This window comes from Bombina bombina, chromosome 2 (assembly GCF_027579735.1).
Source record: "Bombina bombina isolate aBomBom1 chromosome 2, aBomBom1.pri, whole genome shotgun sequence".
NCBI lineage: Eukaryota > Metazoa > Chordata > Amphibia > Anura > Bombinatoridae > Bombina > Bombina bombina.
The window spans coordinates 630,468,051-630,540,139 of record NC_069500.1 but is presented as its reverse complement, the minus strand read 5'-3'; positions in this window follow the sequence as shown (position 1 = coordinate 630,540,139).

Here is a 72,089-nt window from a genome sequence, read left to right as displayed (position 1 = left end):
AGATTATAATATACACAGCGACGGACAAAGGAGATGGAATCATCATCCAGGACAGATCCACCTACCTTGAAGAGGCCAAAAATCTATTAGGTGAAAAAAATGTTATTACCCCTGTCTTACAATCCTACATCACAATATAAAAAAGAATTGTGGAATCTCCTCTTTGGAGCTAAACAAGAGGGAATTTTAAATATTAATGAATTTAAAGGGACACTAAACCCAAACATTTTCTTTCATGATTTAGGAAGAGAATAAAATTTAAAATAACATTCCAATTTACTTTATTATCTAATTTGCTTCATTCTTTAGATATCCTTTGTTGAAGAAATAGCAATGCACATGGGTGAGCCAATCACACGAGACATCTATGTGCATCTACCAATCAGCAGCTACTGAGCATATCTAGGTATGCTTTCCCGCAAAGAATATCAAGAGAATGAAGCAAATTAGATAATAGAAGTAAATTAGAAAGTTGTTTAAAATTGCATGCTCTTTATAAATAATGAAAGAAAAAAATTGGGTTTTATTCCCCTTTAATTATATCTATGAAACATATCCAAGGATTGCCTATTTTTATCACTTACCCAAAATCCACAAAGATAACCCTCCAGATAGACCAATTCTGTCAGGTATTGGCTCTTTGTGTGATCACTTATCAAAATATATTGATCATTATTTACAACCCCTAGTAACAAAAATTAGATCATATGTAAGAGATACAGTGGACATAATAAACAATTTTGAAGGGGCTATCTGGAAAGAAGATTACGTCTGGATTACCTATGATGTATCCTCTCCCTATACGAGTATCGTAATATGAGAATGGTCTAGCTAGGGTTAAAGTGGAATGTCAGAAAAGTGAACTTTTGAAAACTCAAATAGATTTTTTAATAGACTCAATGCACTTTATTCTCAATCACAATTATTTTTTATTTGAAGATGTATTTTATAAACAGATACAGGGGACTGCCATGGGGACTACATTAGATAAAATGGATAGGGACTGTATGATTAAATATAGAAAGAAAAACATCAGTACTTTATATACTGATTCAAAACCCAAATTTGTAACCAAATATAATACGGCACACCACCAGATAAGAGAGATTTTAAACAAACACTGGCAAGTGTTATTATTGGATCCACTTTTAAAGAATATTTTAGGTCCTTCTCCTGAAGTTCGTTTTAGAAAAAAATAGAGATATAAAAAAATGCTTGGCACCAACAAAATTAAAAAATAAAGCCAAAGAAAATAATACTCATTGGTTTGGAAGCGTACATGGCCTATAAGGTTGTAAAGTAATAAACTGTGTGATGTGCCCTCACATTAGTAAAAATCATACCAGTTTCCATAATTTTAATAAAAGTAAAGAATTTAAATGCAAAAATAGATGCACTTGCATAACAACACATGTAGTATATCAACTGTCTTGTTTGTGCAATTTAATCTATATCGGGAGAACAAAAGGAAAAAAGAATATAGATTTAGAGAGCATTTAAATAATATAGAAAATGGATTAGAGACCCATAGTGTATCAGCTCATTTTAAATTATTTTATAATAAAGACCCCACAAGTCAAAAATTTAAGTTGTTGAATGGGTTCCCATTGACAAGTGGGATACCAATAGATTGTTAAAATTGAGGAAACAAGAAACTTATTGGATAAAAACACTAAATAGTTTTCAACCTAATGGTCTCAATGTAGACCTAGATATACAAGCATTTTTTACTTAATACAGAGAAAGTTTTTTAAGTGTTAAAAAACATAAGGGGAAACAATTCATATTGCTATAAACTAATGTTTTTTTAATTTTTAACATTTTAAACTCTTAATTCCTTTATACAACGATAAGTTTAGTATAACTAACTACATATTTTATCATATATAGATTTTAACTTAGTATCATATTTTTTTTATATTTTGTTCACATATTTTATATATTATCAGTTAATTTGTCATGAAAATATAAATATGTTTATTTAAAAGTGTTATATACATATTTTTATATTAATCACTATTTATTCTTAGCTTGAATATAATTGGGATTAAAATTTACGTTTAGGTTGTAATAATTCACATATTCAATGTATATTACTTAGGTAGAATTTGTCCATTCATAATAGCAACAAAGATTCTCTTGACACCCGCTGAGCTGTAAAAAAGTTTTTGGGTGCAGGAGAATATTTCCCTATTGATCACTATTATATATTAACATCTATGCTTATTATTTTTTAAGAATTCTACAGAAATTGTTGGTTTTAAATAACATTCGGCTAGATTATGAGTTTTGCGGTAAGAGCGGCTCGGTGCTAACTTGCAAGTTATTTCAACCGCTCACCTCCCTATAGCGCTGCTATTACAGGTTTTCAAAAACCCGGCATTTGCAGGCAATATGTGAGCGTTGAGCAAAATTGAGCTCCATACCGCTGTAAAACTCTTGAGAAAACTTAGGTTTCAACTCTTGGGAGGATCACAACTGCAGATGAAAAAAAGGTATATTTGTATCTCCAAGACAATTGGACTATTATGACAGCATAGACCACGCAGTCTGAGGTGAAATACAATAAACTTAGGTAAGTTGCTGTTAATGCAAGCACAGCAAATTAAAGCACACTGATTTCTCAGGTCTGTTATTGCCTCACAGATAGGAATCAGTGTAGAATTGCAAGTAATTATAAAAGTCTTTTATGGTCAGTAATAAGCAACACTAAACTTCATTTATATACCTGCCTGCAATAAATTGAGAGATTATGCAGGAGTGGTTGTTTGTGCAAAAAAGAAGAGAGAGAGCAGCTTGATGTTTCTAGTTGTACTGTCTCTTTAAATAGCACATGTATATATATGCAGTTAAATGGAAAGCAGATTCTATTTAAGCAAAGCACTCTGTGCTGTTAAGCTCAAGATGTAATGTGAGCTTAAAACAGATATATAGGAATAGTCCTTACTTTACAATGGTAGTCTCCCAGGCTTGTCTGTGTAATGCAGCAGGGAATGCACACAGCTTGAACTTCAGGCAGGCTGACAGGTTTAGTTCAGTACTTCAGTAGAAATAAATGAAACTTGTAATTTTGCAAAGCAATGATGTCTGTTTGCAAACAGGTAGCAAAAGTGCAATGAATCCAATTAGGAAGGATCAAGACAAGAGTCTGAAATGAAGGCTTAATTTCCAAGTAGCAGGAACAAACAAACAAACTGTGGAACAGTACTATCTGAAATAACTAAGCACCTGTTTAATGTCAGGTGATCCCTTAAGTAAAGGGAAAGTTAAAACCATGTGATGTGGAAATGGAAGCAGAGATGCAAAACGTGGAGTGGAATCATCAAATAAGCCCCCCTTTAAGGAAGCCGATCCTCGGCTTGATGCTTAGGTCTGTGTGGGTAACGCCTGTGGAAATGAGAAAGCAGCCTAGGGGCATTGATATGAGTTTAAGGTTCCCAACTATCCTCATCTGGCGAGTAGCCCTTCCACCTCACTAGATATTGTAACTGGCCATTGCATATTCTAGAGTCCAGAAGGCCCAGAACCTCAAAGGAGTCATCATCAAGAGGTACCGGCTGAGGAGGGAGTATATTCTTCATTGTTGAAGAACTGGCAGGTTTTAGCAGGGAGACATGGAAAGTGGAATAATGGGTAATGAAGATGGAAGATCCAGAGTAACAGCATTGGAATTGATGACCTGAGTGACAGACCTATAAGTAATCCGGCTAATTTTTTGCTAGGAACAGGTATTTTAATGTTCTTCATTGAGAGCCAGACTTTATCACCCACAGCATATTCTGGAGACGGTCTTCTACGAAGATCATAATATTTCTTCTGAGTAGCTTGGGCATTTAGGATGTTTTGACATAAGAAGTGGAAGTTCTCAGCGATTTTTTGTAATAGATCGTCTACTGAAGGAGATTTAGGAACCAGTGTGTCTTGTATGGAGAAAGTTGGATGATAGGCATAGTTAGCAAAAAACGGGGAGAGATTGGTTGAACTATGTTTGCTATTGTTGTATGCAAATTCTGCCATGTAAAGATATTGGGCCCACTCTGTTTGCTGGTAGGAACAGTAGCACTGGATGTACTGCTCTAGCCATTGGTTTAGATGTTCAGTCTGGCCGTTGGTCTGAGGATGAAAAGCTGTACTCAAACAATGATCTATCTGTAGATGTTGAGAGAGGGAATTCCAAAATTTTGAAGTGAACTGGACACCCCGGTCTGTTGTTATGATGTGAGGAATCCCATGGAAGTGTACAACAGAATTCCAGAAAAGCAGAGCGGTTTCGATAGAAGTGGGAATCTTATGGTACGGGATGAACAGAGCCATTTTGGTGAGGATATCTGTGACAACCAGAATGGTGTTGTATCCAGAACTCAAAGGAAGTTTGACAATGAAATCCAATCCTATATGGACCCAAGGTCTTTCAGGCATATCCAACGGTATGAGGTGACCATAGGGTTTGTTCTTGTCCCTCTTGGAAGTGATGCATATCGTGCAGTTTTGAATGTAATCATGGACCGAATCAACCAGGTTTGGCCACCAATAATTTCTTGCCAGTAGATCTGTGGTCCTTTTAATTCCTGGTTGACCCAGTAATGGAGGATCATGATGTTTTTTGATTACCTCATTTCTGAGAACTTCTGGGATATATAATTTGGAGTCATGATAGTAAAGATCATTTTTGAGTGAAAGAGCATGGTGGGGAATCAGTTTATCAGATTGTAGAGCAGTTTGGAGTTGTAACTTGAATGTGGGCATCAAACCTAGGAATTTATCCGCAGGTATCATTGAAGTGGTTTCTTGGATATTCAGTGGTCTGGGATCTCTCCTGGAGAGTGCGTTGGCTTTGCCGTTTTTAGAACTGGGTCTGTATACGATCAGGAAGTTAAATCTACTGAAGTACAGACTCCATCTCACCTGTCTGCTGGAGAGTGTTTTGTTCTTCTGAAGGAATTCCAGGTTACGATGGTCAGTGTAGATGATTATTGGTTGTACCGTGCCTTCCAAGAGATGCCTCCAAGTGTCAAATGCTCGTTTAATTGCAAGTAGTTCTTTTTCTCCGATGGAGTAATTTATTTCAGCTGGAGAAAGTAATTTGGAATAAAAGGCGACCGGATGAAGCGGTTGTGTGAGACTTTTCCTTTGTGAAAGAATGACTCCTAGGGCATAGTTTGATGAGTCAAACTCAAGCACGAACTGAAGGGAAGGGTCTGGAATCTGTAGAATAGATGCAGAGGTAAATGAACTTTTGAGATTGTTAAAAGCTTCATTAGCTGAGGTGTCCCAACGAAAAGGTATGCAAGTGCTGGTAAGTCTTGAGAGAGGTTTTATTTTCTGAGAGAAATTTTTAATGAATTTGCGGTAATAGTTACTGAAGCCAAGGAAGTATTGTAGCTCCTTTCTATTAGTAGGTTATGGCCAATTTCTGACAGATTCGACCTTGTTTTCTTGCATTTGAATACCCTTAGGTCCGATGGTATATCCAAGGAAGTCTATTTGTGTGGTGTGAAACACACACTTTTCTAATTTTGCGTACAATCTGTGTACTTGGAGTCTTGAGAGCAACCAGCTGACATGTTTCACGTGTTCTTCCATGGTGTTTGAGTATATAAGGATGTCATCCAAATACACGACGACACAGATGTCAAGCAGGTCGTGGAAGACATCATTCACGAAGTACTGGAAGGTGGCTGGAGCGTTGGTGAGTCCAAAAGGCATCACCAAATACTCAAAGAGGCTGTATCAGGTTCGAAATGCGGTCAGCCACTTGTCACCCTCTCTTATACGGACTAGATTGTAAGCCCCTCTTAGATCAAGTTTAGTGAAGATCTTTGCATGTTGAAGACGCTCGATGAGTTTGGGGATGAGGGGTAGAGGGTAGCGATTTTTTATCATTATTTTGTTTAACTCCCTGAATACTATGATGGGTCGAAGTGAGTTATCTTTGTTTCTAACAAAGAAAAAAACAGCAGCTGCTGGTGAGACAGAAGGACGAATAAAACCTTTTTTTAAAATTTTCATTGAGGTAAGTTTTAAGGTGGTTCAACTCTGGTTAACAGAGAGGATATAAATGGCCAAAAGGAGGTGTGGTGCCAGGTTTTAGGTCAATAGGGCAATCGTAGGAATGATGGGGTGGTAAGGTCTCTGCCTCCTTTTTACTGAATACTTCTCTAAACTTTTTGTAAACCTGAGGAATCATTGGTTCTTCAGTCAAGTGTAATAAAGTAGTCAAATGAAAACAGGTTTGTTGGCAATAATCAGAATTGAAAGTGCTGTCCAATGAACTCCAGGTGATAGTCGGTTCATGTAAACGAAGCCATTGCAGGCCAAGGACTATAGGAAAGAGTGGTGCAGTGATAACATTGAAACTAATATATTCTTGATGAGAATAAAGAGTGGTTACTAAAATGGGAAAAGTGTGGTATGTGATAGGTCCAGAGGAAATCTCAGAGCCGTCCACTACACGAATAAAAACTGTTTTTTTAATGAGAGGAATTTTATTAAGTGTAACAATAGATGTATCTATATAGTTCTCCTGTGCCCCTGTATCAATTATGGCCTCTTTCTTCAGTTGCTTGCAGTCCCACTGTAAAGAGAGGGGTAGAATGCAATGAATAGGTTTGTTAAGCACAATTAAAGAAGTAAAATTTGGAGATGACTTACGGTTTTTGTTCTTGCGAATAGAAGGACAATCACGTAGAGAGTAGGCAGCAGAACCACAATACATACAGAGGCCCTTAGATTTACGTCTAAATCTTTCTTCTGAGGAGAGAGGGCCACGGATAAAACCTATTTTCATAGCCTCTGGGCTACTGGTGGATGAATGGGTATGATGGGTAGCCTGGATTGGTTGGATAGGTTTTTTATAAGGGGAATCAGCATAATGTCGTTCCGACTTTCTCTCTCTTAGTCGTCTATCGATTTGCATGACCAATCTCATAAGGGCTTCCAGGGAATCAGGGAGGTCAGTACGAGTGAGTTCATCTTTAACCTGGTCAGAGAGAATATGAATTGACTTTTCAGGGCAGCTGCATTCCATTGGGAGTCAATTGCATGCTGTTTAAACTCGGTGATGTAGGTCTCAACCGGTCGATTGCCTTGTCTTAACTTTCATAGTTTATTATCAGCAGTATGTTGAAGGTTAGAATCCGAATATAACTCATCCATGACAGCTAGGAAGGACTGTAGAGAGGAGAGTATTGGGCTGTTGGACTCAAACAAGGTATCCCCCATATGCGGGGTTCACCACGTAAATAACTGATCATTGTTAACACTTTGGTGTTATCATTGGGATAAGTGATAGGCTTCAAATTGAAGGTGAGAACACAGGCATTCCTAAATTGCAGATATGAATGTCTATCTCCATTAAACAAATCTGGAGGTGCTATAATAGGTTCAGTTGAAGCCTGCACAGCAGCTGGTTTGCTGGTAACTGTATCCTTTATAACTTTCCTTAGTGTTTCATTTTCGACTTTTAATTCTTTTAATTCTTTTAATTCTCTCAGACCCTGGCTGAGCTCATCCACCTGTTGTGACAGGTTATAAACAATTTTTGGGAGATCTGCTGGATCCATGATCAATGGGCTTAATTATTCTGTAAAACTCTTGAGAAAACTTAGGTTTCAACTCTTGGGAGGATCAGAACTGCAGATGAAAAAGAATATATATTTGTATCACCAAGACAATTGGGCTATTATGACAGCATAGACCAAGCAGTCTGAGATAAAATACAATAAACTTAGGTAAGTTGCTGTTAATGCAAGCACAGCAAATTAAAGCACACTGATTTCTCAGTTCTGTTATTGCCTCACAGATATGAATCAGTGTAGAATTGCAAGTAATTATAAAAGTCTTTTATGGTCACTAATAAGCAACACTAAACTTCCTTTATATACCTGCCTGCAATAAATTGAGAGATTATGCAGGAGTGGTTGTTTGTGCAAAAAAGAAGAGAGAGAGCAGCTTGATGTTTCTAGTTGTACTGTCTCTTTAAACAGCACACCGGAGCAGGTCTTGTGAATAAGCAAGTAAGTTGAAAGGAGCACTAAGTTTGTATAAGCAGAGTAGAGCTTAAGTTGTTATGGCTGTATATATATGCAGTTAACTGGAAAGCAGATTCTATTTAAGCAAAGCACTCTGTGCTGTTAAGCTCAAGATGTAATGTGAGCTTAAAACAAATACATAGTCCTTACTTTACATTGGTAGTCTCCCAGGCTTGTCTGTGTAATGCAGCAGGAAATGCACACAGCTTGAACTCCAGGCAGGCTGACAGGTTTAGTTCAGTACTTCAGTAGAAATAAATGAAGCTTGTAATTTTGCAAAGCAATGATGTCCGTTTGCAAACAGGTAGCAGAAGTGCAATGAATCCAATTAGGAAGGATCAAGACAGGAGTCTGAAATGAAGGCTTAATTTCCAAGTAACAGGAACAAACAAACAAACTGTGAAACAGTACTATCTGCAATAACTAAGCACCTGTTTAATGTCAGGTGATCTCTTAAGTAAAGGGAAAGGTAAAACCATGTGATGTGGAAATGGAAGGAGAGATGCAAAACACGGAGTGGAATCCTCACAACCGCACTCAAATATCAGCGCTGCTTTGAGCTGGTTTTACGTGCTTGTGCACGATTTCCCCATAGACATCAATGGGGAGAGCCAGCTAAAGAAAAGCCTAACACTTGCAATAAAGAAGCATAAAACTCTGTAAGGCAGCCCCATTGATTCCTATGGGGAAACAAAATTTATGTTTACACCTAACACCCTAACATAAACCCATATTTTAAACACCCCTAATATGCTGCCCCTGGCATCGCAGCCACCTACATTACACTTATTAAACCCTTATCTGCCGCTCCCAACATCGCCGACACCTACCTACATTTATTAACCCCTAATCTCCCCCTCCCGACATAGCCGATACCTACATTATACTTATTAACCCCTAATCTGCTGCCCCTAACATCGCCACCACTTACCTACACTTATTAACCTCAAATCTGCTGCACCTAATGTCGCCGCCACCTACATAAATTTAATAACCCCTAAACTGCCACCCAAACGTTGTTGCCACTATACTAAAGTTATAAACCCCTAAACCTAACCCTAAGTCTAACCATAACCCTAACACCCCTAACTTTAATATAATTATAATAAATCTAAATAAAAATTACTATCATTAACTAAATAATTCCTATTTAAAACTAAATACTTACCTATAAAATAAACCCTAAGCTATCTACAATATAACTAATAGTTACATTGTAGCTATCTTAGGTTTTATTTTTTTTCACAGGTAAGTTTATATTTATTTTAACTAGGTAGACTAGTTAGTAAATAGTTATTAACTATTTACCGTTACCTAGGTAAAATAAATACAAATTTACCTGTAAAATAAAACCTAACCTGTCTTACTCTAACACCTAACCTTACACTACAATTAAATAAATTACATTAATTAAATACAATTAACTAAATTCCAAAAAAAACAAAGACTAAATTGCACAAAATAAAAAAGAAATTATCAGATATTTAAAGTAATTACACCTAATCTAATAGCCCTATCAAAATAAAAAGCCCCCCCCAAAATAAAAAAAAACCCTAGCCTAAACTAAACTGCCAATAGCCCTTAAAAGGGCCTTTTGCGGGGCATTGCACCAAAGAAATCAGCTCTTTTACCGGTAAAAAAAAATACAAAACAACGCCCCAACAGTAAAACCTACCACCCACACAAAGGGCATTTAGCTCTTTTTCTGCCCAAACCCTAATCTAAAAATAAAACCCACCCAAAAAACCCTTAAAAAACCTAACACTAACCCCTGAAGATCCACTTACAGTTTTTGAAGACCCGACATCCATCCTCAACGAAGCGGCAGTAGTCCTCATGAAATCCGGAAGAAGACTTCATCCAAGTGGGCCAAAGTCTTCATCCAAGCCAGCAGAAGTCTTCATCCAGACGGTATCTTCTATCTTCATCCATCCAGTACGGAGCGGCTCCATCTTTAAGACATCTAGCGCGGAGCATCCTCTTCAATCAACGTCTCTTCCAGAATGAAGGTTCCTTTAAGGGACACCATCCAAGATGGTGTCCCTTGAATTCCGATTGGCTGATAGAATTCTATCAGCCAATCGGAATTAAAGGGTAAAAAATCCTATTGACTGATGCAATCAGCCAATAGGTTTGAGCTCGCATTCTATTGGCTGATTGGAACAGCCAATAGAATGTGAACTCAATCCTATTGGCTGATTGAATGGATGAAGATAGAAGATGCCGTCTGGATGAAGACTTCTGCCAGCTTGGATGAAGACTTCGGCCCGCTTGGATGAAGACTTCTGCCGGCTTCGATGAGGACTTCTGCTGCTTCGTTGAGGATGGATGTCGGGTCTTCAAAAACTGTAAGTGGATCTTCGGGGATTAGTGTTAGGTTTTTGTAAGGTTTTATTGGGTGGGTTTTATTTTTAGATTAGGGTTTAGGCAGAAAAAGAGTTAAATGCCCTTTTAAGGGCAATGCCCATCCAAATGCCCTTTTCAGGGCAATGGGGAGCTTATGTTTATTGGATAGGATTTCATTTGGGGGGTTTGGTTGTGTGGGTGGTGGGTTTTACTGTTGGGGGGTTATTTGTATAATTTTTTATAGGTAAAATAGCTGATTTCTTTGGGGCAATGCCCCACAAAAGGCCCTTTTAAGGACCATTGGTAGTTTATTGTAGGCTAGGGGTTTTTTTATTTGGGGGGGGGGGGCTATTTTATATTGATAGGGCTATTAGATTAGGTGTAATACGTTTAAATAGTTGATCATTTCTTTTTTATTTTGTGTAATTTATTGTTTGTTTGTTTTTTTGTAATTTAGTTAATTGTATCTAATTAATGTAATTTATTTAATTGTAGTGTAAGGTTAGGTGTTAGTGTAACTCAGGTTAGGTTTTATTTTACAGGTAAATTTGTATTTATTTTAGCTACGTAGCTAGTAAATAGTTAATAACTATTTAGTAACTAGTCTACATAGTTAAAATAAATACAAACTTGCCTGTGAAATAAAAATAAAACCTAAGCTAGATACAATGTAACTATTAGTTACATTGCAGCTAGCTTAGGGTTTATTTTATAGGTAAGTATTTAGTTTTAAATAGGAATTATTTAGTTAATGATAGTCATTTTTATTTAGATTTATTTTAATTATATTAAAGTTAGGGGTGTTAGGGTTAGACTTAGGGTTAGGTTTAGGGGTTAATAACTTTAGTATAGTGGTGGCGATGTTAGGGACTGCAGATTAGTGGGTTATAAAAGTAATGTAGGTTGCAGCGGTTTTGGGGTTAATATGTTTATTCTAGTGGCAGCGATGTCCAGAGCGGCAGATTAGGAGTTAATAATTTTATTTTAATGTTTACGATGCGGGAGGGCCTCAGTTTAGGGGTTAATAGGTAGTTTATGGGTGTTAGTGTATTTTTAGCACTTTAGTTATGAGTTTATGTTACGGCGTTGTAACATAAAACCCATAACTACTGACTTTCAGTTTACGGTATGGATCTTGATGGTATTGGCTGTACCACTCACTTTTTGGCCTCCCAGGCCAGTGCAAAGGAAGTCCTATTGAAAAAGGACTTTTGGAAAGCTGCGTTTATGTTACGGCGTTGTAACATAAAACACATAACTACTGACATTCAGTTTACGGTATGGATCTTGATGGTATTGGCTGTACCACTCACTTTTTGGCCTCCCAGGCCAGTGCAAAGGAAGTCCTATTGAAAAAGGACTTTTGGAAAGCTGCGGTAGTTACGCTGCTTTACGGCCAAAAAGGTGTGCGGTGCAGCTAAACCTGCTAGACTCGTAATACCAGCGGTAGTGAAAAAGAGCCATAACGCTGCTTTTCCCCTCATACCGCAAAACTCAAAATCTAGCCGATTGTTTTTAGCCTTGGTGGTAATATCAATTTCTAAATATGCAATAATAATATTAACAATATTGTTTTATCTTAGTTTATATAAGGAGATCAAGCACAGGTCTTCATAACTGTAAATTTTATTAAGAATGCTATACACACACACACTATGCAAGAGGCACTTCCTGACTCTACCATTGTGCACATAACAACAGGTTGATATGGTTCATACCAACTGATAATCTCAATATCACACATTTCCCTTTTTCTTTTCTTTTTAAACAACAGAAAACTTAAAGTACATTTTTTTTTTAACTGTAGTCTATGTGAAAAAACCTTTCACATTGTTCAATTAGACGATAAGGTTTTTTGATATATCGACCTGACCTTGTTTGCATTGCATCACTGGCAGGCAAGTCAGTCGAGCTTTGCAAAGTTTCTCTGGCATCTTCATTCTCCAACTGCAATGGAGTGTTCAATGTATCCTCACAGGTTTCCTTCACTGCCGAATTGTTGTGAACTGATGGAATAGCCATCAAATGTCTACGATTCCTACGTAAACATTGCCCATCATTGATTTGAACTACATACGATCTTGGAGAATATTGCTGGATAACTGTCCCTTCAGTATTCCAGCTGTTTGAACCTTGTACTCGCACAGGAGTTTGTACCTGAAGATTCTCCAAAGGCTTTGCAGCTCGGTCATAGTATTCATTCCTTTTTTCTCTGAGTTTCAATTTGGTTTCTATTACATGTTTTAGTGGGAACCTTTTCCAAGGTTTCACAACTGGTACTCGTGTGACCAGCTGTCTGCCAAACAATAATTCTGCCGGTGACTTCCCACATTTTAAAGGAGTAGCTCTATAGCTAAGAAGAGCCAGACATGGATCCTCGTCTGCATCTGTTGCTTTACAAAGTATGTTTTTCACTATTTTTACTCCAGCTTCTGCTAATCCATTTGCTTGTGGATATCCCGGGCTGGATGTTCGATGTTCAAATTCATAGGTACTGGCAAAAAACCCTAAACTCTCTACAATTGAATTGAGGACCATTGTCTGATATTATTACTCTTGGAATGCCATGTCTCGCCAAAATTGCTTTTACTTTTTTGATCACTGTACATGCTGACTCATCTTCCAATAATGCTATCTCTGGGCAATTAGAGAAGTAATCCATTACTAAGATATAATGCTGATTTTTGAAAACAAACAAGTCCATTCCTAACTTTTCCCAGGGTGTCAACGAGAAGTCCGTATCCAGTATAGGCTCTTTAGGTAACTGAGGTCTGAATTTTTGGCAAGTCCGGCATTGAGTGATCATTGTCTCAATGTTTTCATTCATATTTGGCCAGTACAAAATGTCTCTAGCTCGTCTTTTTGTCTTTTCTATACCTGAATGACCTTCATGTAGTCTTTTCAGTATTTGACTTTGCAAACTCGCTGGTACAATTATCTTTTGTCCTTTCAAAAGTACCCCTTTTATCAAAGAAATTTCAGAAATGTATGGTCTATACAGTGATGGCATTAGTGTCTTAGATTTGCCACTAGAAACTGCTTTCTTCACTTGACTTAAAAGAGAATCTGTTTCTGTAGCCTGTTCTATTGCTGCCCACATTGCATGACTAAACGGGGCTGTCTTCAAGATCAGATTGACGTGAACAGTCACCTCTTTCTGCAACTGTAAGTCCTCATTGTTAAATGGTAAGTAAGCTTGTGACAGAGCATCCGCTACCACCAACTCCTTGCCAGGTATAAAATCCAAGGTGAAGTCATACCTTTGAAGTCTCAGCAACAAACGTTGAATTCTTGGAGGTGCATCTATCAAGCCCTTTTGGTAGATGTGAATCAAAGGTTTGTGATCAGTTTCTGCTGAAAATACTCTTCCATACAAATAAACATGAAACTTTTCACATCCGTAAACTAGTCCCAGTGTTTCTTTTTCAATTTGAGCATATGATTTTTCAGTATCTGTCAATGCCCTAGATGCATAAGCCACAGGCATCCATCCCGAGCCTTGATTTTGAAATAGAACTGCTCCCAATCCATTTTGTGAAGCATCAGTTGACAACTTTGTTTTTGCTGTTGGATCAAAGAATTGCAGAGTTGGTGAAGTAGGAAGCATGTCCTTCAAAAACTTCCATTCTTTCTGGTGTTTCTCTGACCATTCCCAGGCATATTTGTTTCTGAGTAGTTGCTGCATTAGTACAGTTTTGTCTGGTAAATTAGGTATGAACTTGCCAAGGTAATTCACCATTCCTAGTAAGCGTTGTATATCTTGCTTATTTTCTGGCTGTGGCATTTCTGTAATTGCCTTAATCTTTTTCATGTCTGGTAAAACACCACCTCCTGTGAGTTGTTCTCCCAAATATTGAATTGAAGTTTTTCTGAATTGACACTTTGTCTTATTGAACTTCAAATTATTCTCCTTAGCAACATCTAAGACCATCTTTAGCCTTTCATCATGTTCTTGCTTGGTTTTACCCCAGATCAGAATATCATCAATGAATATGGTTGTGCCTGGTATTCGTTCAAGAAGTTGCTGCATGGTACTATGAAACACTTCTGGTGCTGAACACAAGCCGAAGGGCAATCGTTTGTAACAGTACCTCCCATAAGGAGTATTAAAAGTGCAGAGTTTCATGCTTTCCTCCTCCAGTGGAATTTGCCAAAATCCTGAGGATGCATCCAGTTTACTGAATACAGTTGCTCCACTTAGCTCCCCAAGCAATTCTGGTTTTGTTGGTAAATGGAAGTGTTCTCTTAAGATGCTTTTATTCAGTTCCTTGGGATCAATACAGATTCTGAGACCCCCATCCGGCTTTTCCACCAACACCATAGAATGAACCCATTCAGTAGGTGTCTTTTCTGTAATTGCCTTAATCTTTTTCATGTCTGGTAAAACACCACCTCCTGTGAGTTGTTCTCCCAAATATTGAATTGAAGTTTTTCTGAATTGACACTTTGTCTTATTGAACTTCAAATTATTCTCCTTAGCAACATCTAAGACCATCTTTAGCCTTTCATCATGTTCTTGCTTGGTTTTACCCCAGATCAGAATATCATCAATGAATATGGTTGTGCCTGGTATTCGTTCAAGAAGTTGCTGCATGGTACTATGAAACACTTCTGGTGCTGAACACAAGCCGAAGGGCAATCGTTTGTAACAGTACCTCCCATAAGGAGTATTAAAAGTGCAGAGTTTCATGCTTTCCTCCTCCAGTGGAATTTGCCAAAATCCTGAGGATGCATCCAGTTTACTGAATACAGTTGCTCCACTTAGCTCCCCAAGCAATTCTGGTTTTGTTGGTAAATGGAAGTGTTCTCTTAAGATGCTTTTATTCAGTTCCTTGGGATCAATACAGATTCTGAGACCCCCATCCGGCTTTTCCACCAACACCATAGAATGAACCCATTCAGTAGGTGTCTTGATTTTCTTTATAATAGCTTTATCCTCCATCCTGGCAAGTTCCCGTTTAAGACGATCCCTTAGAGCAACTGGAACATTTCGCATGGCATGCACTACTGGACGAGAACCTTCTTTTAGTTGTATTTTATGTTGCATTGGAAGACATCCTATTCCTTCAAATACTGCAGCATAGTCTGTTAATAAATGTTCTATGTCCTCTTCTTTATTAGTTCCATCAATGGCATTTACCCTTTTAATCAGTCCTAAAGTTTCACACATTTGGTTTGTTTCCTGGAACTACCAGAATGTTCATTTTATGCATTTGATTTCCATATTCCAGGAACACACTGCACTTGCCAAGCACTGGGATAAAATCCCCATTATACTTCTTTAGTTTAACTGAGCTTTTCAGAAGTTCTGGTTTGTTTTTCAATTGGTGATACTTGCTCTCAGGCCTCAAATTAGCTTGTGCACCTGTATCTACTTTGTAAGCAATATTAGTGCCATTTGTAATAGCTTCAATGACCCACTCCTTATCTGTAGCTTTGGTTAAGTCAAGTATTCCAATAAAGAATACTTCTGATTCCTCACTTTCTGACTGGTCAACAATGTGAACCGTTTTTTTAGCTTTACACATCTTTTGAAAGTGATTCCTTTTTCCACATTTTCTGCAGATTTGCCCATAAGCCTGACATTGTCTTATGCCATGCTGCTTTCCACATCTGGTACATAGCCAGTCTGATTCAGGCTGAGATTTTGCTGTTTGTGTGATAAAACTTTTTCCTTTCATTTTATTTTCGTACTGTGGATGCACTTTGTTTTTCCCCACTGTAACTGACATTACTGATGTTGCTGCTGTACTGTGGCAGAGTGTGCGCACTTGTTCCTGTGCTGCCTCTGAACTTTGACAGATTTCTACAGCCTTTTCCAGTGTTAAATCTTTCTCTCTGAGCAAGCGTTCTTTAACCCTTATATTTCTGCTGCCCATGACTAACTGGTCTCTGATTAATGAGTTACACATTGCTCCATAATTACATGATCTACTCTTCAGTTTTAAGTCTGTTACATACTCCTCAATAGACATGTGCACGGCTAAAAAATTCGGTTCGTTTTCGGTTCGGATCGATTCGGACTTTTCGAATTTCGTTTCGGATCGAATCGGATTCGGCAAAATTTGAATAAATTCGTTTCGGATTGATTCGGATCCGAATAAATTCGTTTCGGATTTATTTGGATTCGGCTGAATTCGGTTCTATTCCGTTCCGAAATTCGGTATGTTTTTAGTACACTAACACCCATTTAGTACACTAAGTCACTAACACCCATAAACTACCTATGAACCACTAAACCGAGGCCCCCCCACATCGCAAACCCTATAATAACATTATTTAACCCCTAATCTGCCGATCGGATATCGCCGCAACCTACATTATAGCTATTAACCCCTAATCTGCTGTCCCTAATACCGCCGACCCCTACATTATAGTTATTAACCCCTAATCTGCCTCCCCCAACGTCGCCGCAATCTAACTACAAGTATTAACCCCTAATCTGCCGACCCGATATCGCCGCCGCCTACATTATAGCTATTAACCCCTAATCTGCTGTCCCTAACACCGCCGACCCCTACATTATAGTTATTAACCCCTAATCTGCCTCCCCCAACGTCGCCGCAATCTAACTACAAGTATTAACCCCTAATCTGCAGACCCGATATCGCCGCCGCCTACATTATAGCTATTAACCCCTAATCTGCTGTCCCTAACACCGCCGACCCCTACATTATAGTTATTAACCCCTAATCTGCCCCCCCCCAACGTCGCCGCAATCTAACTACAAGTATTAACCCCTAATCTGCCGACCCGATATCGCCGCCGCCTACATTATAGCTATTAACCCCTAATCTGCTGTCCCTAACACCGCCGACCCCTACATTATAGTTATTAACCCCTAATCTGCCCCCCCCAACGTCGCCGCAATCTAACTACAAGTATTAACCCCTAATCTGCCGACCCGATATCGCCGCCGCCTACATTATAGCTATTAACCCCTAATCTGGTGTCCCTAACACCGCCGACCCCTACATTATAGTTATTAACCCCTAATCTGCCTCCCCTCAACGTCGCCACAATCTAACTACAAGTATTAACCCCTAATCTGCCGACCGCAAATCGCCGCCACTATAATAAATGTATTAACCCCTAAACCGCCGCACTCCCGCCTCGCAAACACTATAATACATTTTATTAACCCCTAATCTGCCCTCCCTAACATCGCCGCCACCTACCTACAATTATTAACCCCTAATCTCCCGCCCCCAACGTCGCCGCTACTATAATAAGGTTATTAACCCCTAAACCTAAGTCTAACCCTAACACTAACACCCCCTAATTTAAATATAATTTAAATAAAACGAAATAAGTTTACTATAGTTAAATAAATGAATCCTATTTAAAACTAAAGACTTACCTGTAAAATAAACCCTAAGATAGCTGCAATATAACTAATAGTTACATTGTAGCTATTTTAGGATTTATTTTTATTTTACAGGCAACTTTGTATTTATTTTAACTAGGTACAATAGTTATTAAATAGTTAATAACTATTTAATAACTACCTAGCTAAAATAAATACAAATTTACCTGTAAAATAAATCCTAACCTAAGTTACAATTACACCTAACACTACACTATCATTAAATTAACTAAATAAATGAATCGTATTTAAAACAAAATACTTACCTGTAAAATAAACCCTAAGATAGCTGCAATATAACTAATAGTTACATTGTAGCTATTTTAGCATTTATATTTATTTTACAGGCAACTTTGTATTTATTTTAACTAGGTACAAAAGCTATTAAATAGTTATTGACTAATTAATAGCTACCTAGTTAAAATAATTACAAAATTACCTGTAAAATAAATCCTAACCTAAGTTACAATTAAACCTAACACTACACTGTCATTAAATAAATTAACTACAAGTACCTACAATTATCTACAATTAAATAAACTAAAGTACAAAAACCCCCCACTAAATTACAAAAAATAAAAAAATATTACAAGAATTTTAAACTAATTACACCTAATCTAAGCCCCCTAATAAAATAACAAAGCCCCCCAAAATAAAAAAAATGCCCTACCCTATACTAAATTACAAAAGTTAACAGCTCTATTACCTTACCAGCCCTGAACAGGGCCCTTTGCGGGGCATGCCCCAAAGAAAACAGCTCTTTTGCCTGTAAAAAAAAAACACAATCCCCCCCCCCACATTACAACCCACCACCCACATACCCCTACTCTAACCCAAACCCCCCTTAAATAAACCTAACACTACCCCCCTGAAGATCTCCCTACCTTGAGTCGTGTTCACCCAGCCGGGCCGAAGTCTTCATCCGATGGGGCAGAAGAGGACATCCAGACCGGCAGAAGTCTTCATCCAAGCGGGGCAAGAAGAGGTCTTCCATCCATCATACAAGTACCAAAATACAAACAAACACTAAATTACAAAAAAGAATAAAATATTACAATAATTTTAAACTAATTACACCTAATCTAAGCCCCCGACTAGCTATTAATATAGCTTCAATATAACTAATAGTTACATTGTAGCTATTTTAGCATTTATATTTATTTTACAGGCAACTTTGTATTTATTTTAACTAGGTACAAAAGCTATTAAATAGTTATTGACTAATTAATAGCTACCTAGTTAAAATAATTACAAAATTACCTGTAAAATAAATCCTAACCTAAGTTACAATTAAACCTAACACTACACTGTCATTAAATAAATTAACTACAAGTACCTACAATTATCTACAATTAAATAAACTAAAGTACAAAAACCCCCCACTAAATTACAAAAAAAAACAAACACTAAATTACAAAAAATAAAAAAATATTACAAGAATTTTAAACTAATTACACCTAATCTAAGCCCCCTAATAAAATAACAAAGCCCCCCAAAATAAAAAAAATGCCCTACCCTATACTAAATTACAAAAGTTAACAGCTCTATTACCTTACCAGCCCTGAACAGGGCCCTTTGCGGGGCATGCCCCAAAGAAAACAGCTCTTTTGCCTGTAAAAAAAAAACACAATCCCCCCCCCCCCACATTACAACCCACCACCCACATACCCCTACTCTAACCCAAACCCCCCTTAAATAAACCTAACACTACCCCCCTGAAGATCTCCCTACCTTGAGTCGTGTTCACCCAGCCGGGCCGAAGTCTTCATCCGATGGGGCAGAAGAGGACATCCAGACCGGCAGAAGTCTTCATCCAAGCGGGGCAAGAAGAGGTCTTCCATCCATCATACAAGTACCAAAATACAAACAAACACTAAATTACAAAAAAGAATAAAATATTACAATAATTTTAAACTAATTACACCTAATCTAAGCCCCCGACTAGCTATTAATATAGCTTCAATATAACTAATAGTTACATTGTAGCTATTTTAGGATTTATATTTATTTTACAGGCAACTTTGTATTTATTTTAACTAGGTACAATAGCTATTAAATAGTTAATAACTATTTAATAACTACCTAGCTAAAATAAATACAAATTTACCTGTAAAATAAATCATAACCTAAGTTACAATTACACCTAACACTACACTATCATTAAATTAACTAAATAAATGAATCCTATATAAAACTAAAGACTTACTTGTAAAATAAACCCTAATATAGCTGCAATATAACTAATAGTTACATTGTAGCTATTTTAGCATTTATATTTATTGTACAGGCAACTTTGTATTTATTTTAACTAGGTTCAATAGCTATTAAATAGATATTGACTATTTAATAGCTACCTAGTTAAAATAATTACAAAATTACCTGTAAAATAAATCCTAACCTAAGTTACAATTAAACCTAACACTACACTATCATTAAATAAATTAACTACAAGTACCTACAATTAAATACAATTTAAAAAACTAAACTAAAGTACAAAAACCCCCCCACTAAATTACAAAAAATAAAAAAATATTACAAGAATTTTAAACTAATTACACCTAATCTAAGCCCCCTAATAAAATAACAAAGCCCCCCAAAATAAAAAAAAATGCCCTACCCTATACTAAATTACAAAAGTTAACAGCTCTATTACCTTACCAGCCCTGAACAGGGCCTTTTGCGGGGCATGCCCCAAAGAAAACAGCTCTTTTGCCTGTAAAAAAAAACACAATACCCCCCCCCACATTACAACCCACCACCCACATACCCCTACTCTAACCCAAACCCCCCTTAAATAAACCTAACACTACCCCCCTGAAGATCTCCCTACATTGAGTCGTGTTCACCCAGCCGGGCCGAAGTCTTCATCCGATGGGGCAGAAGAGGACATCCAGACCGGCAGAAGTCTTCATCCAAGCGGGGCAAGAAGAGGTCTTCCATCCATCAGAAAAGTACAAAAAAACAAACAAACACTAAATTAGCAAGAATAATAAAATATTACAATAATTTTAAACTAATTACACCTAATCTAAGCCCCCTACTAGCTATTAATATAGCTACAATATAACTAATAGTTACATTGTAGCTATTTTAGGATTTATATTTATTTTACAGGCAACTTTGTATTTATTTTAACTAGGTACAATAGCTATTAAATAGTTAATAACTACCTAGCTAAAATAAATACAAATTTACCTGTAAAATAAACCCTAACCTAAGTTACAATTACACCTAACACTACACTGTCATTAAATTAACTAAATAAATTAATCCTATATAAAACTAAATACTTACCTGTAAAATAAACCCTAATATAGCTACAATATAACTAATAGTTACATTGTAGCTATTTTAGCATTTATATTTATTTTACAGGCAACTTTGTATTTATTTTAACTAGGTACAATAGCTATTAAATAGATATTTACTGTTTAATAGCTACCTAGTTAAAATAATTACAAAATTACCTGTAAAATAAATCCTAACCTAAGTTACTATTAAACCTAACACTACACTATCATTAAATAAATTAACTACAAGTACCTACAATTAAATACAATGAAATAAACTAAACTAAAGTACAAAAAAAACAAACACTAAATTACAAAAAATAAAAAAAATTACAAGAATTTTAAACTAATTACACCTAATCTAAGCCCCCTAATAAAATAACAAAGCCCTCCAAAATAAAAAAATGCCCTACCCTATACTAAATTACAAAAGTAATCAGCTCTATTACCTTACCAGCCCTGAACAGGGCCTTTTGCGGGGCATGCCCCAAAGAAAACAGCTCTTTTGCCTGTAAAAAAAAACCACAATACCCCCCCCCCCACATTACAACCCACCACCCACATACCCCTACTCTAACCCAAACCCCCCTTAAATAAACCTAACACTACCCCCCTGAAGATCTCTCTACCGTGTCTTCACCCAGCGGGCCAAAGTCTTCATCCGATCGGGCAGAAGAGGACATCCAGACCAGCAGAAGTCTTCATCCAAGCGGGGCAAGAAGAGGTCTTCCATCCATCAGAAGTCTTGATCCAGGCGGCATCTTCTCTGTTCATCCATCCGGAGCGGAGCGGCAGCATCCTGAAGACATCCCACGCAGAGCATCCTCTTCTTTCTTGATCCGACGACTAGGTGACTGTACCTTTAAGTGACGTCATCCAAGATGGCGTCCCTTGAATTCCGATTGGCTGATAGGATTCTATCAGCCAATCGGAATTAAGGTAGGAAAAATCTGATTGGCTGATTCAATCAGCCAATCAGATTCAAGTTCAATCCGATTGGCTGATCCAATCAGCCAATCAGATTGAGCTCGCATTCTATTGGCTGATCGGAACAGCCAATAGAATGCGAGGTCAATCTGATTGGCTGATTCCATCAGCCAATCAGATTGAACTTGAATCTGATTGGCTGATTGAATCAGCCAATCAGATTTTTCCTACCTTAATTCCGATTGGCTGATAGAATCCTATCAGCCAATCGGAATTCAAGGGACGCCATCTTGGATGACGTCACTTAAAGGTACAGTCACCTAGTCGTCGGATCAAGAAAGAAGAGGATGCTCTGCATGGGATGTCTTCAGGATGCTGCCGCTCCGCTCCGGATGGATGAACAGAGAAGATGCTGCCTGGATCAAGACTTCTGATGGATGGAAGACCTCTTCTTGCCCCGCTTGGATGAAGACTTCTGCCGGTCTGGATGTCCTCTTCTGCCCGATCGGATGAAGACTTCGGCCCGCTGGGTGAAGACACGGTAGAGAGATCTTCAGGGGGTAGTGTTAGGTTTATTTAAGGGGGGTTTGGGTTAGAGTAGGGGTATGTGGGTGGTGGGTTGTAATGTGGGGGGGGGGATTGTGTTTTTTTTTACAGGCAAAAGAGCTGTTTTCTTTGGGGCATGCCCCCGCAAAAGGCCCTTTTAAGGGCTGGTAAGGTAATAGAGCTGATTACTTTTGTAATTTAGTATAGGGTAGGGCATTTTTTTTATTTTGGGGGGCTTTGTTATTTTATTAGGGGGCTTAGATTAGGTGTAATTAGTTTAAAATTCTTGTAATATTTTTTTATTTTTTGTAATTTAGTGTTTGTTTTTTTTTGTACTTTAGTTTAGTTTATTTCATTGTATTTAATTGTAGGTACTTGTAGTTAATTTATTTAATGATAGTGTAGTGTTAGGTTTAATAGTAACTTAGGTTAGGATTTATTTTACAGGTAATATTGTAATTATTTTAACTAGGTAGCTATTAAACAGTAAATATCTATTTAATAGCTATTGTACCTAGTTAAAATAAATACAAAGTTGCCTGTAAAATAAATATAAATGCTAAAATAGCTACAATGTAACTATTAGTTATATTGTAGCTATATTAGGGTTTATTTTACAGGTAAGTATTTAGTTTTATATAGGATTAATTTATTTAGTTAATTTAATGACAGTGTAGTGTTAGGTGTAATTGTAACTTAGGTTAGGGTTTATTTTACAGGTAAATTTGTATTTATTTTAGCTAGGTAGTTATTAAATAGTTATTAACTATTTAATAGCTATTGTACCTAGTTAAAATAAATACAAAGTTGCCTGTAAAATAAATATAAATCCTAAAATAGCTACAATGTAACTATTAGTTATATTGTAGCTATATTAATAGCTAGTAGGGGGCTTAGATTAGGTGTAATTAGTTTAAAATTATTGTAATATTTTATTATTTTTGCTAATTTAGTGTTTGTTTGTTTTTTTGTACTTTTCTGATGGATGGAAGACCTCTTCTTGCCCCGCTTGGATGAAGACTTCTGCCGGTCTGGATGTCCTCTTCTTCCCCCATCGGATGAAGACTTCGGCCCGGCTGGGTGAACACGACTCAAGGTAGGGAGATCTTCAGGGGGGTAGTGTTAGGTTTATTTAAGGGGGGTTTGGGTTAGAGTAGGGGTATGTGGGTGGTGGGTTGTAATGTGGGGGGGGGATTGTGTTTTTTTTTTTACAGGCAAAAGAGCTGTTTTCTTTGGGGCATGCCCCGCAAAGGGCCCTGTTCAGGGCTGGTAAGGTAATAGAGCTGTTAACTTTTGTAATTTAGTATAGGTTAGGGCATTTTTTTTATTTTGGGGGGCTTTGTTATTTTATTAGGGGGCTTAGATTAGGTGTAATTAGTTTAAAATTCTTGTAATATTTTTTTATTTTTTGTAATTTAGTGGGGGGGGTTTTGTACTTTAGTTTATTTAATTGTAGATAATTGTAGGTACTTGTAGTTAATTTATTTAATGATAGTGTAGTGTTAGGTTTTATTGTAACTTAGGTTAGGATTTATTTTACAGGTAATTTTGTAATTATTTTAACTAGGTAGCTATTAATTAGTCAATAACTATTTAATAGCTTTTGTACCTAGTTAAAATAAATACAAAGTTGCCTGTAAAATAAATATAAATGCTAAAATAGCTACAATGTAACTATTAGTTATATTGCAGCTATATTAGGGTTTATTTTAAAGGTAAGTATTTAGTTTTAAATATGAGTCATTTATTTAATTAATTAAATGATAGTGTAGTGTTAGGTGTAATTGTAACTTAGGTTAGGATTTATTTTACAGGTAAATTTGTATTTATTTTAGCTAGGTAGTTATTAAATAGTTATTAACTATTTAATAACTATTGTACCTAGTTAAAATAAATACAAAGTTGCCTGTAAAATAAAAATAAATCCTAAAATAGCTACAATGTAACTATTAGTTATATTGCAGCTATCTTAGGCCTAGATTTAGAGTTCGGCGGTAGCCGTCAAAACCAGCGTTAGAGGCTCCTAACGCTGGTTTTGGCCGCCCGCTGGTATTTGGAGTCAGTGATTAAAGGGTCTAACGCTCACTTTTCAGCCGCGACTTTTCCATACCGCAGATCCCCCTACGCCATTTGCGTAGCCTATCTTTTCAATGGGATCTTCCTAACGCCGGTATTTAGAGTCGTTTCTGCAGTGAGCGTTAGAGCTCTAACGACAAGATTCCAGCCGCCTGAAAATAGCAGGAGTTAAGAGCTTTCTGGCTAACGCCGGTTTATAAAGCTCTTAACTACTGTACCCTAAAGTACACTAACACCCATAAACTACCTATGTACCCCTAAACCGAGGTCCCCCCACATCGCCGCCACTCGATTAAAATTTTTAACCCCTAATCTGCCGACCGCCACCTACGTTATACTTATGTACCCCTAATCTGCTGCCCCTAACACCGCCGACCCCTGTATTATATCTATTAACCCCTAACTTGCCCCCCACAACGTCGCCGCAAGCTACTTAAAATAATTAACCCCTAATCTTCCGACCGCAAATCGCCGCCACCTACGTTATCCCTATGTACCCCTAATCTGCTACCCCTAACATCGCCGACCCCTATGTTATATTTATTAACCCCTAATCTGCCCCCCTCAACGTCGCCGACACCTACCTACACTTATTAACCCCTAATCTGCCGAGCGGACCTGAGCGCTACTATAATAAAGTTATTAACCCCTAATCCGCCTCACTAACCCTATCATAAATAGTATTAACCCCTAATCTGCCCTCCCTAACATCGCCGACACCTACCTTCAATTATTAACCCCTAATCTGCCGACCGGAGCTCACCGCTATTCTAATAAATGTATTAACCCCTAAAGCTAAGTCTAACCCTAACACTAACACCCCCCTAAGTTAAATATAATTTTTATCTAACGAAATAAATTAACTCTTATTAAATAAATAATTCCTATTTAAAGCTAAATACTTACCTGTAAAATACATCCTAATATAGCTACAATATAAATTATAATTATATTATAGCTATTTTAGGATTAATATTTATTTTACAGGCAACTTTGTAATTATTTTAACCAGGTACAATAGCTATTAAATAGTTAAGAACTATTTAATAGTTACCTAGTTAAAATAATAACAAATTTACCTGTAAAATAAATCCTAACCTAAGATATAATTAAACCTAACACTACCCTATCAATAAAATAATTAAATAAACTACCTACAATTACCTACAATTAACCTAACACTACACTATCAATAAATTAATTAAACACAATTGCTACAAATAAATACAATTAAATAAACTATCTAAAGTACAAAAAATAAAAAAGAACTAAGTTACAGAAAATAATAAAATATTTACAAACATAAGAAAAATATTACAACAATTTTAAACTAATTACACCTACTCTAAGCCCCCTAATAAAATAACAAAGCCCCCCAAAATAAAAAATTCCCTACCCTATTCTAAAATACAAATATTACAAGCTCTTTTACCTTACCAGCCCTGAACAGGGCCCTTTGCGGGGCATGCCCCAAGAATTTCAGCTCTTTTGCCTGTAAAAAAAAACATACAATACCCCCCCCCCAACATTACAACCCACCACCCACATACCCCTAATCTAACCCAAACCCCCCTTAAATAAACCTAACACTAATCCCCTGAAGATCTTCCTACCTTGTCTTCACCATACCAGGTTCACCGATCCGTCCTGGCTCCAAGATCTTCATCCAACCCAAGCGGGGGTTGGCGATCCATAATCCGGTGCTCCAAAGTCTTCCTCCTATCCGGCAAGAAGAGGACATCCGGACCGGCAAACATCTTCTCCAAGCGGCATCTTCTATCTTCTTCCATCCGATGACGACCGGCTCCATCTTGAAGACCTCCAGCGCGGATCCATCTTCTTCTTCCGACGACTAGACGACGAATGACGGTTCCTTTAAGGGACGTCATCCAAGATGGCGTCCCTCGAATTCCGATTGGCTGATAGGATTCTATCAGCCAATCGGAATTAAGGTAGGAATTTTCTGATTGGCTGATGGAATCAGCCAATCAGAATATAGTTCAATCCGATTGGCTGATCCAATCAGCCAATCAGATTGAGCTCGCATTCTATTGGCTGATCGGAACAGCCAATAGAATGCGAGCTCAATCTGATTGGCTGATTGGATCAGCCAATCGGATTGAACTATATTCTGATTGGCTGATTCCATCAGCCAATCAGAAAATTCCTACCTTAATTCCGATTGGCTGATAGAATCCTATCAGCCAATCGGAATTCGAGGGACGCCATCTTGGATGACGTCCCTTAAAGGAACCGTCATTCGTCGTCTAGTCGTCGGAAGAAGAGGATGGATCCGCGCTGGAGGTCTTCAAGATGGAGCCGGTCGTCATCGGATGGAAGAAGATAGAAGATGCCGCTTGGAGAAGATGTTTGCCGGTCCGGATGTCCTCTTCTTGCCGGATAGGAGGAAGACTTTGGACCCTCTTCTGGACTTCTTCAGTGGATGTCTAGCCCCCGCTTGGGTTGGATGAAGATCTTGGAGCCAGGACGGATCGGTGAACCTGGCATGGTGAAGACAAGGTAGGAAGATCATCAGGGGGGTAGTGTTAGGTTTATTTAAGGGGGGTTTGGGTTAGATTAGGGGTATGTGGGTGGTGGGTTGTAATGTTGGGGGGGGGGTATTGTATGTTTTTTTTTACAGGCAAAAGAGCTGAAATTCTTGGGGCATGCCCCGCAAAGGGCCCTGTTCAGGGCTGGTAAGGTAAAAGAGCTTGTAATATTTGTATTTTAGAATAGGGTAGGGAATTTTTTATTTTGGGGGGCTTTGTTATTTTATTAGGGGGCTTAGAGTAGGTGTAATTAGTTTAAAATTGTTGTAATATTTTTCTTATGTTTGTAAATATTTTATTATTTTCTGTAACTTAGTTCTTTTTTATTTTTTGTACTTTAGATAGTTTATTTAATTGTATTTATTTGTAGCAATTGTGTTTAATTAATTTATTGATAGTGTAGTGTTAGGTTAATTGTAGGTAATTGTAGGTAGTTTATTTAATTATTTTATTGATAGTATAGTGTTAGGTTTAATTATATCTTAGGTTAGGATTTATTTTACAGGTAAATTTGTTATTATTTTAACTAGGTAACTATTAAATAGTTCTTAACTATTTAATAGCTATTGTACCTGGTTAAAATAATTACAAAGTTGCCTGTAAAATAAATATTAATCCTAAAATAGCTATAATATAATTATAATTTATATTGTAGCTATATTAGGATTTATTTTACAGGTAAGTATTTAGCTTTAAATAGGAATCATTTATTTAATAAGAGTTAATTTATTTCGTTAGATAAAAATTATATTTAACTTAGGGGGGTGTTAGTGTTAGGGTTAGACTTAGCTTTAGGGGTTAATACATTTATTAGAATAGCGGTGAGCTCCGGTCGGCAGATTAGGGGTTAATAATTGAAGGTAGGTGTCGGCGATGTTAGGGAGGGCAGATTAGGGGTTAATACTATTTATGATAGGGTTAGTGAGGCGGATTAGGGGTTAATAACTTTATTATAGTAGCGCTCAGGTCCGCTCGGCAGATTAGGGGTTAATAAGTGTAGGCAGGTGTCGGCGACGTTGTGGGGGGCAGATTAGGGGTTAATAAATATAACATAGGGGTCGGCGATGTTAGGGCAGCAGATTAGGGGTACATAGGGATAACGTAGGTGGCGGCGGTTTACGGAGCGGCAGATTAGGGGTTAAAAGTGTAATGCAGGGGTCAGCGATAGCGGGGGCGGCAGATTAGGGGTTAATAAGTGTAAGGTTAGGGGTGTTTAGACTCGGGGTACATGTTAGAGTGTTAGGTGCAGACGTAGGAAGTGTTTCCCCATAGGAAACAATGGGGCTGCGTTAAGAGCTGAACGCTGCTTTTTTGCAGGTGTTAGGTTTTTTTTCAGCTCAAACTGCCCCATTGTTTCCTATGGGAGAATCGTGCACGAGCACGTTTTTGATGCCGGCCGCGTCCGTAAGCAACTCTGGTATCGAGAGTTGCATTTGCGGTAAATATGCTCTACGCTCCTTTTTTGGAGCCTAACGCAGCATTTGTTTGAACTCTCGATACCAGAGTTAAATTTATGGTGCGGCCAGAAAAAAACCCGCGGAGCGTTAACAGCCCTTTTACCGCCAAACTCCAAATCTAGGCCTTAGGGTTTATTTTACAGGTAAGTCTTTAGTTTTAAATAGGATTCATTTATTTAACTATAGTAAATTTATTTCTTTTTATTTAAATTATATTTAAGTTAGGGGGTGTTAGTGTTAGGGTTAGACTTAGGTTTAGGGGTTAATAACCTTATTATAGTAGCGGCGACGTTGGGGGCGGGAGATTAGGGGTTAATAATTGTAGGTAGGTGGCGGCGATGTTAGGGAGGGCAGATTAGGGGTTAATAAAATGTATTATAGTGTTTGCGAGGCGGGAGTGCGGCAGTTTAGGGGTTAATACATTTATTATAGTTGCGGCGATTTGCGGTCGGCAGATTAGGGGTTAATACTTGTAGTTAGATTGTGGCGACATTGGGGGGGGCAGATTAGGGGTTAATAACTATAATGTAGGGGTCGGCGGTGTTAGGGACACCAGATTAGGGGTTAATAGCTATAATGTAGGCGGCGGCGATATCGGGTCGGCAGATTAGGGGTTAATACTTGTAGTTAGATTGTGGCGACGTTGGGGGGGGCAGATTAGGGGTTAATAACTATAATGTAGGGGTCGGCAGTGTTAGGGACAGCAGATTAGGGGTTAATAGCTATAATGTAGGCGGCGGCGATATTCGGTTGGCAGATTAGGGGTTAATACTTGTAGTTAGATTGCGGCGATGTTGGGGGAGGCAGATTAGGGGTTAATAACTATAATGTAGGGGTCGGCGGTGTTAGGGACAGCAGATTAGGGGTTAATAGTTATAATGTAGGTGGCGGCGATATCGGGTCGGCAGATTAGGGGTTAATACTTGTAGTTAGATTGCGGCGACGTTGGGGGGGGCAGATTAGGGGTTAATAACTATAATGTAGGGGTCGGCGGTGTTAGGGACAGCAGATTAGGGGTTAATAGTTATAATGTAGGTGGCGGCGATATTCGGTCGGCAGATTAGGGGTTAATAAAATAATGCAGGTGTCAGCGATAGCGGAGGCAGCAGATTAGGGGTTAATAAGTGTCAGATTAGGGGTTTTTAGAGACTCGGGGTACATGTTAGGGTGTTAGGTGCAGACTTAGTGTTTCCCCATAGGAAACAATGGGGCTGCGGTGTTAGTTTTTTTTAGCCAAAACTCCCATTGTTTCCTATGGGGAAATGCCGAATTTTAACGAGCTAATTCGGATTTATTCGGAGATACGGCAGCTATTTCGGATTCATTCGGTAGATTCGGAAGTATTTTAATTCGGAAATCCGAATCGATCCGAATCTCCGAATTTACCGAATTTACCGAATTTCCGAATTAATCCGAAACGAACCGCACCTGTCTACTCCTCAATAGTCTCTGTTTCATTCTGCATTCTACATCTGAAAAGATACCTTTCATAGGTTTCATTGCGTCTAGGTACACAGTCCTGTTCAAATTTGTCTAGAACAACCTGATAAACATCCCTTTCTTCATCTGTAAATGTGAAGGTGTTGTATACATCTATTGCTGCTGATCCTGCTACAGTCAGAAAAAGTGCAATCTTTTGTTCATCATCTTGCTCCTGAGCTCCTATAGCTCTAACATATAGCTGGAATCTTTGCTTAAACCTCTGCCATGCATCTTCCATATTACCAGTCATTTTCAATTCTGGTGGAGGATTTAACTTTTCCATCTTAATGTTCTGAATTATGCAGTATTAATATAAAAGTCTGTAGTGCTGTTAGAATCAGTCAGTTGTACAAGTTATGATGCACTTACTCAGTTCATGAGAAGAAGCTGTAGTCACTCTGCCAGAGCCTTGACTCTCACACTTTCAATTTGCTGCAAAGATTTCTAATGGATTCCTCAGAGTCCTTGCTTGTCAGTTCAGATGGAAGCAGGGAACTCCTTATTTTGACACCATGTTTTATCTTAGTTTATATAAGGAGATCAAGCACAGGTCTTCATAACTGTAAACTTTATTAAGAATGCTATACACACACACACTATGCAAGAGGCACTTCCTGACTCTACCATTGTGCACATAACAGGTTGATATGGTTCATACCAACTGATAATCTCAATATCACACAAATATAGCTTCAATGTTTTTTTTAAAAATTAATCGTTTTTAAATTTTCAACCGGATTATAAATGGCATAGTATTGTTGTTGCTATTAGCAGGTTCAGTATATTGTGAATCACTCTGTCATCATGTTGTATCATGTTTCTAACATCAGATTGGGCAGTTGAAACCCAATCAGAACTTTCCTTTGAGCCATACCTCCAAATCCTATTTAGGGCTTTAAAAACACTGAATACAAACACATGTTCATACTCTTGAAAAAGTGCCTATGTAATGGAATGAAACGTACGTTGAGTTTTAACAGTTTTTAGACATAATCTCCTGTGAAGCTTTGTTAGCTAGCAGTGTGTTGCAGCAACAATAAAGCTAAGGGGTTTATATGTTTTATGTATTTTATACTTGACTGGCTTATATTGTATTAAAATTGCATTGCCATACGGCTAGGCAAGGTGTGTTCTCAATTTATAGGTTGCACCTGCTGTAGCCAGCTTGCTAATATATACAAAGCTAGTGCTTGTTTTAAACATTTATAAAAAACTTATAACCACAGAAGCAGTTCTCTTCATTGGACGCTGCTCAAGGATACAACTTTACCTATGTGCATATTTTCACGTACTATCTTGTGAGTAGTTTGTAAAAAATACATGGGGCTTACCAGGTGTTTAATCTACACTTAGATCTCTGTTTGCGCTTTCTCTCACCCCCTTCCAGGAATTAGAGCTGCTTAATCCTATTGGTTTATTTAAACAGCCAATAGGATTTAAGCAGCTCTCATTCCTATTGGCTGATTTTAGTTAAGTTTGAGTCAGCAATGTTTGGGAACTGCGGTTTAGGGATTACTAGGTTTAGTTTGTGTCGGCAAAGTCGGGGAACTGCAGTTTAGGGGTTAATAGGTTTAGTTAATGTTGGCGATGTGGGGGAACGGCAGTTTAGGGGTTAATAGATGTTTTTAGCTATTTAGTTAGTGTCGGCGATGTCGGGGGAACTGCAGTTTAGATTAGAACAATGAAAAATTCTGAAATTCAATAAAGATTGAAATGCATTGTGTATCAGCTCTCTTGATTGCATAGTACACTTAAAGGGACACTCAGGTTAAATTAAATTTTCATGATTCAGATACAGCATGTAATTTTAAACAACTTTCCAATTTACTTTCATTAAAAAAAATGTGCACAGTCTTTTATATTTACAATTTTTGAGTCACCAGATCCTACTGAGCATGTGCAAGAATTCACAGACTATACGTATATGCATTTGTGATTGGCTGATTGCTATCACATGGTACAGGGGGAGTGGAAATAGACTTAACTTTGAAATTTATTATAAAAAGATCTACTACTCATTTGAAGTTCAGACTAAGTGCTATTGCATTGTCATGTTATCTTGCATTTGTTGATTATGCAAATCTAATGTGTTGACTGGTCCTTTAAAGCAGCATATTCAGGGCTATATTATGAGTGGAGCGCAAATTAGCATTCCTGCTTGTGTGTAAACTTCACTATACATGTAAGGAAGATGAGCCTGGCAGAGGCATTCATTATGGATTGTAAAGGAGCTAGGTGGCAGGTGGGGAGACCAGAGAGGACAGAGTTGCAGTAATCGAGGCGGGAAAGGATGAGAGAGTGGATTAAAATCTTAGTTGTGTCTTGTGTAAAGAATTGTCTAATTTTAGAGATGTTTTTGAGGTGGAAGTGACAGGCTTTAGTCAAGGAATGAATGTGAGGAGTGAAAGAAAGATCTGAGTCAAATGTGACCCAGAGACATCGGGCATGCGGGTTAGGGTAATGATGGAATTGTCGACAGTTATAGAGAGATTGGGGGTGCAGATTTTGGAAGAAGGGGGGAAAATAAGGAGCTCAGTTTTAGAGAGATTTAGCTTGAGGTAGTGAGAGGACATCTAGGAAGAGATGTGATAAAGACAGTTAGTGACACGGGTTAGCAAGGAAGGAGATAGGTCTGGTGCAGAGAAGTAGATTTAGGTGTCGTCAGCATACAAATGATATTGGACTTTATTAGGGAACCTAGTGATGACGTGTAGGTTGAGAAGAGAAGGGGACAGAGGACAGAGCCTTGCGGTACTCTGACAGAAAGTGGTGACGGGCAGAGGAGGCCCCAGAAAAGGCTACAATAAAGGTACGGTTTGACAGGTAGAAAGAGAGCCACGAGAGAGCTGTGTCACAGATGCCGAAGGATTGGAGAGTTTGGAGCAAAAGAGGGTGGTCAACAGTGTCAAAGGCTGCAGACAGATCAAGGAGGATAAGCAGAGAAAAGTGGCCTGTAAGTAGGTCATTGGTAACCTTAACAATTTCGGTCTCTGTGGAGTGATGGGGATGAAATCCAGATTGCAGTGGGTCAAGGAGGGAGTTTAATGTAAGGAAGTGGGATAGGTTTGCATATACTAGTTTTTCGAGAAGCTTTGAGGCAAGAGGGAGGAGGGAAATAGGGCGGTAGTTGGATGGGAAGGTAGGATCAGGTGTGACCAATGCATGTTTCGGAGATGAGGGAAATTTACTGGTGCTTAGGGAGAGGTTGAAAATGTGTGCGAGTATAGGTATAGGTGAGGGTAGCAGAGAGGGAGGGGAGTAGCAGTGAGGGGATAGGGTCAAGGGGACAGGTAGTGAGGTGAAACTTCTTCCTAAGTAACAGGGGAGAGTGAGCTAAGTTTAAGGTTATGTGGGTTGTGGTTGATTGAGAGCATTTTGAGGGGGTGAGAGAATGGAATTATGTTGAGAGTTGATTTAATTTCTGATGGAGTCGATTTTGTTAATGAAGTGGCTGGCAAAGTCTTTAGCTGACAGAGAAGTTGTATTAGGAGGTGGGGGAGGACGGAGAAGAGTATTGAAAGTGGAGAACAGACGTTTTAGGTTTTAAGAAAGATTAGACATAAGAGTAGAGAAGTAGTGTTGCTTATGGAGATTAAGGTCAGTAGGAGTTCAAGATGAATATGTAATAACGAAAATCAGCTAATGACATAATTTTATAATTATTCTCTTTCAGTGTATCAAATGCGAGGATATTACTTGATGAATCAAAAAGGTGTTTCATCATAAAAGATTTTGATCTGAGTACCACCACCTCTGCCATCTCATAACAGTTAATATTTGAAATTCTAATGTAAATACTCTAGTTTTCACAAGAGGGGGCTGCAAAATATATCAAGCATTGTAAATAACGTTGTCGCTTTGCTTTTCACAAAGTTACTTACCAGAATATATCAATAAATAATAAATGAGTATCAATGGTAATGCAATAAAGTCCCGCACAATGTGAATTCACAGTGGTGCAAATCTGTCTGAGGCTCTACACCAAACCCTCCACTTCATACATATGTAATCCAAAAAAAGTGCAAGTACTAATTTATTATGTAATCCAAAAGACAAGCACTCACCAATCTTTTCCAAATGTTTCATATTTATTAGAATGTCTCAAAGGTATTTCACACCATGCAAAGATTTGGGTCATGTCAGCAGGCCCGAAACATTGTCTGGTGTGAAATACCTTTGAGACATTCCAATAAATATGAAACATTTGGAAAAAATTGGTGAGTGCTGCTGTCTTTTGGATTAAATAAATAATGAGAACCGGCACTTTGTTTTTTTTTTTTTAATACTAGCACTTTTTTGAATAAAAAAGCACTGTTTATATAAATACACATTATGTTACGGCTAAAGAAAGAAATCAAACTTCTAAGTCAATCCAAAGATTACACAGGTAAAACGAACATTACCCAAGCAGCTGTGGGTAAAGCCTTATATACTTTAATTCCCCCATGTACACTATTTCTATTACCTCCACCTGGAGGATTCAAGGAAGGCGCCCCACGGATCCTATGTCATCCACCGCAAGTGAACCTTGAGAAATGAGAAAAAACTTGAATTCCCCAGGCAGAAGCAAACAAGATAGTGAAGATGGGGGAATTACAGTGCATGCTATATATGTTTGATGCAGTGACTCCGCACTCAGAGGGGATGTCTGATCATACATTGTGCTTTACCTACTGCCACTTGGGTAATGTCCTAGGATTACCATATACGTGACTTTACCCATAACTCATATATATATATATATATATATATATATATATATATATATATATATATATATATATATATATATATATATTCATATACATGAAAGGCTGAAGTCCCATAAATCAGAATTCAGGATTTCTATCCAGATGGATCTTTATCATGATATAATGTGATTAAAAGATACAACTGAGTGGATTTTTTTGGCAACATCTTGTTTTTGCTCTTTGAAATTTTCAATACTTTTGAAATTAATTTGAAACCCTTAAAATATTTATATATGCATGTTATACACAAAGGACTACAAATATATAATAATGACAATATTAAAAACTTACAAGTATATATAAGAATTATAATCAATAGTTTGTCATGCTAACTATTTTAACATTAACATTATGTGCCCAAAGAAATATAAAACACCTAACTGAGTTTAATGGATGAATTTATTAAATTACAGTCCCAAAAGGAGTCTATAAAAAATAGTCTTACATGTGATCATTGTTAAAAGTCATTCCTAATTCTGGTGTTTAAAAAAATAAAAGACAGTCAATTCCTTTGCTTAAGACAGTGGAGCTTCTTTACCACTCCAACCAAGGGCTCAATCACATATGTGTAGACGGCCGCAAAACCCAGCATCGACAATTTTTATTCAAATCGAGTGATTCCAAATACAGCACAGCATACAAGTTATGCGTGTATGTTTTAGCCGTCGCCCACAGTTTTTACTCCCATAAGCTAACATAGAAGCAGAGTCACCAGTCGGTATCACATATTCAGCGCAAGGACTTACGCATGCAGAATGGAGAAATTGTATTAAATTTTCACCTCGCCACACATAGGTAGACACTGGAAGATTTACGCTGAGTATAAAAGTACTGTAACTCCCTGGAAGCTATAACACCTAACGCATGCGCAATATCAACCCCTAAACCACTATACACCAACATCGCAATAACTAATAAAAAGTATTAACCCCTAATCCACCAACCCCCACATTGCAAATGATCTAATAAACATATTAACACCTAAACTGCCAACCCCCCACATGTCAAATTATCTAATTAACCTATTAACACCTAAACTGCCAATCCCCCAGAACGAAGCACCTAATTAACCTATTAACACCTAAACCACCAACCCCCACAAAACTAAAACACCTAATTAACCTATTAAAACCTAAACCTGCGAACCCCCCACAACACAAACTACCTAATAAAATTGTAACCCCTAAACCACCAACCCCCACAATGCAAAGTATCTAATTACAATATTAACCTCTAAACCACCAACCCCCCAACAACGTAAAGTATTAACCTAATAACTAAGCCCCCTAACCTAACACCCCCTAAGTTAACCCCAATTAAAATACACTTACATAAAATAAAAAAAAAATGCTAACTACATTAAAAAATAATAAACAATTACAAAAAAATACTCAAAATAAAAACCTACCCTTACACAAAATAAAAAACCTAATCGAACACAAAATAAAAAAATAAAAAATTACAAAACATAAAAAAGCTAACAAATGAAATTTTCCAAAATTAAAAAAAGTTATTCCTACTCTAATATCCCTGTTGAAACAAAAAAGCCACCTCAAAATAAAAAAACCCTAATCTAACAATAAACTACCAATAGCCGTTAAAAGGCCATTGCCCTAAATTTAGCAGATCTTTTGACCAGAGAAAAAACAAAGTACCGCCTAACATTACAACCCCACCACCCACCAAACCCCTTAAAATAAAAAAAAACTAACTAAAAAAGACCCTAATCTACCCATTGCATTGCCCCCAAAAGGGCATGTGTATGGATATTGCCCTTAAAAGGGCATTCAGCTCTTTTAAAGCCCATAAAAATAAAAAAAAGCCTTAATCTAAAAAAAAAACTAACACTAACCCCAAAATTGGTACTCACCATTGCTGAAGTCTGGCTATCCATCTTATTCCCGGTGGCAAAAGTTCTTCATCCAGGCGGCTTCATCTTCATCCATCGCAGGTCCATCTTCTATCTTCTTGGCAGAGATGCGGAGGCAGAGCGGTCGTCAGATGCGGAGTGATCTGCAGCAGACATCTGCTACTTGGAAGTCCTCTTCATGCGATCATCCGCTGTATACTGAAGATTGAATGCAAGATTGAATGATTTGATCAGCCAATAGGATATAAGCAGCTCTCATCCTATTCGCTGATTTGAAATTGTTAGTCAATAGGAATGCAAGAGTACCCCAATATAAAAGGGGTACCTTGCATTCAATCTTCAGTGCACGGCGGATGATCGCATGAAGAAGACCTCCTTGTCGCCCTTGACTGCGAGCACTAATGGATAGTATAGGTTTTTTTTGTTAGATTTTTTTTTGGGGGGTGGGGGGTTGTAATGTTAGGGTAACATTATATTTTTGGGCAAAAGAGCTGTTAAACTTAGGGCGATGCCCTACAAAAGGGCCTTTTAAGGACTATTGGTAATTTATTTATAGATTAGGCTTTTTAAGGGGGTATTAGATTAGGAATTAGGGTGTTTTTTAAGGGGTATTAGATTAATTTTTATGTAATGTTAGTTTTTTTATAGTAATTTCTGTTTTTTATTTTTTGTAATTTTTTATTTATTTTTAATATAGTTAGTATTTTTTATTTTTTGTAAGTGTATTTTAATTGGGGTTAATTTAGGTGAGGTTAGGTTAGGGGGCTTAGTTATTATGTCAATACTTTGCGTTGTGGGGGTTGGTGGTTTTGGGGTTAATTGTGTAATTAGATACTTTGCATTGTGGGGGTTGGGGTTAAGGTTAATATGTTTTTTTAGACATTGAAATGTGGGGGGATGGCAGATTTGGGGTTTTGAATGGCTTTTTGACGTGTCGTGTTTTCTTTGTTTTTTTTGCAGGTATGATTTTTACAAGTGATTTAAAAAAAAAAATGTTTTACATGAAGCAATATGATATAATGCCATAAGTTACTGGTGATGCCAGAAATGTGTAGTTACACACATTTCTGAACCTCGCCAGTTTAATTTACGGCAGTTTATCATATGATGGCGCATGTTATGTGATTCATCCAATGTGCAAGGTGAACTTACGTGCAACGTGATTTTTAGCAGTTGTGCTGAAATTTATGCCACATATGAAATCTTGCCCCAAGTAGTTAATTAAAAGAAAACTGCCAAAAAAGTCAGAAGAGAAGAATGGTACCAACAGAAATTACATCTGCAAAGTCCAATGTTTTTATTCGTATTGATTTCAAATATGGCTTTTTTAAGTTGATGATTGTAAATGAAAGTTATGGTAAGTTAAGATGAATATGATAAGCTTACCATGTTATATTCATAATATATAAAAGTTAAGCTATGTTTTCATACACAACTATTTAACCATTAAAATTATAAGAGGGGTTCATGAAAACATGCTGAGGAGGTATTTTCTACCATAAGGTCTTCGTACGTATATGTAAGTTTAGTCACAATTCACACAAAATACCCATGGAACCAAAAATGGAACCAGAAATGCTGAGTAACAACTATTTTTTATTTGTATCTTGTGCAAATTTTAAGTATCATTGTATATTGATTGTAGATTGAATGCAGGTGAATAAAAAAATACTTTTGAAATCAGATTACTCCTTTTCTCATTTAACATTTCTAAAAGCTTATAATGTTTGTTTGTTTTTCATTCCAAGCCCTAATTCTATTTGACATTCTATCATATCAGGCACTTTGTATGAGAAGTGCTTCTCTTTATATTGTGCCTTGCAACTAAAGCTTTATAATTAAATAGCAATTTTTAATACTATTTATAAATTCATTTATTTTATATGCTTGTATCTTTTACAGTAGATATAAATTCTTTAACAACTCTTTTACTGTGTATTTTATGATCTAATTTTACAGCATCCCAATTACATCATTTATGGAATCCAGCTTTTTAAAATTTTATTACACCATGTAAGAGGAACATTCTTAGTAAAATATTTTAGTAGATATTTTTTTTTTCAATGTGGGATTTTTTGCTGAGCGATCTGAGGATTATTATTTATAATAGAGATGTGCACATGAAAAATAACTTTTTGTCCAAAATTTTCTTTTTGGTAAAATTTAAAATTTTGTTTATGGTTGTGTTTGTTTCAAAACAAATTTCATTTGAAATTTTTGTTTTAAAATAAAATTTTAATTTAGAGCCATAGTGAAGATTTTTGCCATTTTTCTTTATCTGAAGCTGAAATCAGCTAGTTTAGCTTTAATTTTGTCATTCTATGTAACAACTTTCAAATTTACTTTTCTTATCAAATATGCTTCATTCTCTTGTTATCCTTTGCTGAAGCAAAAGCATTTGACACCAGTAGCAGCTAGCTGAACACATCTAGTTAGCCAATCACAAGAGACAAATGTATGCAGGCACCAATCACCAGCTAGCTCCCACTAGTGTAGAATATGTGCATATCTATTTTCAACAATGGATACCAAGAGAACAAAGCACATTTGATAATATAAGTGATTTTAAAAGTGTCACAATTTTTCTTGCAAGTTTAATTTTGACTTTCCCATCACTTTAAACTTATTCTTTTATTTATACATCTAATTTTTGACACTGCATTTTTGGTAAAACTAAAACGTTTTCTTTTAAGTACAGCAACACTAACTAGTATACTATACTGAAAGTGTCTACATTTAAATGGACTTGAAACACAATTGTTTTCTCTCATAATTCAGATAGAGCATGCACTTTTAAAATTTTTTTCCAGTTTACCTATTTTATCTAATTTTCTTCTTTTTCTTTGTATCCTTTTTTGAAAAGCATACCTACAGCAAGGCTGAGGCTCAGAAGCAGGAAAGGGGCTTTTGGATGATTGGTGGCTGGACATATATGCCTCTTGTTATTGGCTTAACAATGTGTTCAGCTACCTCCCTCCATGTAGTGCATTGCTGCACCTTCAACAAAGGATTCCAAGATAATGAAACAAAATTGATAATAGAAATAAAATGAAAAGTAGCTTACACATGTATCCACTGGTTGCATTTAGCATGGCTTTCTCCGCTGGGATGGTCATATTTTTGTTAATAATTACTCTCTATTTAGGTTACAAATAATTTAAACAAAGAACAGATACAACACAGTATACAGTCACATACATACATACACACACTTGTTTTCCATTGCACACGTACTTGTTGGTTGAATTAGCGCAATGTGGTTTTATTCTTGCAGTGTCAGTAACACTATAGTATTGCATCAGCCAACAACCAGTTTTCACCGCACACACACTCTAACTCTCACAGGACAACTTTAAATTTAAAAATGTATTAATACTTTTTTTGCATAGCTAAGCAGCTGCTGTCTTTGCACTCAGGGGCCGATTTATTAAGCAGCGGATGCTGCTTATTCTGCGCAAGCCTTCTGGCTCATCGGAAACAGGAGTTAAGAAGCAGCGGTCTTAAGACTGCTGCTCCTTAATTTGTCCTCTGAGGTAGTGGACAGCAATCATCCCGATCGGCTGAATGGCCTTGAATGTGCAGGGGGCAGCATTGCACAAGCATTTCACCAGAAATGCTTGTGCAATGATAAATGCCAACAGCGTATGCTGTCGGCATTTAGCGATGTTGGGTGGTCATGATTCGCTACAGCCAATCATGTCTGCCCGACATTTGATAAATTGGCCCTAAGTATATAAGTTGTATATACTTTTATATACTTAGGAGTAGACGGATTGTTGGTTCACTCTCTGAGACCAGCAGTGGTGGCGGTGGCACACCAACAATCAAAAAGCAGGCTTCCTTTGTTAAATCATTCTCAGCTACAGCTACCAGCTGAGAAGACTAGTAGAACAAATGGCAGTCTGTTTCAATTGTTTGGGCCACAACATTCGGCTAGCGTTACAAGTACACCAGCATTGTTATTGTGACAAAACCCACAGATGTGTCTAGCTTCCTCCAGTTCCTCCACGGATCTGAGCTTCTGAGAACTCTTGAATAAGTTAAAAATTGTTCCTTCACTTCTCTCCCTCCCCCGGAGAATGCTGGTTGGCTAGAAAATGTCACAGGCTTACACTGACAGGCTGAGAGAAACTTTAATCTATTCTGCTGCTCCTTCCTGGTTTGCATCCATTGGATAGTGCCTGCTTGCATCATAAAAACAGTGTACACCATCTGAAAATGAAAATGTTCATTTTCAGATGGTCTTTACTGTTTTTTGTTTTCGGTCAATTTAGTTTTCGGTGAGGCAAAGAAAATCTATCTATCTATCTATCTAGTCTCCTACAGTTCCTCCACAGATCTGAGCTTCTGAGAACTCTTTAATAAGTTAAAAATCACCTCTTTACTTCCCTCCCTCCCCCAGAGAATGCTGGTTGGCTAGAATATGTCACAGACTTTCACTGACAGGCTGAGAGAAACTGTCAATCTATTATGCTGTTCATTCCTGGTTTGGATCCATTAGATAATGCTTGCTTGCTTCATAAAAACAGCGTACACCATATGAAAATGAACATTTTAAAAGAAAATAAAGCACTTGTTTTCGGTCGTTTTAGTTTTCAGTAGAAAACATAGAAAATCTATCTATCATCTTTCTATCTTTTTATCTCTCTATCTATCTATTGTCAGTCTATACATATGAGCCATTCTGTGAATATAGATTGGTGTGTTTAATAATATATAAAATATTTCCTATTACATGACAAAATATTATTCTCCCCACCTATTATACCCACAACATTTTTATGTACTAGTAGCCAATAACATACTGTAAACCTGTTTCCAGTGACACTCTTTTATTGTTCAAAAAGGTAAGGGAATCACTTCAATAATCTGCTGAAGGAGATGTTGTTTCTGTCCTTCTAAAAATAAAAATAAAAAGGATGATAAGAGAATCATTTTTGTGTCTGAATATTCCAGACAAAGTCAGCATGTTGCTAGAATTATTCGCAAACATTGGGATGTCTTGAGTACATGTAATTTGGGTGTGGATGTGTTTAGCCAATTGTCAATGCCAGCTTACAAGCAGAGTAGAAGCTTGAGAGATGTTTTAATTAGAGCTGACATTGGCTCGGGGAAGACACTATCCCAACATTATATTACTAAGAAGAATTTGGGCTGTTTTCTTTGCCTTGGATGCAGTAATTGTAATTCAATAATTAAAAGCCCGTATTTTCTACATCCTCAGACTGGTCATACATTTTATCACAAGGAACATTATATATGTAATACCAGCTATGTGATATATATGATTAAGTGCCCATGTGGGCGGGTATACATTGGAGAGTACTCTAGGAGGGTCCGTGACCGCATTACTGAACACAAAAGCAATATCAGATGTAAAGTAGTGACAGCCCCTGTGGCACATCATTTTTTAGCAGCAGGTCATCACATTAGTCAACTTCGGTTCCAGGTTATTGAGCAGATTAAAGTACCTAGAAGGGGTGGAAATAGAGATCTATTGCTCAAACAACTTGAGACTTTTTGGATCTTTCATCTGGATACCCTGGAACTGAAGGGGTTAAATAGGGATATAAATTGGTCACCATTTTACTAGTGGATACCTCATGTATCTTTTTCTAGTAAAAAAAATCTTTTTGTGTAGAATAATTCTTTGTATTTGAGTATATAATTTGTAGCAAGTTTGTAGATTCTATGAAATGTATTTATTATTAGTGACATCTATTACACATATTGATTATAATTCTTCCCTTTTTTATAAGTTGGTTTCTAATATACGTTGAGGATACTGTATATATGTATGCACTAGTTTTGTTTTACATTTTAGCGTTAGAGTTGGATTGGTTCTGGAGGCTTCATAGCTGTTTGGCATATATATATTTTTGTCAGATTTATCTTTAGTTATAACAGCACATGGCGCTAGTTGTTACAAGCTAAGTTCTTGTTATAGATTGTAAGGGTTAAATCCCAGAAGGCTATTTAAACAGGTGAATCCGTACAATTGTTTAACACATGATTAAGGGGCATGTGCCCTGAAACGGCATGGTTTTTTCTGACCTTGTGATGACTTAACAAATCTTATTAAAGAGACATTTTGGCATATTTGGATACCCTCCACCTTTTGTTTTTCCAGTTTGTTGGACTGCTGTGCTGGATTTAACTTTGTTTTCCTTCAGGATTTCTCGGTCATTGGTCTTTCACCATTGCATATATGCAATAAAAAAATCTATACAATTTAAGAATCTCATTGGTTCCTAAATTCAGTTAGGTCAAATCAAACACAGAAGAAATAATCAAGAAATACTATCATGGTTTTCCTTAAAAATTGAATTACTGGACCCATACTACCAATTATGAATCCAAACATTACTGTTGCTAAAATCTCTCCAATTACTTTTTTTTTAAATCTTTTTGGGATGAGTTGCCACTAATTATTTTAATATCTGCACTGTATCAGGAACAAAATTATAGTTTTTTTTGTTAACTATGAGCCAGATTAAATGTGGTGCCCTAAATAACTTTACTGTTCACAGTCTAACTGTGTATATATATATATATATATATATATATATATATATATAAATAAAGTATATATGTTTGTCCCTCTCGCTAAAAGTAGCAAAAGCACACATGCAAGTTCCGCTTTTTCCTGGAGACACAAAACTATATCAATTCTTAAATCTGATTTGTCCTGGCGGTCCCAATATACCATTCCCTGCATTAAAGAGACACAAATGTAATTTGTCTACTTTGTTGCATTTATAAAAACAAAAAAAAGAATGCCTTTTATAATGTCTTTTTTTTAATGGATATTTATGTTTTAAAAAAAAAAGGGTGAGACATGTCAATGTCCACCAGTAAGCACAAGAAGCTCCTTTTATCATCCAGTGTGTAATAACTCCTTAACGCAAAGTTGCAATTTTAGCTTCAAAATAAACATCTTTAAATGGGCATACAAGTACAAAAAGAACATAATATAGAGAAATAGATAATTTTATTATTATACTATTGCTTGAATATAACTATGTATATCTCCTAAAAAGAGGTTAAACACATATGTATTATCGGCGCTAAAGCAGCAATACACTATTGAGATATATAGCCAATTACAAGAGACACATATGCCTAGCCTCCCATCACTAGCTACCATCTAGGGGTGAGATTACATATACAGAGCAGGCTTCAGCGCAAGCACTGAAACCCGCGCCACCAGTAATTTCACCTCGCATATTGGGGTATTACATATTTTGTGCCAGCAGTTCATAAAGTGCTGTAAGTCGGATAAACTAGCGAGGTCCAGAAATGTGTGTAAATACACATTTCTTAAGTCGTTAGTGACTTACGGCACTTTAGAAACTGCCGACGCCTAAAAAAAATTAAATATATATCAAATCTCCCATAAAAGTCTAACATGCCTCCCCAAAATAAAGCCGAAATGTAAAACCTCTATATCCGCCATCAAACCCACATCGGAACTAATAAAAGTATTAACCTCGAAACCGACAAATCCCCCACCATGCAATATGCCTAATTAAACTATAAACCCCTATATCCATCATCAGACCCACATCGCAAGTAATAATTAAATTATTAACCCCTATATCTGCCATCAAACCCACATCGCAAGTAATAATTTAATTATTAACCCATATATCCGCCAACCCCAACATCGCAAACTACCTAATGTATTAACCCTTAAACAGCCATTAACCTATATCGCAAACTACCTATTAAAACTATTAACCCCTAAGCCACCATCCCCCACAACGCAAATAAATTATTAAATTACTAAACTCCCTAACCTAACATCCCCTAAATTAACCCAAGTTACCTAAATTAAAAAAATACTAAAGTTACTAGTTATTAAAATAAAAAACCTAACATTACTTTAAAAATAGTAAATATAGTGAATTCAAGGTACGCGATTAAAGATGGTGTACCTTGAATTCCTATTGGCTGATTTGATTCTTCAAATTTAAATCAGCCAAAAGGATGAGAGCTACTGAAATCCTGATTTGAACAGCCAATAGGATTTCAGTAGCTCTCATCCTATTTTTGATAATTTGTTTATTATTTTTTGTAATATTAGATTTTTTATTTTCTGTAATTTTAGCTTAATTTAAACATACGGCTAGATCACGATTTTTGTGTTATGAGTGGCTCAGTGCTCACCTCCCTATAGCGCTGCTATTACAGGTTTTCATAAACCCAGTGTTAGCAGGCAATATGTGAGCGTTGAGCAAAATTTAGCTCCATACTGCACTCCAATACCAGCGCTGCTTTGAGCTGGTTTTACGTGCTCGTGCATGATTTACCCATAGACATCAACGGGGAGAGCCAGCTAAAAAAAAGCCTAACACCTGCAATAAAGGAGCGTAAAGCTCCGTAATGCAGCCCCATTGATTCCTATGGGGAAAGAAAAGTTATGTTTACACTTAACATGAACCCTGAGTCTAAACACCCCTAATCTGCCACCCCTAATCTACCACCTCCGACATCGCCAACACCAACATTAAACGTATTAACCCCTAATCTGCCGCCCCCAATGTCGTCGACACCTACATACAGTTATTAACCCCTAATCTGCTGCCCCCAATGTCGCTGCCACCTACATTACAGTTATTAACTCCTAATCTGCCACCCCTAACATCGCCGCCACCAACCTACACTTATTAACTCTTAATCTTCCGCCCACAACGTCGCCGCCACTATATTAAAGTTATTAACCCCTAACCCTAAGTCTAACCCTAACATCACTAACGAATATAATTAAAATAAATCTAAACAAAATTACTATCATTAACTAAATTATTCCTATTTAAAACTAAATATTTACCTATAAAATAAACCCTAAGCTAGCTACAATATAACTAATAGTTACGTTGTAGCTATCTTAGGTTTTATTTTTATTTCACAGCTAAGTTTGCATTTATTTTAACTAGGTAGACTAGTTAATAAATAGTTATTAACTATTTACTAGTTACCTAGTTAAAATAAATACAATTTTACCTGTAACCTAACCTGAGTTACATTAACACCTAACCTTACACTACAATTACATAAATTACATTAATTAAATGCAATTAACTAAATTACAAAAACAAACAAACACTAAGTTACACAAAATAAAAAAGAAATTATAAAATATTTAAACTAATTACACCTAATCTAATAGCCCTATCAAAATAAAAAAGCCCCCCAAAATAAAAAAAACCCTAGCCTAAACTAAACTAAACTACCAATAGCCCTTAAAAGGGCCTTTTGCGGGGCATTGCCCCAAAGAAATCAGCTCTTTTACCTGTAAAAAAAAAATACCAACAACCCCCAACAGTAAACCCCACCACCCACACAACCAACCCCCCAAATAAAAACCTATCTAAGAAAACAAAGCTCCCCATTGCCCTGAAAAGGGCATTTGGATGGGCATTGCCCTTAAAAGGGCATTTAGCTCTTTTTCAGCCCAAACCCTAATCTAAAAATAAAACCCACCCAATAAACCCTTAAAAAAAAACCTAACTCTAACCCCCGAAGATCCACTTACAGTTTTTGAAGACCGGGCATGCATCCTAAACGAAGTGGCAGAAGTCTTCATCCAAGCGGCAAAAAGTCCTCAACAAAGCCAGAAGAAGTCTTCATCCAAGCCGGGTGGGTTTTATTTTTAGATTAGGGTTTGGGCTGAAAAAGAGCTAAATGCCCTTTTAAGGGCAATGCCCATCCAAATGCCCTTTTCAGGGCAATGGGGAGCTTGTGAAATAAAAATAAAACCTAAGATAGCTACAATGTAACTATTAGTTATATTGTAGCTAGCATAGGGTTTATTTTACAGGTACGTATTTAGTTTTAAATAGGAATTATTTAGTTATTATTAGTAGGTTTTATTTAGATTTATTTTAATTACATTAAAGTTAGGGGATGTTAGGGTTAGACTTAGGGTTAGGTTTAGGGGTTAATAACTTTAGTATAGTGGCGGCGATTTTGGGGGCAGCAGATTAGGAGGGCCTCGGTTTAGGGGTTAATAGGTAGTTTATGGGTGTTAGCGTACTTTGTAGCACTTTAGTTATGAGTTTTATGTTACAGATTTGTAGCACAAAACTCATAACTACTGACTTTCAGTTTACAGTATGGATCTTGACGGTATAGGCTGTACCGCTCACTTTTTGGCCGGGAAGGCAAACTCATAATACCGGCGCTATGGAAGTCCCATTGAAAAAGGACTTTTTGAAAGATGCGGTAGTTACGTTGCGTTACGGCCAAAAAAGTGTGCAGTACAGATATACCTGCAAGACTCATAATACCAGCGGTAGTGAAATAGAACCATAACGCTGCTTATTCATACAGTTCATTCTATTATAGTGAAGTAAATATAATATAATATATAATATTAATGACCCTTATCACAAAACTGTCCTAATACCAAAAGAAGATTATGAGCATGAATTTTAGCTGTGACATCGGCAATATTGGAAACCTGGATCTTTTCAATGATCTGACATTTTAAAATGCTATCTCACGAAATGATTCCAACATGAAAAAAATAAGGACATCTATAAAAAGTCAGAGTAAGAGTTATTTATAGTAAACCGAGGATTCAAAAAATGAATGCAGCCTCATAGCATCCAAAAAAATGAATAGACAAAATATGCTATCATTGCAATATTATCAGTTAGTAATGATCACAGTTCCCAGTGATTCATCATTCTTAGTAAGTTTCTACTCTTTGCAAATTAACGCTATTATGATCATCTGATACCCATTATTCCAGAAGAAAAGGCTTTTGTAATTTTTAAACCATTCATATTCTACATGACATAAAATAATCTCAAATGAATTAATTGAAGAGTGCGGAAGTCATTTTAGTAGCTTTCACCGTCTAACAAGCTTCTTTACTTGCTGACTAAAGCATTTCTTTTCAGCAATAAGGAGTGATGTATTGGCCTCAATGATGTGAGCATATTCATTTTATCCCTACTGTACATCTGCATTTTTAAATTCTACACATTTCATGCCTGCATAGTTCTAGATTGTACAATAATATATATATATATATATATATATATATATGATATATATATATATATGGGATAGATATATATATATATATATATATATATATGGGATAGATATATATATGGGATAGATATATAGATAGATAGATATATATATATATATATATATGGGATATATATATATATATATATATATATATATATATATATATATATATATATATATATATATATATGGGATATATATATATATATATATATATATATATATATATATATATATAGATATATATATATATATATATATATATATATATATGGGATATATATATATATATATATATATATATATATATATATGGGATATATATATATATATATATATGGGATATATATATATATATATATATATATATATATATATATATATATATATATATATGGGATATATATATATATATGGGATATATATATATACATATATGGGATATATATATATATATATATATATGGGATATATATATATATATATATATATATATATATATATATGGGAGATATATATATATATATATATATATATATATGGGATATATATATATATATATATATATATATATAGGATATATATATATATATATATATATATATGATATATATATATATATATGGGATATATATATATATATGGGATATATATATATATATATGGGATATATATATATATATAGGATATATATATGGGATATATAATGTCAAAATAACCCAGTATTGCAGTAGGCAGTGATATCTCTTTTATTGAACTAACATGATATTTAAAAGACAAGCTTTCGAGAGCTTTCCTCAGGTCTGAAGCAGTACTGATCGATATGATAGAATTGTAACACTTAAAGCAAGATGTAGTTAGAGAAATGGAGGGGGGAGTGGGGTGTTGTAAATTGCAGAATTGTCCTAACAGTGAAAGTGAGTGTTTGAGAGGCCAGAAAAATTAAACTTAGGAGAAACAATAAACCACAATAAACAGAAGAGATAAGTTTAAAATCATATACAGCTGTACAGCTGCATAATATGTATATATATATATATATATAGATATCAAAATAACAAGAGTATTGCATTGAGCAATGATACTTTTTTTATTGGACTAACTATACATTTATAAGATGACAAGCTTTCGGAAGAGTTCCTTCCTTTATCAAGTCTGAAGCAATACTAACCAATTCAATGGAATTTACAGATTGTATCTTAAAACACAGAATAGCTAAGAAGACAGTGCAGGGAGAGGAGGAGGTGTCGTAAAAATCATGAGGGGGGCTTAGGTAACAGGCAGACAGTGTCCAGTGTAGGAGAACAGACAGGGGAAATATATAGCTTTACATAGAGCATATACTGACATAAAGTTATATATCAACATTGAATCAATATCTATAGAGATGTGAAATTGTATATACAGGGGGAATACAAAAGTTAAGAAAAGACAAAAGTGTGGATATAGGCTTACCTGTGTACCTATGTATAAAGAATGTGGAATATACAATGTAATTGACTAAATGAAAGTACATTACAAAAAATTTTGATAATGTGTTAAGAATCCAGAGTCCACATTTAGTCCAGAATTAAACAGGTTGAAGTGCATTATCATTTTCATTTCAAAGGTTTTTCTTTCCATGGTGTTATTGAAGTTGCCTCTGAGAATTTTGATTTTGAGGTTTTGGATGGAGTGGTCAGGTTGGGTGAAATGGTGACCAACAGGGGTGCAGTATTTTGTTTCACAGTGGTTTTTGATTGAGTGTCTGTGTAAGTTCATTCGAAGGTGCAGTTTTTGGCTTGTTTCTCCAATATAGCATCCCATTTCACATGCAGTGCAATGTATCATGTATACCACATTTGCAGATATACATGAATATGCCCCTTTAATGTTGTAAGATTTATTATTGTGATTTGCTGTGCTGCTTTCACAAACGTGTTGACACAGTTTGCAGCGAGCTTTATAGCAGCACTTGGTTCCATTCTGAGTGTTCTTTTTCTCAAGGGGTAGCTTCCTATGTACCAGTTTCTGCTTTAGGTTAGGTGCTTGTCTGTATGCCAGGATTGGGGGTTTTGGAAAGATTTTTTTGAGTGTGGGATCCTCTAAGAGTAGTGGCTGTAAGTCTTTTATGATTTTTCGTATCCCTTCCACAGCAGGGTTGTATTTGACTACTAGTGGTATACGTGATATGTTTTTCTTCTCCCTGTATTGTAGTAAGTGTTCACGTGGGGTATTGAGGGCAGAGTTAATTTTTTTATTTATAATCCTTGTTTTGTAACCTTTTTCTCTGAATGATTGGGACAATGTGATGAGGTGTTTGTCACGGTCCTTGGTATCTGAACAAATTCTGTGGTATCTTGTAGCCTGACTGTAGATTATGGATTTTTTAATGTGATTGGGGTGGGAGCTGGAGCTGTGGAGGTAGCTGCATCTATCTGTTGGTTTCCTGTATACAGATGAGTGCAGTTTGCCATTTGTGATGGATATTGTTGTATCCAGGAAGTTGACACAGTCTCTAGAAAAGTTCATTTTAAGCTTGATTGATGCATGAAATAGATTAAATGATTTATGAAAATGTTCAAGGTATTTTTCTCCTTCTGTCCATATGATGAAAATATCATCGATGTAGCAAAAGTATTTGAATGGTTTGTGAGGGTGAGTGGCTAGGAATCTCTGTTCTAAGTCAGCCATGAAGAGGTTTGCGTACTGTGGTGCCATTTTGGTGCCCATGGCTGTTCCCATGATTTGTAAGTAGATGGAGTGGTTGAAGATGAAATAATTGTGAGTAAGTATAAATTCTGTAAATTTACTGACTGTAGAAGCACTATATGTCTGGTTAAGGCTGTTGCAGGAAAGAAAGTTTAAGCAGGCATCAATACCATCTTTATGTGGAATATTGCTGTACAGGGATTCCACATCCATTTTCACAAGTATAGTATCCTCTGGCAATTCTGTTATCTGGCTGATTTTGTTAAGAAAATCAGTGGTGTCTTTTATAAAGCTAGTGGTGTTAATAACTAAGGGCTTAAGAATATTCTCCACTAGGCCCGATAGTTGCTCAGTCAGAGTGTCCATGCCTGTTATTATTGGTCTTCCTGGGTTCCCTGGTTTGTGGATTTTTGGGAGCATGTAGAATGTCCCTATGCTTGGGTTAGAGGGCACCAGTTTGTCCAGTTTATGTTGCGTGTGTTTAGGGAATGTTTTAATTAGTTTTCTAAGTTGCAAAGTGTATTCCTGGGTGGGGTCCTTTTCCAGTTTTTTGTAATAAGTTTGATCTGATAATTGTCTATTTCCCTCTGTGATGTAATCCTGTGTATTCATGATCACCACTGCTCCTCCCTTGTCCGCAGGCTTAATGGTAATGTTTTCATTATTTCTTAAGTTTTTTATAGCGTTTTTTTCTAAGTGTGAGAGGTTATACATTATTTTTTTCTGCTGTGTGTTGAGCAGAGATGCAGTTCTCAACCGGAAGCTTTCAATATAGCTGTCCAATTTTGTGTTGCGTCCTGGTGCAGGTGTAAAGATTGTGTTCTTTTTTCTTCCATTGTAGTCCTCCATAGTGCTGGTATTTTCTTTGTCATACCACAGAATTTGTTCAGATACCAAGGACCGTGACAAACACCTCATCACATTGTCCCAATCATTCAGAGAAAAAGGTTACAAAACAAGGATTATAAATAAAAAAATTAACTCTGCCCTCAATACCCCACGTGAACACTTACTACAATACAGGGAGAAGAAAAACATATCACGTATACCACTAGTAGTCAAATACAACCCTGCTGTGGAAGGGATACGAAAAATCATAAAAGACTTACAGCCACTACTCTTAGAGGATCCCACACTCAAAAAAATCTTTCCAAAACCCCCAATCCTGGCATACAGACAAGCACCTAACCTAAAGCAGAAACTGGTACATAGGAAGCTACCCCTTGAGAAAAAGAACACTCAGAATGGAACCAAGTGCTGCTATAAAGCTCGCTGCAAACTGTGTCAACACGTTTGTGAAAGCAGCACAGCAAATCACAATAATAAATCTTACAACATTAAAGGGGCATATTCATGTATATCTGCAAATGTGGTATACATGATACATTGCACTGCATGTGAAATGGGATGCTATATTGGAGAAACAAGCCAAAAACTGCACCTTCGAATGAACTTACACAGACACTCAATCAAAAACCACTGTGAAACAAAATACTGCACCCCTGTTGGTCACCATTTCACCCAACCTGACCACTCCATCCAAAACCTCAAAATCAAAATTCTCAGAGGCAACTTCAATAACACCATGGAAAGAAAAACCTTTGAAATGAAAATGATAATGCACTTCAACCTGTTTAATTCTGGACTAAATGTGGACTCTGGATTCTTAACACATTATCAAAATTTTTTGTAATGTACTTTCATTTAGTCAATTACATTGTATATTCCACATTCTTTATACATAGGTACACAGGTAAGCCTATATCCACACTTTTGTCTTTTCTTAACTTTTGTATTCCCCCTGTATATACAATTTCACATCTCTATAGATATTGATTCAATGTTGATATATAACTTTATGTCAGTATATGCTCTATGTAAAGCTATATATTTCCCATGTCTGTTCTCCTACACTGGACACTGTCTGCCTGTTACCTAAGCCCCCCTCATGATTTTTACGACACCTCCTCCTCTCCCTGCACTGTCTTCTTAGCTATTCTGTGTTTTAAGATACAATCTGTAAATTCCATTGAATTGGTTAGTATTGCTTCAGACTTGATAAAGGAAGGAACTCTTCCGAAAGCTTGTCATCTTATAAATGTATAGTTAGTCCAATAAAAAAAGTATCATTGCTCAATGCAATACTCTTGTTATTTTGATATCTAAATCTCTGGACTAACATGGCTACTCCAATCAACGTATATATATATATATATATATATATATAAATTAGCAAAAGTAAAAATATAGAATGAATAGTGAAGAAAAAAACAAAAAACATGCGTTAGATGTTAGGTAAGTTCATATAAAGTGAAGTATAACAGAAATCTACAATAAGTCCCTCCTTATGGAGTTGAAATTACTTTAATTTTGAGGTTTGGAATGGAGTGATCGGTCTGGGTGAAATGATGTCTGACTAGGGTACAGTATTTGTCTTCCTCATGGTTTTGATTGAGTGTCTGTGCTGGTTCATCCTGATATGCATCTTAAGGCCAGTTTCTCCTTGGTAGTAACCTTGGCACATGCTGCACACTGTTTCATGTACAGCCATTTTTAATGTTGTAGGGTTTGTTCTGGTGTCTGACTGTGTTATTTTCAGATATATGTTGGCCCAATTTGCAGCGGGATTTGTTGCATTGTAAGGCACCATTCTGTGTAAGCTCCTGTTCTGGGGTTAGTTTGCTGCAGACCAATCTTTGTCACAGGTTTGGTGGTCATTTAAATGCTAGTATTGGGGATAGAGGAAATATTTAGTTAATCTTAAGATCCTCTGAGTATTGGCTGTTGGTGTTTAATTATTTTACAAATTTTCTCTAGAGTTGGGTTACAGGTAACTATTAGGGGTATATTTAACAAGCTGCAGATGCAGCTGTTTCCGCTGCTCCATAACTCATCCACAACCTCTGAGGTGGCGGACAGCAATCATCCCAATCAGGATGATTGGCACCCCGTGCGAGCGGTCGATTGGCCACAAATTTGCAGGGGGCGCATTGCACAAGAATTTCACCAGAAATGCTTGTGCAATGTTAAATGCGGACAGCTTATGCTGTCGGCATTTAGTGATGTCGGGCGGACATGATCCGATACAGCGGATCATGTCCGCCAGACACTTGATAAATCTACCCCTTAGAGTGATCCTTGCGTTTTCTTTTCTTTTGTATTGAAGAATCCTTTCCCGCAGTGTTTTTAGAGCAGGCCTTAATATCATCTTGATGTGGGATGTTACTGTCTATATTGCTGAAGGAAACAGACAATTGTCTGATAGAAGCTACTACAGAAAATTGGACCAGAATCCCACCAAGGAATATACAGCCCAACTCACAAAACAAATCAGTTCCTTCCCAAAACACCTACAGCAAGGTTTAGAAAATCCTGTGCCTTCCAACCCTCACATGGGAACTTTCTACATGCTTCCCAAAATGCATAAGCCAGGAAAACCAATACAACACATTATAACAGGTATAGGAACACATATCTGGCCTAATAGAAAGTATTTTAATCCCATAGTTATTAACCCATTAAACTACCTGCAAATACAATACTGGCAACCATAGATGTAGAATCTTTATACAGGAACATACCACATAAATATGATATTGAGGTCTGTGTCAAATTCAGTGCTTGTCAATGTATATAAATAGTTGCAGTTATGTTCTTATGCAAATATTAATATGTATTTACAAATAAAAATATATTCAAGCACATATCTCCAAAATTCTAACTAGACCTATGCCTAGGGCATCAATGAATATTACATATATTAATACATTTGAAAATACAATATAAAAAAATATTATTTGCTTAATTTGAATAAATTCAGAAATTCAGTGTAACTTTGTTTTTTGACCTGTATAATTAAATATTCAATTGAAAATAGCCCAGTGTGTGGCTGATATAAATGCAGGCCCTTAAGTGTTTTTTTTTTGAAGGTGGAACATAATCTGAGAAAAATGTATTATGATCTATATGTTCTAATAAAGGGATATTGTAGTGGCAGTTTGGCCAAAAATCCCAAATGTAATTTTAATTGAATATCAAGTCCCCTCCCTTTTCATTCCCCCTCTCATTATCCATTACACAATTTCCATGGCATTTTTGCACAATTTTTTTTTTTTTAAAGTTAAGTGAAATTATTGTATTTATTGACAGCTATGTGGTTATATCTTTGCATTTATGAATTTGCATACACACTTTAAAAGTTTAATTTGACACCTAACAAGAGATCCATGTTTTTGGGCCTGCTGAAAGGGACAAGAAACCCCAAAAATATATTTCATGAATCGTACAGAACATATAATTTTAAAAAAACATTAAAATTTACTCTTATTAGTAAACATGTTTCATTCTATTAGTATCCTTTGCTGAAGGAGCAGCATTAAACAACTGACAGCTAGCTGAAGACATCTAGTTAGCCAATCACAATAGACTAATGTATGAAGGCACCAATTACCAGTTAGCCCCCACTAATGTAGGATATGTGTGTGTTTATTTTCAACAATGGATACCAAGATAACAAAGCCCATTTGATAATAGAAGTGCTTTTAAAAGTGTACAAGGAGCCGATCACCCACTACGGGTGTGTAACTGATGCCCAATCCCCTCCCGATAGTAAGTAACCACAAGGAGCCAATCACCCGCTAGGGGTTTGTAATTATTATCCTATCCCCTCCCTATCCTATATAATAAATAGTCAAGTATGTTTGTCAGATGCAGTCATGCGCAGTAGAGACTGCACGTGACAAACATACCTGGCCGTTTGGATCCTGACACTCAGCACTCAGCACAGAGCAAGGCTGAAGCGGAGTGTCAGGGAGCAGCCGATGGGAGCGTTGTGATGGGGGCGTGGTCGTGCATGGCGAGGGGTGTGACCGGGCGGTGTCACCGCAATGGGGCGTGTCCGGGCGGGGTGCCGAGATTGGGGCGTGGCCAGAGAGGCAAAGGCTTTCAATTAAGACAGAGCCAGAGAGGGAGTGAGAAGGGCCAAAGAGGGGGGGGGGGAGCCAAAGGGGGGGGGGAGGAGAGACAAAGGGGGGGGAGAGAGCCAAAGAGGGGGGAGAGAGCCAAGGGGGGGGGGGAGAGCCAAAGGGGGGGGGAGAGAGCCAAGGGAGGGGAGAGCCAAAGGGGGGGAGCACGCCAAAGGGGGGGGGAGCACGCCAAGGGGGGGAGAGAGAGCCAAAGGAGGGGGAAGAGAGCCAAAGGAGGGGGAAGAGAGCCAAAAGGGGGGGAGAGAGCCAAAAGGGGGGGAGAGCCAAAAGGGGGGGAGAGCCAAAGGGGGAGGGAGAGAGACAAAGAGGAGAGAGAGCCAAAGGGGGGGGAGAGAGCCAAAAGGGGGGGAGAGAGCCAAAGGGGGGGAGCGCGCCAAGGGGGGAGAGAGAGCCAAAGGGGGGGAAGAGAGCCAAAGGAGGGGGAAGAGAGCCAAAGGAGGGGGAAAGAGAGTCAAAGGAGGGGGAAGAGAGCCAAAGAGGGGGGAGAGAGCCAAAGGGGGGGGAGAGAGCCAAAAGGGGGGAGAGCCAAAGGGGGAGGGAGAGAGACAAAGAGGAGAGAGAGCGCCAAAGAGGGGGGAGAGAACAAAAGAGGGGGGAGAGAGAGCAAAAGAAAGGGGGAAGAGAGCCAAAGAGGGGAGAGAGAGAGCACAAAGGAGAGGGTGGAGAGAAAGCAAAAGAGAGGGGGGAAGAGAAAGCAAAAGAGAGGGGGGAGAGAGCAAGGGGTGGGACCGCTGTACTGCAAAAAATGGCCTGTTTACACAGGCTTTAGTACTAATAGTTAATAAATCAGTAATATAAGTCCATTACCCTCTGGGGGTATGTGACCACTGTCTAATCTCATCCTACTGGTCACATAATACCACATCATCCTAATACATTATAATAACATTTCTTCTCCAGTTGGATTGGGGGCTATAGCTATGTGACTGTAGTGGGAGTATTGCTAAGCTCAAAGAGGCTAATTGAATCAGTTTAAACCTCCATGGTATCTTTATTAAATGAATAGAATAAGTGAAGGTCTGACCTAAATTGCAATTTTATGAAAACAGGTTGGTGTATTGTGCTCTATTTCATGTCACAGATCCGCCACTTATATACAAGAGAGTGAATTAAAGGGACAGTCAAGTCCAAAAAAACTTTTATGATTCAAATAGGGCATGTAATTTTAAACAGCTTTCCAATTTACTTTTATCACCAATTTTGCTTTATTCTCTTTATATTCTTAGTTGAAAGCTAAAGCTCATATGCTAATTTATTAGATCTTTAAGACTGCCTCCGCATTTGACAGTTTTTCACCACTAGAGGGCGTTAGTTCATGTGTTTCATATAGATAACATTGAGCTTATGCACATGAATTTACAGAGGAGTGAGCACTGATTGGCTAAAATGCAAGTCCGTCAAAAGTAGCGAAATAAGGGGGCAGTCTGTAGAGGCTTAGATACAAGGTAATCACAGAGGTACAACATGTATTATTATAACTGTATTGGTTAATCAAAACTAAGGAATGTGGAATTAAGTTGGAAAATTCTGATTGGCTGATGGAATCAGCCAATCAGAATCAAGTTCAATCCGATTGGCTGATCCGATCAGCCAATCAGATTGAGCTCGCATTCTTTTGGCTGATCGGAACAGCCAATAGAATGCGAGCTCAATCTGATTGGCTGATCGGATCGGCCAATCGGATTGAACTTGATTCTGATTGGCTGATTCCATCAGCCAATCAGAATTTTCCTACCTTAATTCCGATTGGCTGATAGAATCCTATCAGCCAATCAGAATTCAAGGTACGCCATCTTGGATGACGTCCCTTAAAGGAGCCTTCATTCGTCGGTAGTCCGTCGGGCTAGCAGGATGTTCCGCGTCAGAGGTCTGCAAGATGAACATGGATCCGGAAGAAAGAAGATTGAAGATGCCGTTGATAGAAGACTTCAGCCGGATCATGGACATCTTCAGCCCCCCGCTTGGGCTTGGATCAAGACATCGGAGGAGCTCTTCTGGATCGATCGGTGAACCTGGTATGGTGAAGATAAGGTAGGAAGATCTTCAGGGGCTTAGTGTTAGGTTTATTTAAGGGGGGTTTGGGTTAGATTAGGGGTATGTGGGTGGTGGGTTGTAATGTTGGGGGGGGTATTGTATGTGTTTTTTTTTACAGGCAAAAGAGCTGAATTCTTTGGGGCATGCCCCGCAAAGGGCCCTGTTCAGGGCTGGTAAGGTAAAAGAGCTTTTAACTTTAGTAATTTAGAATAGGGTAGGGCATTTTTTTATTTTGGGGGGCTTTGTTATTTTATTAGGGGGCTTAGAGTAGGTGTAATTAGTTTAAAATTGTTGTAATATTTTTCTGATGTTTGTAAATATTTTTTTATTTTTTGTAACTTAGTTCTTTTTTATTTTTTGTACTTTAGTTAGTTTATTTCATTGTATTTATTTGTAGATATTGTATTTAATTAATTTATTGATAGTGTAGTGTTAGGTTTAATTGTAGGTAATTGTAGGTATTTTATTTAATTAATTTATTGATAGTGTAGTGTTAGGTTTAATTGTAACTTAGGTTAGGATTTATTTTACAGGTAATTTTGTAATTATTTTAACTATTTTAGCTATTAAATAGTTCTTAACTATTTAATAGCTATTGAACCTGGTTAAAATAAATACAAAGTTGCCTGTAAAATAAATATTAATCCTAAAATAGCTATAATATAATTATAATTTATGTTGTAGCTATATTAGGGTTTATTTTACAGGTAAGTATTTAGATTTAAATAGGAATAATTTATTTAATAAGAGTTAATTTATTTTGTTAGAATAAAATTATATTTAACTTAGGGGGGTGTTAGGGTTAGGGTTAAAATTAGTTTTAGGGGTTAAAAAATGTATTAGAGTAGCGGTGAGCTCCGATCGGCAGATTAGGGGTTAATACTTGAAGTTAGGTGTCGGCGATGTTAGGGAGGGCAGATTAGGGGTTAATACTATTTATTATAGGGTTATTGAGGCGGGAGTGAGGCGGATTAGGGGTTAATAACTTTATTATAGTAGCGGTGCAGTCCGCTCGGCAGATTAGGGGTTAATAAGTGTAGGCGACGTTGAGGGGGGCAGATTAGGGGTTAATAAATATAATATAGGGGTCGGCGGTGTTAGGGGCAGCAGATTAGGGGTACTTAGCTATAATGTAGCTGGCGGCAGCGTGCGGACGGCAGATTAGGGGTTAATAATAATAATATGCAGGGGTCAGCGATAGCGGGGGCAGCAGATTAGGGGTTAATAAATATAATATAGGGGTCGGCGGTGTTAGGGGCAGCAGATTAGGGGTACATAAGTATAACGTAGGTGGCGGTCGGCAGATTAGGGGTTAAAAAAATTTAATCGAGTGGCGGCGATGTGGGGGGACCTCGGTTTAGGGGTACATAGGTAGTTTATGGGTGTTAGTGTACTTTAGAGCACAATAGTTAAGAGCTTTATGAACCGGCACTAGCCCAGAAAGCTCTTAACTACTGACTTTTTTCTGCGGCTGGAGTTTTGTCGTTAGAATTCTAACGCTCACTTCAGACACGACTCTAAATACCGGAGTTAGAAAGATCCCATTGAAAAGAAAGGATACGCAATTGACGTAAGGGGATCTGCGGTATGGAAAAGTCGAGGCTGGAAAGTGAGTGTTAGACCCTTTCCTGACTGACTCCAAATACCGGCGGTAGCCTAAAACCGGCGTTAGGAGCCTCTAACGCTGGTTTTCACGGCTACCGCCAAACTCTAAATCTAGGCCTATGTATGGCTGATATATGTTGTGCGAAATAACGACAGACAACTTTATATGGGAAAAATTTTGACCGTCACAGGTCAGTAATTTTTATTAACTTAAATATTAATTATAGAACCGATAGAACTAAATATGGCGGCATAGAGACCAACTAACCCAGAACAGCAAGGAGATCACCGGTCCAATGGGAACAGCAGCAGAGGGATCTCTGATCTATGGAGATGACACTGAGGGGTTGCAGAGATCACGTGACCATCCCTCACTCACCCCTAGTGACCTTCTCCTGCGCAACAGGACCGGAATCTCCCGCCACAAGGAAGCATTTTAATGGTGCCCTTGCCGCCACAACCCACAGCCTGACTTAGAGGAGGGGTGAAATTGCTCTCTGAACGTCCCCTATGAATAAATCCAACCCTATATCTGAAAGGTGAACTTTATCCCTTCGGTAGAGCTCAGTTCTATCAGCCGAAATGGCTTTGTGCCATACCACAAAGCCACCCGACCCTGTGATGGTTTTCACCAACGAGGGAAGACATATGCCTCCAATAGAGACGAGGGACTATATGAGACCACCTTATCGTGACCCCAGGAATGCGTACTCTCAACCAACCAATGCCTGCCTGCATGATTTTTATTAGCTGGAGCACCGGAATAGCCCCCACATCATTACCCCCTAAGTGAAAGATTAGGATATGAGGCTTACCCTAACGTACTAGGGCCTCAGATATTGTCCCCACTGACTGTGGCCAACACATCCCCCTATCACCCAACCACCTAATGGATGCTTTGTGGGAAGGGAAGCCTAGGGATTGGCCAATTGGGAGGGACTCAAAGCGGAGGGAGGCCCAGTGGACAAAGGAATGGCCCACAATCCATATTCTCTTCACTCCAGGGTTAGTTCCTGTGGAGACAAAAACTTTAGTATTTGTAAAACATTTTCAAACGTTAAACAATTGGGCAGACATAGGTCTTGAAACAATTTGAGCACCAACGCCCAATATGTTTAATGTCCTTGCTTCAGGAACAAGCTTGCGCCGCATTCGTCGCTGCCCCTATGCGAAAGGAGTGCAGAGCTAGCTTGCTAGCGTCTAGCCCTGCCCTAATCGCCGCTAGCCTCAAAACCCTACCAAACTGAAATTTGGAGAGGAAATATTGATAGTGGAGTACACCTAGCGCCTACTAAATAAGACCTCTGACTTTGATAATTTGACACCTAGTTGTCAAAATGGAAAGATGAAACTAATAAGGTATACCAAAGCGCCAACTATACGAAGGCTGGGTCTGGACCTAATGCAATATTATCAAACGATTACAATAAACAATTTATTGAGTACACAAATAAGTTAAAAACATGGATCCATGTATAAACAATCAAATTTATACAACAATAATAGCTAAATGAATAGTTAAAACAAATAGTTATGTAACGGATATAGCATTTAAAATTGTGCAAACATTGCTCTTAAAAATATTCATAAAAAATTCCAAATTTAGTATAAGGCTCACAACAGAAATTCAACTTTGTGTTTACCATATACACATACACAGATTTGTACAGCAATAATAGCTAAATGAATAGTTAAAACAAATAGTTAAATAGCAGATATGGCATTTAAAATTGTGCAAACAATGCTCTTAAAAAATATTCCTAAAAAATTCCAAATTAAGTATAAGGCTCACAACAGAAATTCAACTTTGTGTTTACCACATACACATAATAGGTTAAATATATTAGTCAGTTATATAATATCTAACCAATAATGTTCTCGATTCTATGCAATACTAAATATTGCCAATAGTGACTAATGTGTAGGGCTCTGAGTAAGACCTTTAACTGTGTGTTTACCACATACGCATTGTCAAGTAAAAAATATTGTGACAGCAATAAGCCAATGTAAAGAATGTGTATCAAAAAAGTTGTGTGCAAAAATTAGTGTACAAAAGATATTAATGGTCAAAAAATAGGTTGATCTTCAAAAAACGTGAATTAAGAAGAAAGATTGTGAAAAATGAAAAACCAAAAATTTACAAAAACATTGTGGTGTGTTCCAATAGTAACTTATATAAATGTAAATAATAGTCCAAAAAATAGTCCAACAGTGAAAACTTAATAGAAAAAATAATCCAACAATAAATTATAATAAGTAGTGTGTCTCTTTAAGAAAAAACAATAATCCTTAAAGTGTTGTGAATCCTAACAGCAATAGTTATGGTGATTTTCCAAGTATTTTATACTGAATAGCAGTGTCAGTACTTGCTAGCCTTTTCCAACCCAAAATTCTATCTTCTTGGCAAATATTTTGTTATTTTAAAAAAAAATAAAAAAAAAAAAAATAAAAAAAATAGGTTGATCTTCAAAAAACGTGAATTAAGAACAAAGATTGTGAAAAATGAAAAACCAAAAATTTACAAAAACATTGTGGTGTGTTCCAATAGTAACTTATATAAATGTAAATAATAGTCCAAAAAATAGTCCAACTGTGAAAACTAATAGAAAAAATAATCCAACAATAAATTATAATAAGTAGTGTGTCTCTTTAAGAAAAAACAATAATCCTTAAAGTGTTGTGAATCCTAACAGCAATAGTTATGGTGATTTTCCAAGTATTTTATACTGAATAGCAGTGTCAGTACTTGCTAGCCGTTTTCCAACCCAAAATTCTATCTTCTTGGCAAATATTTTGTTATAATCCCTGGATGATCCTTCTGTAAAAGAAAGATATGATGGTGTAGAATGTTTTTAGATCAATAGAAAATGAAATTGTGCTTACCAGTCAACGCGTTTCGGTCACAAAGAGACCTTTATCAAGACTGGTTTTATGGTGTTAGTAGTGGTCTTTTTATACCAGACTGATTGCTGGCCATAAAATTGTGGAACAGGAAGTGTTTGTTAAGCACTTCCTGTTTTACTGACCTTAAATGTGTGTTTAAAATATACAGTTTATAGTTTAAAAATTTGTGATTAAAAAATCCATTATAATACATTTAGATGGTATCCTTATTTTGTCAAGCTCTGTCTGCATTTGATCATTTTTATTCAGAGAAAATACAAAAATTCCTATGTTAGAATACAGTGTTCCAGATTTGGAAAAATATATATACAAACCCAGCCTTTTTAGTTATGACTTCATACCTATTATTTAAAAAAAATAAAAAAAAAATGTCCTACTGCACCTGGTGTTCCCAGGCAGTCTCCCATCCACATACTGACCAGTATGTTAAACAGCCTGTTCCTCTATTAATAGCCCATCCACGGCCAAGGACGACTCTCGGTGCTCATCTGCATGATGTGGGCCACTGGGAGTAAACGTCCTCTCTACCGAGTTTGAAATCGCTAAACCGGAAGTGCCGCTGGCCACTTCCGGTGACGTCACAGACATAGCGTTGGCACTGGAAGAAGGCGCAGGACCACGCGGTTGGAGTGCGGTAAGGCCGCAAGGGCCGGTTATCATAACCAGAGGCCTTTGCGATCAGTTGAGGGGCCAAATAAGGAAGGAGTTGTGTGGCTGTAGAAGCGGCGGCTGGCAAGGCCCTGCCCTGCCTGGGCAGAGTACTGCCAGAAGCCGATGGAGCCTGTGGGGCCAAATTTATGAGTGGTGTGGCGGTAGGCCTACTGGGAGTCACATAGCCCTGCTGGGCAGATAAGGGTGGTGTGGCAGTAATAAGGCCCGTTAGTAAGTGTGGTGTGGCAGTATGAAGGCCAGGTATTAAGGGTGGTGTGGCGTTATGTGGCCTAATAGTAAGAGGGGCTGCTGATGCTCCTAACTGAGGCCTATTGAGAACCGGATCAGCAGGGGGAATACTAGCTAGGTCAGTACCTTGAGGGACAGAAGTAGAAGCAGCAATTGCTGCAATAATATTATTTAACAAATTTGAAACTGCTGATACTGCAGAGGGAGGCACAGCACTAATAAATGAAGCCATGTGGTTAGCCTGAACACTGGCCAAAGGTAAACTAACTTGCTCTGAATGTAAATCTTGAGGTAAGGTGGTTTCCTGAGCTAGATCATTAATAACAGCCTCCTGCTCTTCTGAATTATGAACCTGAGCTGCAACTACTGTAGTATACTGGGTTGGTGGAATAACATCTATATCCTCCATATTATCAGAATGAACACTTATCTGTCTGTTTTGAATAGCAGATCCAGATTGTCCCTGCTCAGGCTGATAACGTCTAGGAGGCAGAGTAGAACGTCTTGAACGATGCATAGCTGCACAGATGGATAACAAAACTGCTTCAGTCAGGATCCGGAGAAGAAGAGGAAGTTGACAGGGGAGACTCAGCTTTTCTACTGGTAAGGAGGGGCCTTCCCTGAATTGCAACAATGTTGCACCCCAATACCATTCCTCTCTCTTCTAACCCACTCTCCTACAGCCTTAACCCTTAGACTGCTCCAGGCAGACTGCATTTTTCTTCAGATAACAAATTATATTTTCAGTTTAATAAAGATTTTCCCTCAAATATGGGCGAATCATCACCTTATTGATTCTATAAGAATGGGGAAGTGGTCACTGTCGTCAATTTATAAAACTCTTTTGACTATAGAAGAAGGTCCTTTTATGTCAGATTTAATGTGCTATTGGACAAAAATGGTAGATCTAGTGGATTTAGATACATTATTGTTGAAAAGCTTAAAAAAAACTCAAGGTCTCTTTTCTTCAGTATATTATAGAGAAACACATAGGGACTATTTAACTCCACGTAGAGTTGCTAAATGGAATAAAAATGTGTCCAACGTCTGCCCTAAGTGCTGCTTTCATGATCCAGATCTAGGAAACCTGTTGTGGGATTGCCCTAAGCTGAAGCAATTTTGGGCAAAGGTTGAATATTTTTTTCTAATATAATTAGATTCTTTTTAGTCTTTTTTTCCTTTTTTTTTTTTTTGGACCAAATAGAACTAAGGAACTATAATAGTTTGGTGGGAAGGAGAGAGAAGAGATGTAAGTATTGGGTATTGACTATTGCAATGGGAGGCTCTTGTTTATGTCTATTGTTAATTGATTTGTTACTGACTGTATTTTTCTTTTTCGATTTTATTTGTTTTGTATGTGATGTTTTCTTTTTGTGTAAAAATAAAGCTTAATAAATAAAAAAAAAAAAAAAAAAAAGAATCTCATCCCAAATTAATATATCCTAAAAAAGAGGGCAGACATTAATAATCAAAAGCTGTAAAGGTTTTGTTGTTGTATGAATGCTTGTTTTCCCTTTTTTTTTTCTCTCTCTCTCTTCCTCTCTCTCTCTCTCTCTGCTCCAGCCCTCCTCCCTCCTCTCCTCCTCACCTACAACTATCGCCCACACTTCACTAGTTGTTGAACTTGTTTTTTAATGACGGGGAATATTAGATGTCTTTCATGGAATGTGGGGGGTATCACCTCCCCAATCAAAAGGAAAATGATAATTAGACAACTGGGCAAATATAGCCCTGATTTAGCGCTACTACAAGAAACTCGCTTGAAAGCAGAGGAAATACTTAAGCTTAAAAGCAAATGGGTTGGGGAGGTGATAGCCACCCCCTGTTCCGGCAGGAAAAAGGGAGTTGCGATCCTGATAAATAAAAAATTATCTTATAAAATCTTAAACATTATATTAGATCCGTATGAGAGATGGCTAGTCCTGGAAATACAAATCTTTAGGTTGGTGATATGTAATGTATATGGCCCCAATAATACAGATGCCAGTTTTTGGAACAGTTTGATGTTCTCGCTGTCTAAATTCCATAGACAAAACTTAATTTTAGCAGGAGACTTTAATTTGATTCCTTCTGATATATTAGACAAATTTACTCCTATAAATTCCGCTTTCTCCAAACAGAAAGCACAGATTTTTAAACAAATCTGTAAAATCCTCAAACTCCATGACATCTGGCGTTTACAACACCCAGATACCAGATCTTTTTCCTGCAACTCTAAAAGCTATGGATCTTTTTCCCGTATAGATTTTTTTCTATTGTCTAGTTTACTAATTAAATTAGAAATTAAGACAGAGATATTTGACATATTGATCTCAGATCACGCTATCATCTTATTAGACCTTCAATTACAACTAGTGCAAAATAATGAAAGAAACTATTTCTACTTTCCGAATTTTCTGGTGAATAATTTTGAATTTAATAATTGGTTAAAACATAAGTGGCGAGAATTTGAGTTGACAAACAGAGAGTATAGAGGGAAAGTAGAAATATTCTGGGAAACCGCAAAAGCCTATTTAAGAGGCGATATTAAAGCCTATATGATCTCAAAAAAAAGGAAACTCTTAGAAAGGGAGGTCCAATTATCCAGACAAGTCCAGAACGCGCACTGTAAATATCTCTATAATCCTTCTAAACAATTAAGAGAGAAATATAATGCTCTCAAGGCAGAAAGAGATATATTTATTAAGAAAAAAGTTGAATTAGAAGAACTGAGAATCAGTATTAAATATAAAGGTCAATATGGAAAATCTGCCAAATTTTTATCCATATTAGATAAAGCGAGGAAAAAATCTAATATAATAGAAGCCATTAATGATGGGACAAATAGAGTTATGGAACAGTCCAAAATCAAAAATGTTTTTTAGAATACTATCAAAACTTATATGAAGCCAAAGAGATTAATGTCAGAAATAAGAATACATTTTGGCGCGGGATTAATTTGCTTAAAATAACGCCAGAAGCTGTTGACATTCTTAATAGACCAATAACAAATGAGGAAGTCTTGGAAGCCATAAATAATACCAAATCTAATAAAGCCCCGGGCCCAGATCAAATACCTATTGAGATGTATAAAATACTTAGAGCAGAGATAGTGGGCACCTTAGTTTCATTGTTTAATGGATATTATGTGGAGGGTCTAAACATGTCTAAATATTTTACTGCCTCAATTATATCATTGATTTTGAAAAAAGGGAAGAATCCATTAGACCCCAAATCATATAGACCTATCTCGTTACTCAATACAGACTATAAGCTATTGACGCATATTGTTGCAAATAGATTAAAATCTTGTCTTGACCCCATTATACATCCCGATCAAACGGGATTCATGTCTCAAAGAGCCTCTACCAAGAATATTAGGAAGATAATCCTACTAATAGAGCATTTTTGGTATAAAACAATGGAGAGGAAAACAAATAACCAAGACTTCGCATTAATTACGTTAGACGCCGAAAAGGCATTCGATTCGGTAGAATGGAACCATTTGTTCTCGACATTGGTCTCTTTTGGCTTCACAGGGCATTTTGTACAATTTATCCAAACCATATACGACCATCCTAGGTCCAGCATTTTAATTAATGGTAGTTACACTACAGATCTTATCTTAAATAGGGGGACAAGACAGGGGTGCCCACTTTCCCCTTTACTTTTTTATCTCGCCTTAGAACCCTTGGCTATTATTTTATGACAGGAGCTACAAGGCATCAGATTAGGACAAGAAAAATTGGTATTAGCATTATATGCAGATGACTTGATATTATGTGTAAGAAATACAAAGAGGAATATTCCACAGGCATTAAAGATTATTGACATGTTTAGTTCTTTGGCTATAAAATAAATGCTAGCAAATCTGATATCCTATGGCTACATAAGACTAAGGCAAGTATCCAAGAACATCCTTTTCAAGAGGTCGCCAGCATTAATTATTTAGGATTAAATTTACACTCTGATCCAAATCAATGGTATAAACTTAATTATTCCATCTTCTTTAAAAAAGCCTCAGAAAAAATGCAACGTTGGTTAACATTTCCCATCTCCTTGTCTGCTAAAGTTATGATCATAAAAACTATTCTCTTTCCCCAACTGATGTATATCATGCAAAATCTACCATTATTTATAAAGACCCAAGATATAAAAAAATTCAACAGCGAATCAACTAATTTTATATGGAATAACAAAAGACATATGCTATCTATAACTAAACTATCTCTTGGATCTGAGGAAGGTGGCTTATCTTTCCCAGATATTAAAAAATATAATATTGCTATATTAGCTCGATCAGCATTTGATTGGTTAACAGAAGCTAATCATCTTACACATCTCCAAATTGAAAAAGATCTATGTAAACCATATGCATTAAAAGCCTTGCTACATTGCCCAGTGTCTCAGTTGCCTAAGGAAATTAAAACTATAACTATAATACGTAACACCATTGATGCTTGGCAAAAATTAAACAAATTATTTAATATTAATTTTGAGATTTCCCCATTACTTCCAATACAAGGTAACCCAAAATTTACTCCTGGGTTATCTAACGAAGTTTATAATGTCTGGGCACAGAAAGGTCTATTGAACGTATGTCAATGTTTAAATAACCACCTTCAAATAAGAACGTTTGAGGAACTTCCAAGTGTTTTTTCTTTGTCAAATAAAAACTTTTATGCCTATCTTCAGATTAGACATTTTATCACTGTTAGTAAAATATCAAACGCTGATACGGAAGGATGGGGTAAAATTGAACAATACTTCACTTACTACAAATCTGGCCACCACAGCATCTCTTTATTATACAAAATTATGCTTGCTAAACAGGGGCAATTGAGCATTAATAGCCTCTCTTAAAAATGGAATTTCCATTTTTCTGATATATCTGTAGATATACTATATACAGGCTTTAAATGGGTTAAAAAAGCTACCATTTCAACAACTTGGAAAGAATCACATCTAAATCTAATGAATAATGCATATCTTACACCTAGGAAAATGTCTAAATGGCATACAAAACATGTTTTTAACAGGGGTAATAATTGTCCCAGATGCAATAACGCAAATGCAGACATAGTTCATTGTTTTTGGGACTGTCCTAAAATTAAGCAGTTCTGGTGTAAAGTTGAGTTTTGGATTAATAAGATGTTAGAAAACAGAATAAAATTTACATCCAGATATATCTTTTTTCTTGCCCCTAAAGAAAATAATAGAAATAATAGCAACCTTATCAATACAGTGATCATGGTAGGGCGTAATCTTATTCTTAAAAATTGGAAGAGTAACAAGGCTCCGTCGATCCCGTGCTTTTTAAACTCAATACTTTCCCAGATAATTTTTGAACAAATGACCATATCACCTTTACATAAGAAAAAGATCACAGCTTTCTTCTTAACATGGTTAAGAGTTATATTATCTTATCCTCGAGATACACAATTTTCCCTCATCACTAGCCTGCTCAGAACAGAGTACTTTGAAACCCTAATTTTGTCAGGGGTATTCCCACCTGAATGGTACTGAGTTTCAGAGTAGCTTGGTTATGAGATAAGGAAATAGGGAATGGATAAACCACCTTGAGTGGGGTGGCGGGGATTGGGGGAGGGTTGGATGCGGAGGGAGTAGGGAGATAGAGTGGTTGGTGTTTCTCCTTTTTTTTTTTTTTTTCCCTTTCTTTGTATGAATAAAATTGCCTTCTATCTCGATAGGGATAAGGCAAAGGATCCTTAAAATCCAAAGGATAATGAGCACGAGAGTAATCTCTATAGACAGAATTAGAATTGTATAAAGTATATGAGAATTTATCTGTTTTCTTGTTCCCTTTTTGTTTATTACTGCAACTGTACTTGTTTCCTTTCAATAAAATTTTGATTAAAAAAAAAAAAAATAATAATCAAAAGCTGCAGAGTATATCACTTTAATTAGGCCAGCGGGAAAAAGAGACTGGAATTTGAATATCCAATATGTTAGACTCTGACGTAATCTTTGATATCAATTATAATGACTGGAGGCAGGAATAATTTCCAATGGTGTTATGGAGATGTGGCATCTACCTAGGGACACTGTGTTTCAATTTTTTTAAAAAAAATATTTCTAAGGTGCTCGCTTCATTTCCTCTTAACTTTGAATGAAGTGCATCCTAAGTACAGTAAACCACATTCACAGGTGATCATATATATATGACAAACATCGAGTTGCAAGTGATAATATAAATAAAAAGCCTCACTAGTAGCATTTGAAGCAATACTAGTTGCTCTATGTGTTATATTTTCACACATTAAAAATCTTTTATGGTCACATTTATAAACTCATACCTTCTTCATCATATGTTTATCCTTAGTTTTGTAACTAAATTGTGTACTCCATGTTTTGAAATTAACTACCTTACTAGGTGCCAACTTCTGTTTCAATGAGTGGGCTCTTTTAAAAACTGTCTTTGGATTATTATCCAAAATGTGGATTATTATAGCCTTGGTGTATAAATAATCTATAATAATTTTGCATCAAATCTTTACTGAAAACCAAACAGCAGCAAAGAAAGTTGAACAGAAAATTTGCATAAAAGTTGCAACAGCACAGCACCAATCAGCACACAGCTAAAGTATAATAGGCCCAACATAACATATTAACTTCCTCTTTTCTGCGATGAAGACGCAGAAACGAAAATCGGAACATCAACAAATTTTATAGCAATATAGGAGGCTTCATATTTTGCATTTTTTACGCACAGAAGTAAGAACATTAGCTGCATAAGGAATAGGTTTAAAATAAAAATTGGAAAAAGTAGAATCTGAGGTCCAGTCTGCGGCCTTCAGGATATCTTAAAGTTGACTGCCCACCAAAAGGGCTCTGGAAGCTGCCACCCCGCTGACCGAATGTGCTCCAAAAGATAAATCAATGTCGGCTGAAGACATGAGACAACTAACCCATCTGGCCAGAGTAGGAGCAGAAACTGTTTTACATGGGGGAATGTAAGAAATTAGAATTTGACCCCACTGAGACAAGTGAGAAGGCGAGGTTCTACCCAAATTTTCTTTAAGGCAAAGAGCCCCACAAAGATTGGGGTCCTCAGGGAAATAAGGATAGAATATGGTTTTGGAACGCCGGGAGATTATGAAACAGACACCCACCGGAGAAAAGGAGAGACCTTCCAAGTCTAAGGCGCGAATGTCCGCGATTCTACGAAAGGAGACGAGGCATAAAAACATGGCCAATTTCGCAGACAGTTGTTTCAGGGAGAGAGTATATTTATGAGGCCAGGACCTGAGAAGGTTTAGGACAGAAGAAATGTCCCAAAGCTGAGAATATTGAGGTAAAGGAGAACATTCCAAATGAATGGCCTTCAAAATACGAAACACCAAGGGGTGTTTGACCACAGGAATACCATCAATGGGTAGTTGTCCTGTGGAAATGGCAGAACGGACAAAGTTGATCGAGCGATAGGCTTTCCCCTGACCAAAGAGTTCTGTCAAGAAATTTACAATTAAATGGGGAGGAGCCGAAAAGGGATCAGCTCGCCTGCTATCACACCAACGAACCCATGATGTCCAGGCTGAAGAATAGCATTTTAGTGTACCTGTGGCCCAAGTTTCTCTGAGGAGAAGTTGAGCACCTCTAGAAAGGCCCTCAGACACCCAGGATCCCCTGAAATCTGCCAAGCCAGCAGAGGGGGATACTTCTGAAGAATCAATGGGTGAGGGCAACCCCTCGGGTCTGACAGAAGGTCCGGGACCTGATGAAGCAGGAGAGGAGGGGCAACTTTCATCTCCAATAGGAGAGGGAACCAGGGCTGCATCGTCCAAAAGGGGGTAACAAGTGTCAGGCAACATCTGTTTTTCCTGACCTTCCAAAAAAATTCTCAGAATGAGAGCAAAGGGAGGGAAGGCGCAAGAGCCTGTGAGAGGCAATGGTTGAAGGAAAGCAACCGTGGCCTCGCTCCCTGGATCTGGGAGCCAGCTAAATTCCCGGGGGAGTTGATGGTCGGTACGGGAGGCAAACAGGTCCAGAAAAAAGGGACCGAATAATCTCTGTATAGATAGAAAAACAGGGCAAGAAGTCACCAATCCCTGGAATCTCTCCAGAAGCGAGAGAACCAGTCTGCTACTTTGTTGGTGATACCAGGAATTTACTGCACCTGGAGCGATATGTTGCAGGGAACACAGAACTGAAAGCAGTCAGAGGTTAAATCCAAAAGGGCTTTGGACTTGGTACCGCCCAGACAGTTGATGTATTGGACTGCTGAGAAGGATGCAACAGTCTGTAAGTTGTTTTGAAAAACATTGGATTGCAAAGGATCCTGCTAGTACCTCTAAACAATTGATGTGGATAGAGCTTTCTAGAGAGGTCCAAGAACCTCCGGAAGCCAGATCTCCGCAGAAGGTTCCCCATCCCAGGAGACTGGCATCCGAGGATAGAACAAAATTCAGACCAGAGCCAAAAATGGCTTTGCCATTCCATGATTTCATGTTGAGAAACCTCCAGAACATTTCTGCTCTCACTTTGTCTGTCAGGAATATCCTCTGCTGGTAGGACCTGGATTCTCTGAAAGACCGCATCTTCAGATGTTGTATAGTCTGCTAATGAAGTGGAGCAGAAAAGATCGCTTGAATCAAGGAGGACAAGAGACCAATGATCCTGGACAGCTGTCTGATGGAAACCATGGGGGCAGAAAGAGCCCCTTGAATCTCCAGTTTGATTCTGTCTATCTTGTCTTGAGGGAGGAGCAGAAGTCCCGAAGTGGAGTCTATGTGGAAACCTAGAAATTCCACTTGCTGTGCCGGTGACAGGGATGACTTCTCAAAATTTACTATGAAGCCTAGACCTTGAAGAAGGTCTAGAATGTAGTTCCGGTGGAGCCTGGGAGACGTTGGATCTTCTGCAATGAGAAGAATGTCATCAAGGTATATGATAAGGCGAATACCTCGGCTTCTGAGGGAAGCAATCACTGGTTTCATAAGTTTGGTAAAACCCCAGGGGGCGGAGCTGAGACCGAATGGGTGGCACGTAAACTTTCATGTTTATTTTGCCCAGATGAATCTGAGGAATTTCCGATGATGTTGAGAAATTGGTACAGTGAGATATGCATCGGTCAGATTCAGGCGCACCATCCAATCTGATACAGAGAAGATCTCTCAACATGTGAATACCCTGCATATTTAAATGGTGGTATGTCACAAAGTAATTGAGATCCCCAAGATTGATGACCGGTCAAAACCCGCCTGTCTTCTTCTTGACAAGAAAAAGGTTGCT